At 44.6% G+C, this 71,492-nt stretch overlaps 2 protein-coding genes and 4 pseudogenes across 3 annotated transcripts; 2 read left to right on the top strand and 4 right to left on the bottom strand.

Moving 5' to 3' along the window:
* Positions 1–1,933: 1,933 nt before the first annotated feature.
* On the bottom strand, positions 1,934–2,537 carry LOC139011749 (peptidyl-prolyl cis-trans isomerase A pseudogene; annotated as a pseudogene).
* Positions 2,538–6,271: 3,734 nt separating this feature from the next.
* LOC139011748 (RNA-binding protein EWS pseudogene) lies at positions 6,272–8,388 on the bottom strand (annotated as a pseudogene).
* Positions 8,389–24,105: 15,717 nt separating this feature from the next.
* On the bottom strand, positions 24,106–25,470 carry LOC139011747 (tripartite motif-containing protein 75-like). The gene has a single exon (XM_070417236.1). The coding sequence runs from the start codon at positions 25,468–25,470 to the stop codon at positions 24,106–24,108; it is 1,365 nt and encodes a 454-aa protein (XP_070273337.1).
* A 12,591-nt stretch (positions 25,471–38,061) lies between these two features.
* LOC139011746 (M-phase-specific PLK1-interacting protein pseudogene) lies at positions 38,062–38,590 on the top strand (annotated as a pseudogene).
* A 2,501-nt stretch (positions 38,591–41,091) lies between these two features.
* LOC139010645 (tripartite motif-containing protein 75-like) lies at positions 41,092–42,485 on the top strand (annotated as a pseudogene).
* A 1,084-nt stretch (positions 42,486–43,569) lies between these two features.
* TMEM192 (transmembrane protein 192) lies at positions 43,570–62,238 on the bottom strand. 2 transcript variants are annotated; one of them, XM_070415362.1, is made up of 6 exons: positions 62,097–62,238; positions 55,310–55,456; positions 51,752–52,016; positions 47,546–47,680; positions 45,839–45,941; positions 43,570–45,310 (listed from the first exon to the last, which is right to left on the bottom strand). In XM_070415362.1, the coding sequence occupies exons 1-6, from the start codon at positions 62,121–62,123 to the stop codon at positions 45,172–45,174; spliced, it is 816 nt and encodes a 271-aa protein (XP_070271463.1). In that variant the 5' UTR covers positions 62,124–62,238; the 3' UTR covers positions 43,570–45,171. The 2 variants fall into 2 exon arrangements, with proteins under 2 accessions (XP_070271463.1, XP_070271465.1); XM_070415364.1 differs by lacking the exon at positions 47,546–47,680.
* Positions 62,239–71,492: the final 9,254 nt, after the last annotated feature.

The raw sequence follows: 71,492 nt of genomic DNA, 5'->3' as shown, positions 1-71,492 counted from the left end.
ATGGGCAGGCAGGAAAGGTATAAGGAGGTTGGGTGACCTCTCTCCAAGGTGAGACAGCAATTTGCTTTCCAGTGTTTTCTACTTAACAAGTGATTTCTATTAAATTTATCTATATTGTTCTAATTTTTAAAATGCTTCTGAACAAATAACCCTAAATGATGTTCATCAGAAAATTGCTACAATCCAGGTGTTAGTTTTGCTCACCCTGTTTGGACACAGCCACTCCCGTGGAGGAAGTCCTCAAGCCACATGATCTGTTGTCTGGAGGGTCAGGTCCCTCATAGTGGGGACGCTGGTGTGATCTGTGCACCCAGGCTTCTGGCTCAGGGCCACACATCTACTGAGAGCTCATAAAATGTTTGCTGGATGGCCCTAGCCGGTTTGGCTCAGTGGTTGGAGCATTGAAGAGTCCGAGGTTCAATTCTGCTCTTGGGTAGATTCCTTGGTTGCAGGCTTTATCGCAGGCTCTGGTCTGGGCTCTGAAGAAGGCAACCAATGGATGTGTCCCTCTCACATCGAGGTTTACCTTTCTCTGTCCCCCCTCCCCCACCCCACCCCTTTCACTCTCTCTGAAAATAAATGGGGGGAAAAAAGTTTGCTGGATGCATAATTCAATGATATCTCTAAGTGGGATTAATGAGATCAGAGAGACCTGGTTAGAAATGCAGATCTGATTGTTTCCCGCCTCCCCTGCAGATGATTTTGTCAGGAACAATGGGCAGATAATATGAGTGTCTCTATCCCAACCAAACCAAGGGCTTGCTATTATGCCCATAGGGAAGCCTGGATGGCTGCTACCCCCAGGCTGCTTGGTAGAATATCAGTGCAGCGCAATGAAGGTGTAACTGTCTGGCGGACCCTGTTCTTCCGGGGAGGCCTGGGCTGAAGAACCAAAGATGTGATCTGAGCATGGAGCCATGATAAGAAACCTGGGAATTCCACACATTTTTTAATCCTTACCTGAGGGTATGCTTAGTGAGGGTATGCTTAGGGAAGGAAGGAGGGAGGGAGAAAGGGAGAGAGAGAGAGAGAGAGAGATTCTGACTGGGGATGGAATGAACCCAAAACCTGCATGTATGCCTGACCAGGAATTGGACCCATAATGGGATGATGCTTCAAGCAATTGAGCCACCTGGCAAGGGCAAAACATTTTCATAACAGAACTGGTGTATTAACTCAGTAATGTTCAATTACATTTTAAGTGGTAGGTTCAAACCCAAAAGATCTGCTTAAAGAGGTTGGGTCTTGCCTTGAGCAGTGTGGGTCAGTAGATTAGAGTAATCATCCCATACACCAAAAGGTTGTTGGTTTGATCTCATATAAGGGTAAATGCCTATATTTCCACTTAGATTCCAGTCATGGTGTATATGAGAAGCAACCAATCAGTGTTTCTCTCACATGGATGTTTTTCTCTCTCTCTTTCTAAAATCAATAACCATGTCTTCAGGTGAGGTTTAAAAAATAAGAAAGAAAAACATCTGACTTATTACTATTTGTTTTTAAACCTTACCCTAGGATATTTTTCCATGGATTTTTAGGGAGAGAGGGAAAGGCCGAGAGAAACATTGATGTGAGAGAAAAACACATCAATTGGTTGCCTCTTGCACAAGCCCCAGCCAGGGCCAACCTGGGAGGAGCCTAAAACTAAGGTATGTGCCATTGAGTGAAATCAAACCCAGGACCCATTGGTTTGGGGGTTATTCAATAGTTTAGATATTCTTTTCCTTTTCTTTTCCCTCAGTCCTTTCTTATTGCTAAAAATAGTTCTTTTGTAATGTGGTGTTCCAAATGAAATGGAAAAGTGACCCCCGTCCCTTCCTGACACTTTTTTTTTTTTGACAGACAACTGTTTAGTTTTTATTTCATAATCATAAACAACTCTGCAATCCAGCTAGACTGGGAAGGGGTAGGGAAATTATGGAACCCAATAAACTGGCAAGAGCACAAAGATTATGGAACATTCCAAGCAAATCGGGGTGAAGGGGTGCTCTCCTGAGCTACAGAAGGAATGGTCTGGTGGTTACGATAAAATACAAGTCAAATTTATTAGAGTTGCCCACAGTCAGCAATGGTGATCTTCTTGCTGGTCTTGCCATTCCTGGACCCAAAGCGCCATGGCTGTCACAATATCCATGCCTTCCTGCACCTGGCCGAAGACCACATGCTTGCCATCCAACCACTTCGTCTTGGCAGCGCAGATGAGAAACTGGGAGCCGTTTGTGTTTGGTCCAGCATTTGCCATGGACAAGATGCCAGGACCGGTATGTTTCAGCATGAAGTTTTCATCCTCAAATTTCTCCCCATAGATGGACTTGCCGCCTGTGCCATTATGGCGTGTGAAGTCACCACCCTGGCACATAAATCCCGGAATAATTCTGTGAAAGCAGGAACCTTTGTACCCAAATCCCTCTCCCCAGTGGTCAGAGCACGGGAGTTTTCTGCGTCTTTGGAACTTTGTCTGCAAACAGCTCCAAGGAGACGCGGCCCAGGGGCTCGCCGTCGGCAGGGATGTCGAAGTACACGGTGGGGTTCACCATGGCTGCTCACGGGCGGCTTCGGGGCGGCGGCGTCTGCAAAGCCCTGACACTTTAAAACCTGTTCGTAATTTGAATTCTAGTGTCCATTATTCATTATTGTTGGTTTTCACTGTGCTGAGTGTTGGTGATCAAGCCCCAGCCTCCTTCATATCGCCCTCTCCTTTTGAAATATTACATGTGTGCACAGGGAGGCCACCCTTTTCAGGACTGTGCATTTTGAGGCTTGTGATAAATGAGGTGGACCAATACAAGTGTTCATAATACTTCTAATTGGCCCGGAAGTTCTAGCATGTGATTGCTTCACTCCTGGACTATGACTTTCAGTGGGAGGTGGGAGTTTTTCAGTGAACTGAACTGTGGAATTATGACTTTTCATCAGCTTGAAGCTACTTTTAAAATCTGAAGGTCTGACCAAAAGAAGAGGAATATCAAGTTGGAATCAAGATGACAGATAAGGTGAGAGTAAGACTAACTCCAAAGACACTTTACTGAAGAGAAAGCATTTCAATAGTAAAGAAAAATCTTGTCAGAATGCTGGAAGCCAGTTCCAGCCTGTCATAATTGCAAGTTTCATCAAAAGGTTGATGGAACTTGGGGACTCAACAAGGGCTGAGTCACAAATGTTATCACCTGTTGGGGATGGCTAAAGGCATTTCCCCAAACCTGAAAAGGGATTACTGTTGGCTGCCAGACAGCTCAGGGCATCTTAATCTACATGTTATTGCCTCCTACTGGCCAAACACCTGACCAGCCGTAGGCTAATTCTTCCATTCTGACAATGCCTCTGTATATGAAACCCTGACCCTTTGAAGTGTATTTCTCTGCCTCGCCTCAGGACAAATTGTGTTAATAAAAATCATGGGGTCCTGAGACGAGGAGATCTTAATTTCCTTTAAACTAGGCTCCTCTGACCCCCAAATGCCTTTCAAAATTATATTTCGTCTCTGGACTCCTATTTAATCTACTCACAGCCTTCTCCAGATTTCCTGAACCCTTCGCAATGCTGGAACAAGAACTCCGGCATCAGAAGATCCAAGAAGAGTTTTAATTTTCACCAGCATCTAATAAATTTATTCATGCAGAAGAATGTGCAACAGAACACAGCTCTTTTTATTTTATTTTATTTTTAAATATTTTTTATTAATTTTTTACAGAGAGGAAGGGAGAGAGATAACTAGAAACATCGATGAGAGAGAAACATCGATCAGCTGCCTCCTGCACACCTCCTACTGGGGATGTGCCTGCAACCAAGATACATGCCCTTGACCGGAATCGAACCTAGGACCTTTCAGTCCGCAGGCCGACGCTCTATCCACTGAGCCAAACCGGTTATGGCACTCTTTTTTATTTTATTTGTACATTTCAGCCTGGGATAAGACTTTGTATATCAGCTTCATTAAAGTAAATAAAATATTTAGGGGGAAAAAGTGATCTTGAACCGGGGAGCTCAGTTGGCTGGAGCATGGTGCAGATGTGTCAAGGTTTCATGTTCAGTTCTTGCCCAGTGCCCAAGCAATATATATATATATATATATATATATATATATATATATATATATATGTTATAAAAAGTGGCCTGTGTGGCTCAGTTGGTTGGAGTGTCCCATGAACCACAAGGTCACAGGTTCCATCTGGGGTTGTGTCATGTAAGAGAGGCAACTAATCCAGGTATCTCCCTTACATTGATCTGGCACTCTCTCTCCATCTCAAAAAAAAGCAAAATACTAATAGATATCATACAACTGTTGGAGGGACTATACCATTATTTGTGAGGAAGTTTTGCCAGATAAATGAATGTAGATCTCATCAGAGTTCTAAACCATCTATTTACAGACAATATAAGGCAGTGGTTCTCAACCTGTGGGTCTCGAACCCTTTGGCGGTCGAACGGCCCTTTCATAGGGGTCGCCTAAGACCATCCTGCATATCAGATATTTACATTACAATTCATAACAGTAGCAACATTACAGTTATGAAGTAGCAACGAAAATAATTTTATGGTTGGGTCACAACATGAGGAACTGTATTTAAAGGGCCAGAAGGTTGAGAACCACTGATATAAGGGATTGAGAAAACTCAGTCGAATAATCTGGTCAATTCAACCTGTCAACTTGATTGGGCCACTGGGTAGCCAGGTAACAGCTGAAACACTAATTCTGGGTGTGACTGTGATGAGATTTCTGGGAGAGATTAGTATTTGAATCTGTGGATGAGCAAAGCAGACAGCCCTCCACATGTCAGTGGGCAACATCCAATCCACTGAGGGCCTGCAGAGAACAAGCACCTAGGAAGGCCGCATTCACTCTGCTAGACTGAATGCACCAGCACATCCACCTCCTGTCCTGGGTGCACCTGGTTCTCAAACCCATACTGGAATCTGTACCGTCTCTTCTCTGACTCAGGCCTTCACAGTGCAGTTGACTAAAAGCCATAGAAGTCAGTTATTTTGTATGTATAAATCTAATTTCATTTCATTTTGAAATATTTGATCATATTTCAGTTGGAAGTTGGATATTTGAGGATTAAAAAAAACCTTGTTGATAATTATGTTACACTGAGGTAATGATTGGCATTAGTAGTATGTAAATTGCCCTGGCCAGGTAGTTCAGTTAGTCCCAATATGCCAAGGTTTCAGAGCACTTTACAAAAAGCAACCAACAAATACATGACTGAATGGAACCACAAAATAAAATCAATGCCTCTTTCTCATTTCTAATCTCTTACTCTCTCTTTCTCTCTCTGCCTTGCCCCATCCTCTCACTCTTTATAAGAAAATAAGTTAAAAAGAGAAAATTACTTTAAAAATTTTAATGTAGAAGTATGTAAATTAAGAGTCTCTTTTAGAAATATATAATGAAAAGTTTACAAGTAAACTCAGAGATTTTCTGCCCAGAAATGGAAAAAGGCTAGTACGACTGTAAAGAAAAGTTGCAGAAAGCTTAGTTATAGAATATAGGTTCATCATAATGACTTCATAAGACTTTCTCTCCTATTCTGAATACCTAGGATATTCTATAATTTACTTTTTAAAAACCTAACCATTTGAATTCCATTTCAGTGTTTCTCTGCTCTCATCTAGCCAAGGTTTCTCCTACTCCCTTCCTTAAGCTTCATCGACTTCCCTTCATCCATTTCCCTTCATCTCAGGGCTCTCAGATCCACTTCAACTCCTTTCTCCCTCACAGTTGTTTCAAACTGGTCCCCTTTCTCCACTCCAAATCCATCACCTGCTTCCCTGTTCCCACATCCCATCCCAGCCAACAAATTTCTCATAAGAGATTGAGAAAAGACCAAGGCTGGCATTAAAGTGCCATCTGCTTAAAGGTTATATGGGCTGGATTTCAGGTCTGATTTCAGTCTGCCTGTGTCATTGGGGATGAGATTTTTGATCATCTGTTCCTCCAGAGACAGATGCAACCAGGAAAATAGCAACAGCTTCCCTTTCAGTTTGGTGTCAGCATATACATCAATTTAGGTAAACCTCTTGGAACCTCTGGTTTTATTTTTTAAATATATTTTTATAGATTTCAGAGAGTAAAAGGAAAGAGAGAGAGATAGAAACATCAATGATGAGAGAGAAACATTTATTGGTTGCTTCCTGCAAGCCCAACACTGGGGATGGAGGTATATGCCCTTGACCAGAATCAAACTTGGGCACTCTATACGCTGAACCAAACCAGCTAGGGAGGAACCTCTGGTTTGTTGTTGTTGTTTTTTGTTTTGTTTTGTTTTGTTTACCATTGAACTTGTTTTAATGTTTCTTCACAAATGATGAAAAATACTAAAGTACAGACAAGGAATAATCATAATGTTGTGGCCAACATTATAAATATGGAATTATAAATGTAAAACACTTTCTGGTTTAAAAATAAATCTGGTAGTCAATGCAGCTTGCAGGGTCTCTGCATCTAATAGGGCCGGTCTCTGCGTTCCTGACGGTGTTCACCTTTATCCATCTTTCCAGGTCCTCCACGCCCGCCTCTTCTTCCTCCCATCTGCTCCATCAAAGGTCCAGGAGGACCCCCAGGGCCACCTCGTCTTCCTCCACCGAAGCCACTGCGGAAGCCACCTCTGTCTCCACCACGGCCACCTCTGAACATTCCACCAGGACCACCGCGGTCCATGAGGCCACCTCTTCCTCCCCTCATGCCACCAGGGCCACCTCTGCCACGGTCACCGACCGGGGGTGGAAAGGGTGGCGGGAGGAAGCCTTGAGGCTTCGGGGCCTTACACCGGTTGCATTCTGTTCTCCAGGCGAAATTCCGGTTTCCACACCCCTGATTGGGGCACTGCCAGTCTCCAGCTCGGTGCTGGAGGTTTCCTCCTCCGGATGGGTTTCCTCGGGAGCCCCGGGGCCCTCTTGGGGGAAAGCCTCCTCTGTCTCCTCCATGGCCTCCCATGGGATCCATGGGTCCCCCGGGGCCTCCTGGGCCTCCCGGGCCTCCATGGAGCGGCGGCGGCATCCCCCTGCCCTCTTGGGGCGGTATGCCCCCCCGCATGTTGTTCACTGGCGGCTTCTTCCGAGCAAGGGAAACTTTTAGCTTGCTTCCTTGAAAATCTTTCCCATCAAACCAGTCCACGGCTGCCTTGGCCGTCGGCGGGTCTTCATAGGACACTGTAGCATCGCCTTTGGGCTTCCCTGTTTCCTTGTCCAAGTAGATGTGGATCATGGGCTGGCCCGTCCTCTTGTTCATCTTAACAACTCCACACTGCTTGAAGAAGTCTGCCAGGTCATCTAGAGTCACATTGTCATTTAAACCTTGCACATAAATGGCACTATTGTCAGAGTCTTCATCTGGATCAACAGGTGGGCCTAGATCAAGATCCGGTCCTTCATCCATGGGTCCACCAGGCTTATTGAAGCCACCTCGCTCTCCAGTGCTGCCCATTCCACCGCGTCCTCCTCCCCGCCCACCTCTGCTCATGCCTCCATGATCAAATCCCCCTCTTCCCCTGCCCCGGTTATCAGGGCCAGTCATGCTCCAGTTCTCTCCTGGTCCGGAAAATCCTCCAGACTCCTGCCCATAAACACCCATGCTACTGGGGTGGTCCTGTCGGAATAAACTCTGCTGCCCGTAGCTGCTGCTCTGTTGGCTATATTGACTTGGAGCCTGGCTGTAGGATCCAGTTTGGGGGTGGTAACTAGTGGGCGGCTGCTGCCCATAGCTGCTTTGTTGACCATAGCTACTCGGCTGCCCATAGGTGTTCTGCTGAGAGTAACTAGTCGGCTGTGTAGAGGAATAGCTGGTAGGAGGATAAGATGGTGGTGCCGTGACTGGCTGCATGGGGTAGCTCCTAGGTACCTGGGGATAACTGTAGTTACTCTGTCCATATCCCAGGCTGGGCTGGTTGCAACCCCCTGTGCTGGATTGAGGTTGACTGGTCTCAGCAGGTTTGTTACCATCCTGTGGTCTCACAGGTGCAGTGGTTGCCGGCTGTTGCCCATAGGCTGGGTAAGCAGGCCGCGTGCCATATGCAGACTGAGCTGCATAGGAGGCCTGGGTGGTAGTGACCGTAGCAGTGGTGGTATCATAAGCACCAGTGCCATACCCCTGGACAGGCTGACTGTAGGCCTGGAGGGCAGCTGGAGTAGTATAACCTGTGGGAGGCTGTCCATAAGAAGTCACATAGGTTGTCTGCCCATAGGTAGCAGTGGTCTGAGCCTGGGTATAGCTGACATCAGTGGGCTGTCCATAGGTTCCATAACTTTGCTGCCCATCTGCCTGCGTGGTCTGTGCATATCCTTGAGTGGGCTGGGCAGTGTAAGCACTGTAGCCCTGCTGGGCTGCAGCTTGGCTGTAGGTACTGTAATCCATGGACGCCATTTTCTCTCCTTCCTCCCCGTTCTCTCAACGTCTGCCCGGAATCTTCTGGATTTAAACAAAAATATTTGACACCAGACAATGAGATATTCTAGAAGAAGATTCCCTCCGGCAGCTTCAGACCAGCACTTCAGAGCACTTTGCACTTATAGATATTCATCACCCCTTAGGCCTGGTTGGGATCCTGGTATCTGTATTTTTAGCAAGCATTTAGATGATGTGCATTTAGGGCAGTGATGGCGAACCTATATGACACGTGTGTCAGAGGTGACACGTAAACTCATTTTTATGGTTGATTTTTCTTTGTTAAATGGCATTTAAATATATAAAATAAATATCAAAAATATAAATCTTTTTTATACTATGTTTGCAAATATCAAAAAATTTCTATATGTGACATGGCACCAGAGTTAAGTTAGGGTTTTTCAAAATGCTGACACGCCAAGCTCAGAAGGTTTGCCATCACTGATGCAGGGCAAGGTTAACTGAGGGACACCAGCAATAATGAAAGCATGTGTCTTGAAATAACCTGAATCCAAGAGATGATTGGCTTATGAGGTAAAGTCAAGGCCCTGCTAGAGTAGCCACCCAGAAAGCCAAGGGTGGGGAGCAATACCTCAGTGGCTCTCAGTTTGGTCCCACCTCCTGCACCAGTATCATCCCCACTCCCAGCTTACCTGGGGCCTGCTCCTTGGAGTGAGTCCCTGAAGTGTGTCTCCAAGAAGAGTCTCTGAAGCCAGTCTCCTACCAGATAAATGCTTAGTAATGTGAGCCTGGCCTATATATACCACTAGGAGGGTGAATCTCTTTAAGACCTCTCCCACCAAAGCTCCTCCCTGGATGTGGTACTTGTGGGCAAGGGTGGTAATAGGAGGATCTTTAGAAGTCTGGTTGATGAGATCTCCTCTTATTACTGCAGGCTAGGAGGGACTAACCTTGTTAATATGCATAATCTGATTTGCACCTTGGTAACCCTCCCTTGAATTTCACAACACCCTTTCATCCCATTTGGCTGAGGAAAAAACTTAAATTAAAAGTTAAACCTTGCCTTAGCTGGTTTGGCCCAGTGGATAGAGCATTGGCCTGAGGACTGAAGTATTCCCAGGTTCGATTCCAGTCAAGGGCACATACCCAGGTGGCAGGCTCAATCACCAGTGGGGGGCGTGCAGGAGGCATCAGATCAATGATTCTCTTTCATCATTGATGTTTCTATCTCCCTCTCCCTTCCTCTCTGAAATCAATAAAAATATATTTTAATAATAATAAAAGTAAAATCTTTGCTTTCTTTCCAACTTGGGCCTGGCACAATGGCTCCAGCAAAGAAGGGTGGAGAGAAGGGCCTTTCTGCCCTCAAGGAGGTAGTGACCACAGAACACACCATCAACATCATAAGATCTCTCACCATGGAGTGGGTTTCAAGCAATACATGAACTATATCTGCATGTTGATGTGAAAAACAAAACAAAAATCTATAGATATATTTTTTTTGTAAAAAGAAAATTGTAGGTAGCATTTGATATCTTGCTTCACAGCAATGGTCAACGTTTTGGGCTCAAATAAATGCTTATAAATTATTTATTTATTTTTTGTTAATCTTCACCCAAGAATTTTTTTCCATTGAATTTTAGAGAAAGTGGAAGAGAGAGGGAAAGACAGAGAGAAACATTGACATGAGAGAAACAACAATAGGTTCCTCCTGCATGAGCCCAGACAAGGGCCCTGGTGCGGGAAGGGCCTGCAACCAAAGTATGTGTCCTTGATTGGAGTTGAACTCCAACACTTTGGTCTGCAGATCGATGAGCTATCCACTGAGCCAAACTTGCTAGAGCTCTTATAATTATTTTTTTAAAGGAAAGTGTAGAACACAGCAAATAGTAGTCTCATATTATATTATGAAACAATCCTATATAATGAAAGGCTAATATGCAAATATACCAAACAGTGGAACAACGGAAAACAAAACAACTGGTGGTTATGACGTGCACTGACCACCAGGGGGCATGGGAGGAACATGGTGGGCATGGGCAGCAGGTGGCAAAGGGCAGAACATGGCTGGCATCGGCTGTGGTGGGATACTGGAGATGAGCAGGATGCCAGACCAAGGCGGAGCGCCAGTTGCTGTCATCAGGGTGAGCTTCTGATGATTACTGAAAATTGTTTGCTCCCGTGCTCTGGGGGCAGGTGCCCTACACACTGTAGTCCCACCCGGGACTCACACCTGCTACTGGAGCCGTCCATGCTCACACCCACTGCCACTGCCCAGTGCGGCCCCTATCGCTCAGTGCCATCAGTTGCTGTGAGCTGCTTCAATACCAGCAGCAGGTGGGAGTGAGGCCGTGGCCAGCAGCGGATGAGAAAGGTGGCTGCTGACCCCAATTGCCCCTCAAGGTTTCTCCACGTCCCCCTGATCCTGAGGAGCAATCAGGGCAGCAGCCATCCCTCGAAACCACGGTCAGATGCTGGTCCTAATAGCTCCATGCTGTCACTGGGTTTGAGCAGGGTGGGCGCAGTTAGCAGCGGGGGAGAAGCTGCAGTGGGAGTGGGGACTGCAGGGCAGACAGGGGACCAGGGATGTGGCAGGAGGGGCCAGGCTGGGGGCGGGGGTAGGATGGCACAAGCCCCGTCCCTGTGTCCACCATGAACTCCCAGCCCACAGTTCCTTTCAATGTGCATGAATTTGTGCACTGGGCCCCTAGTTAATATATAATGAGTGTCTATGCTTGTGTATTGTGTATGATTAGGATGTTTTTGGATGGATACAGAAGACACTTAAGGATAGTCAGGCAGGAAGGGTATAAGGAGGTTGGGTGACCTCTCTCCAGGTGAGAGAGCAATTTGCTTTTCAGTGTGTCCTACTTAACAAGTGAATTTTACTAAATTTATCTATATTGTTCTAATTTTTAAAATGCTTCCCAACAAATAAACCTAAATGATGTTCATTGGAAAATAGTTACAATCCAGGTGTTAGTTTTGCTCACTAAGGAAAACCTTTATCCTAGTCCCTGTTTGGACACAGCCATTCCTATGGAGGAAGTCCTCAAGTCACATTATCTCTGTTGTCTGGAGGGTCAGTTCTCTCATAGTGGGGACTCCGACGTGATCTGTGCACCCAGGCTTCTGGCTCAGCGCCCCACATCTACTGAGAGCTCATAAAATGTTTGTTGGATGGCTTAGTGGATGGAGCATTGGCCTGGAACTAAAGGGTCCAGGATTCAAGTCTGGTCATGAGTACATACCTTGGTTGCAGGCTCTGTCCCAGGCCCTGAAGGAGACAACCAATGGATGTGTCCCTCACACATCGATGTTTATCTTTCTCTCTACCCCCCCCCCCTTCTATTCTCTCTGAAAATCAATGGAAAAAAAGTTGCTGGATGCATAGTTCAATGAGATGCCTAACTGGGATTGATGAGATCAGAGAGACCTGGTTAGAAATGCAGATCTGACTGTTTCCCGCCTCCCCTGCAGATGATTTTGTCAGGAACAATGGGCAGATAATATGAGAGTCTCTATCCCAACCAAACCAAGGGCTTGCTATTACGCCCATAGGAGCCTGGATGGCTGCTAAGCACAGGCTGCTTGGTAGAATATCAGAGCAGCGCAATGAAGGTGTAACTGTCTGGCAGACCCTGTTCTTCCGGAGAGGCCTGGGCTGAAGAACTGAAGATGTGATCTGAGCATGGAGCCATGATAAGAAACCTGGGAAATGCACACTTTTTAATCCTTACCTGAGGGCATGCTTAGAGAGAGGAAGAGAGAGAGAGAAAGAGAAATGCCCTGACTAGGATGGAACCCACAACCTGGGTATATGCCTGACCAGGAATTGAACCCATAATGGGATGATGCTTCAAGCAATGGAGTTACCTAGCAAGGGCAATGCTTTTTCAGAACAGAACTTGTATATTAACTCAGTAATTTTTATGGCATTAACATCATAGCCATCTCCCATTGAGCCCTGAGCTCAATTACATTTTAAGTGGTAGATTCAAACCCAAAAGATTTGGTTGAAGAGGATTGGTCTTGCCCTGAGCAGTGTGGGTCAGTAGAGTAATCGTCCCATACACCCAAAGGTTCTTGATTTGATCCCATGTCAGGGTAAATGCCTATATTTCCAATTAGATCCCAGTCATGGTGTGTATGGGAAGCAACCAATCAATGTTACTCTCACATCGATGTTTTTCTCTCTCTATCTAAAATCATACCAGGGTCCACCAGACACCTCATTTAATTATTCATCCGGCAGGCCTTGTATATGCCTTTGCTAAATGTGAGGCCCTGTGTTAGAAGCCTTGATGAAAAGATCCCCCAGGAGTTCCCACAATCAGAGACTGACAGCCCAGACAACAGAGAGAGGTGATGTGGTTTGAGACTTCCTCCATGTGGATGGCTGTCTATTCTGTGAATAGGATAGTGGGTTTCCTTTAACCAGCAACTCTATAACCTGGACACTAGCAATTTCCCAGTGAACGCCAAATAAGCTTGTGTGTGTTTTTTTTAAAGGCATGATATACAATTTTTGTAAAAGCACAGATATTATACTAGAGTACACTGAAAAGCACATTGCTTTTTGCATCCAGACCTCCAGGCTTTCAGGCTACTATACTGCATTACCATTTTTCAGTTTCTTCTGTAATTTCCAGGAATATACTATTAATAAACAAACATCCAAGCAAAAAACCCTTTTTTCTTTTTTTTTTTATTTTAATAATTTTTATTTCTTAAAGTATTACAAAGAGTATTACATATGTCTCCTTTTTTCCCCCCCTTGACATTCCCCCCGCCCCTACCCCCCGCACCCCCCGCCCCGTGTCTTGTGTCCATTGGTTAATCTTATATGCATGCATATAAGACCTTCAGTTGGTCTCTTAATCCCCCCCCCAACCCTCCCCAGGCTTCCCACTGTAGTTTAACATTCTGTTCAATGTTGCTCTGCTTCTGTATCTACCCCTGTACATCAGTCCATACTGGTCCCCTTTATTTGTCCCAACCTCACTGGAGTAGTCTCAACCTCACCAGGGTCGTCCCTACCTCACGGGGGCCGTTTCAACCTCACCGGAAAACCCTTTTTTCTTGTTTTATTTTACATTATGAATGTGCTATGTCCCTTGCAGTCTTACATTTTTTTGGTTTTTGCAACTTTACACTTGGTGTATGTGTGTGTGAGTGTGTGAGTGTGTGTGAAAGCGAGTTTACCTGTGAAGCAGTGAGATACACAATAGGCTACTCCTAATGTTACTGGAAAGGGTACCTGGCCCTGAACCAGTCTACATAGGACCAGCCAGCGTTTTTGACTTCATACAGGAAAGAATTCACGAGTCCAGGAGAATTTTAGAAGACACTTATAAACAGGGAAGGGTTGGGGAAATGAGCCTAGGCTGGGCTGCTTTGGCTCACTAAGAAGTCAGAGAAAAGGGGGCCTTGGGGACAGGCTCGAGGGGTGGGGGGCAGGGACGGGGTGTACCGGACATGAACGGGCACTGCCCACTGCTGCCCTGGTTGCAAGCCTCATGGGGTCCCTTAGAGTTTAGAAGATGCCTGATAGTGGGGGATGGGAGAAAGGGAAGGCTCAGGTGTGCTCCTGGGAAGGAGAGCATTCCTTTTACACTTTATAATTGTATACTGGGCCAGTGTGGATCAACTGGTTGAGTGTTGTCCTGTGCACTGAAAGGTCGACAGTTTGATTGCTGGTCAGGGCACGTTCCCAGGTTGTGTATTAGATTCACAGTTGGCATGGGTACGGGAGCCAACTGACACATATTTCTCTCACATTGTAACCAATCAATGTTTTCTCCCACATCAATGTTTCCCCCTCTCTGTCTCCCTCTCCCATCTTCTCACTCTAAAATCAATAAAAATACAAATTTTTTTAAAGTATGAGATATTTTTCTTAGTTTCTATGTTGATCCATTTCGTGTATTGTTTTGAAATATTCAATGCCACTTCAATGTAAAAAATATGAGATATATTTGTGGTACACTGTTTTTGGAAGGATCAGTGATGCAATGCTTTTATTTTGTGAAAATTTTATAATTGAAAAGAATTTGTAATGGATTCTCAGACCTTTCCCTGGAGAAATGGGGAATATCAAATATAAATATTACAGATAAAACCAGAAAAGGAACGATAAAACCACCTGTCTCCTGGTAGCTGCAAAACAAACACAAATATGCCATGCTCCTGGGAACAGAAAATCCCAAGAATTAAAATAGGGTCATGGCAGAGGGCGGGGCCACCTCTCCTGTGAGGTGTGTTCTCCTCAAGGCAAGGGGTTTCCTCTGTGGGGGGCAGTTTGACAGACATGAGCAGAGCAATGACCATGGGCCAGCCCCAGGCCCAGAAAAGCAGCAAAACCAGAAAAGCAACACCACAGCTGACCTCAGGACCAGCTGCATTGAATAATGACCCCTTGCCCAGGTGAGGACCAATCAATCAGAGGAGACCCTGACCTTGAAGGACATACCTAGGAAGCTGATGTACATTCTATTGAGATCCACCCCTGGGACCTCCCTAAAGTCTCCACATTTAAAACCCTGGGCACGCAGGACCCGGCACACTCTCCCTCCTGGGAGCCAGCTCCTGCTTTGCTCTTCTCTCTCCCCTCCCCATCCCAGAGGTGGCTCACCTTGACCTTCCTCACTTCTAAGCTCCAGGGACCCAACATTTGCCTCTACAAGTGTTTCCTAAGCCCATTTCTTCTACCTTTGTGATTTTCTGAACAAATGTTCTTTTATAGTTTGAAAAAAAGTAAACCAGGATCCTGAGACAGTCTAAGAACCATTGTTATGGTCACACTATATGGGGAAGACCTGACTCAAAATTTGGTTCTGGTGTCAAGACTGCTAGTGGCACAAACACAGCAAGAGGGTATGAAATGGTTTATTACTCACTTCATGAGGATTTATGTGGACAGGACGGTGACTACAGGTCCAAAAATGGCTGGAGAGAAGGGAGAAAAGCAAGTAGCTTGGGGTTTTTGGTTGGTTAGGGAGGCTCTGGGGGGCCAGTTCCTCTGCAGGCAGAGTCTGAGTTAGAACCGCCACCCACCTCTCTGCCTTGTGAGGAAGCACTGAGGCTGTCTGCATGGCTGGCCCAGAAGTGTGTCTTTGGGCAGGAGGGTGCGGAGGAGGCAAATGGTGAAGCCAAGGGGGTGAGGATTAAAAGACATCAGCACAGCCCTTGCTGGTGTGGCTCAGTTGGTTGAGTGTCACCCCATACACCAAAAGGTCACCAGTGTGACTCTCAGGGCACATAGCCCGGTTTTGGGATTGACCCCTAGTTGGGTTGCAGTAGGCCAATGGATGATTTTCTTTATATCCATATTTCTATCCACCCTCACTCACTCTCTCTTCAAATCAATACAAACATTTTTTTAAAAAGACATCAGCAATCAGCAGAGATGGACACATGCCTTTTATTACAAGCACTCTCTATTAACACAGGAAGAGAGTAGATCACATGGAACAGATGACAAGGCGACTCATCATTCATCTTTGCCTATACCCATTACAAGTGATTTTGAAGAAGGTCCTAGGCACAATAGGGCTTAAGTTTTTCTGCAAAACTTTCACTGAAAGTATACAAATGTGATCTATTTCTCAAATTATAAAATGAAACTTCTCCCAACTCATAGTCCAGAAAAATGCTTATCCGTTCCGTTGCCTGAATCCCATGTGACAGATGTATTAGTCCAGAGCTGAAGCTGCCAGCAGCCATTTCTTGGGGATGGTGGCATAGGAGCATTCTTGGGGAAAGATTCCTTACACACGCCTAAGGACCATGCCCCTGTGCCTCTTAATTCTAGAGGTTAGTATTTTAATGAGTGGATGAGCAGAGCAGATGGCCCAACCCAATGTCAGTGGTCATCATCCACTCCACTGAGGGCCTGAATAGAACAAAAGCTGGGGGAGGCTGAATTCTCTCTCTGCTGGATGAATAAGCCAGCACACCCACCTCCTGGCCTTGGTGCTGCTGGTTCTCAGCCCCTCAGACCCGCACTGGAATCTGTACCATCTGCTCTCAGACTCTCAGGCCTTCCAACTACCCCACCGTCTTTCCTGGGTCTCCTGCTGGCAGACTGCAGACCATGGGACAGCTCAGGCCCCATAACCTTGTGGGCCACTGCTTTTTAATAAATACCTTTCCAGATACAGACTATTGCTTCTGTTTCTCTGGTAAATCTTTAATAATACACCAAGGAAGGAATCAGTATAACCTGGACTCTAATAAACTCAATTGAAAATTCTATCATGTTGCCTCAACACAAGTATAAAGAGGAAACAAAACACACAGGGACAGAAATTGTAGGAATTAAAATAGACTTAAAAGACATACTATGTGTTAATATTTATCAACCTAGTTTCATTTCACTTTGAAATATTTGATCACAATTCAACTGAAAGTTGGATATTTGAGGATTAAAAAAACCTGACTAATAATTATGTTACACTGAGATAAGGAATGACATTAGAAGTATGTAAATTGCCCTGCCCGGTAGCTCAGTTGGTCCTAATATGACAAGGTTAGATCCCAGGTCAGGGCGCTTAATAGGAGCAAACAATAAAAGCATAACTGAATGGAACAACAAATCAATGTAACTTTCTCTTACTCAATCATTCTCTCTCTCTCTCTCTTTCTGTGTGTTTGTCTCTTTCCTTCCTATCCCTATCAAAATAATTGTTTGAGCAAAATAATTTTTACAAATATTTTAACATACAACTATGTAAGTTAAGATTCACTCTTAAAATTATGTAATAAAAATTTAGAAAGTAAAATCATAGGTATGTCCCGCACAGAAATGGGGAAAGGTTGGTACAACTATAGGTGTAAGTGCAAAAAGATTAGTTATACCATATGGGTTCTTCATGCATGAGTTCATATTTTCTCTCCAATTCTGGATACCTAGAATATTCTATAACGTGATTTTTTAAATTGACCTTTTGAATTCTATTTCAGTGATTCTTTGCTCTCTAACAGCCAAAAATTTTTCTCCTACTCCCTTCCTTAAGCTTCATCCATGTCCCTTCATCTCAGAGTTCTCAGATCCATCCATCTCCTTTCTTTCTCATAGTTGTTTTAAACTGGTCCCCTTTTTTCCTCCACTTCAAATCCATCATCTTCTTCCCTTTTCTCACTTCCCATTCCCATCCAACAAATCTCTTCTATGGAGATAAACTGAGATTAAGGAAATACCAAGGTTGGCATTAGAGTTCCATCTGCGTGTAGGTTATGTGGGTTGGATTTCAGGTCTGAACTGACTGCCTGTGTCCTGGGGATGGGTTTTTGATCCCCTATTCTTTCAGAGACACATGGAACAAGGAAAATAACCCTCAGCTTCCCTGTCAGATTGGAGTCAGCATACACTTCAATTTAGGTAAACCTCCTGGAACCTCTGGTTTAAAAAATAAACACACCTGACATTCTGAAAAGCCATTTCATACAAGGCTTCTGACCAGCTTTATCACACATCCATATTTGTTACCTTTTAGATCAGATGGGGGTCACAGTTACTGTACTTTTACCAAGTACTTAGATGATTTAGGACAGGCTCACATAAAAACTCCACAATAGTAAAAGCATGTGTCTTATACTTACCTAAATGCAAGTTGAGGTCCAGGTCCTGCTAGAGCAATGACATAGGAAACCAAGGCTCTCCCAGAGCTCACACTTCCCGTGCGCACATACCCAGGATTCTCAGCTCACCTGGTGCCAGCTTTCCTAGGGCCAGTCTGTGGACTGAGTCCCCAGGAAGGGTCTGGGATGGGTCCTGTGCCAGTTGTGAAGTTAGTGCTGTGACCCTGGCATCTATATACACCACTGAGAACTTACCTCATCAACTGGTGGCTCCGCTCTGGAGGAGGGATTGTGGCAGGTGAGGCTTAGCAGCTGTTCAGAGTTGCTGGTGGATGGGGAAGGAGTGGATCTCCCCTGAGATAATCAGCTCAGCAGAGGCTTGCAGCTCTTCATTTGCATGATCTATTCTGGACTTTTGGAATTCTCTGTCCACACTCTCATCACCCTTTAATCCCATCTTTGCTCATTAAGAAATAGACAGCTGAAGGCCAAGGGAGGCCCATTTCTTTTCTCACCTTGGAATGTGAGAAGCCCACCAGTTTCACCCCATCATCTCCAGCACTCTGCAGTCCTGCCCTCTCTCTCCACACTCAGGGCATGGTACCCTTCAGCCACAGGACTTTTGTCCAGGCAGGTTGGTCCATGGCAGCCCCGTACTCCTTATACAATGTTTACCCCCTTGTACTGGCATTCTTTCTTCAAGTCCCAGCCTAATTTTTACTTTCATTGAGAAGCATTCTTTGAACTCTAAAATTTTTTATCAATTATTTTGGGTCATATTGCTTATTAGGGAATGTGGTTTTTACATTGACTGACAAAATTTTACCAGTTTCATTTTTTAAATTTATATATATTTTTAAATGCAGTGCATTTAGATGTTGATTTTGTTTTTAGTACATTCTTATTGATTTCAAAAAGGAAGGGAGAGGGAGAAAGAGAGAGAAACATCACTGATGAGAGAAAATCATTGATCAGCTGCCTCCTGCATGCCTCCCACTGGGGACCGAGCCCGCAACCCAGGCATGTGTCCTTGACCGGAATCAAACCTGGGACCCTTCACTCAGGAGGGCGATGCTCCAGCCACTGAGCCAAACCAGCTAGGGCTAAATTTATTTTCAATTATGGTTGACACCCTCCACATTCTTTTAAAATCAAACATTTACCCAGTCATTGTGGCACAGTGTCTGAGCAGGGACCTATGCACCAGGAGGTCAAGGTATGATTCCTGGTCATGGCACATGCCTGGGTTTCCCACTTGATCCTGTGAGGGTCATGCAGGAGGCAGCCTTTCCATATTTCTCTCTCCCTCTCCCTGCCTCACTGAAATCAATACATAAGATATGTTTTAACTAAAAAAAAATCAAACATTTATTATATTTCCCAATCTATGAAAGAGTGATTCCTACAAAGTAAAACACTAGCACAGAATCACAGTTGATTCCAGTCAATCTCATTGCCAAGAACAGAGTCATTAAGCAAAGTGACATAAAAATGAAATAGTATACAAGTGACTTTGCTGCTAGATGACTAATGAAATCACTAAAAACTACTTCAATTGACTTGTAAGCTCAGGTATTGTTACAGGGACACCGCTGGCTGGGCTCAGGCTGCCTGTCGCTGTGTCCAATATCGAAGGCAGGGTTGAATCATATTAGGCGTTAATTGAGAAGGCTAGACAGCCAAGAAGACAGGGTGCTTACAAGAATCATATCCTGCCTCCCAGCAAGAGTATTATAAAGGGGAAGGGGCTGGGGTGAGGAATGCAGCTACATGCTGGCCTGGGGTTCCTCAGACATGAGCTCTTATAATTAGTCGTCAGGCCATGAGATGATGTCGATGAGATGATGTTTTGACTCCTGGTGGGTTGGCTTGACCATGCTGGTGGGTTCTGCTTGTTGGAGTCACAGTTGAGTCCACTCCTCAATCACTTCCCACAGGCCTTGAAAAGGAAACTTGAAGAAAAACTTAACTCCCTATTCATACATAAGAAACTTATCCCCCTATTCACCTAAGTATTTGTGCTCTAAGACTTAAAAAAAATTATTACTTTTCAGATTAATACAGGTGCTCTATTAGATTATAAGTCCCCCTATCAGTATAAGACTGCTTTTGGTTCAGTGACCTAGGAGACCAGGATATAAATTCCTAAAATGTCCTATTCTAAAAAATACCATCAATGTAGAATAATCATCTCAGGTCAATTCCTTTGGGATTCTGTTTCCCCCCACAAAGTGTTTCTGTCTTCTAACCCTTACTACACACTGTAATAGGATTTATAATCCCAACAGTGAGTCCATTACAAATAAGATAAATTAGCTGTGGAGAAGACATATATTTTCCAGAAAATGTCCATAGAAAATGAATGTGAAAGCAGCCGATTGCATTGCATTTGGTGACAGCTCAGAGGAAAATGAGGAAAGTGTTATATGACACTGAAGAAAAGGTGATTCTTGTTGTAAAGGGCCAGAAAACATAGCTTAGTTGTGTGGCACTGTTGTGTGGAAGGCAGACTTTGTAAGTGATAAACTGCTAAGGAGAGTAATTCTCTGGGGGTGGAGTGTCCATCTTCTGGATCCATATTATTCCTACCTTAAGAATTACAGTTCATGTACCATGTATAACTGAAATTTAAACCAGTGATGTACTTGGGTTGTTTAAGTAACCATACAACTGAATTTTGTGCCTGTTGAAACATCGTTACATGTGAATTGGCCTTTGCGAGTTTCTGCTATAAACATACCATAATGCCACCACTGGCTTTCACACATGCCACACCATTCATTTATAGTAAGTCAGTCCTAGGGCCCTGGCCAGTGTGGCTCAGGTAACTGAGCATTGTCCCATGGCCCAAAAGGTGGCCAGTTTGATTACCGGTCAGGACACATGCCCAGGTTGCAGTTTCAATCCCAGGCTGTAGCATGTATAGGAGGCAACCAAATGATGTGTTTGTTTCTCTCTCTCTCTCTCTCTCTCTCTCCCTCTCTCTCTCTCTCTCTCCCTCTAAAAACAATAAAAACATTTTTTAAAATATGTGTTTGTATTGATTTCAGAGAGAGATAGAAACATCAATGATGAAAGAGAATCACTGACTGGCTGCCTCCTGCACGCTCCGCACTGGGAACTGATCCACAACCCAGGCATATGCCCTTGACCGGAATTGAACCCGAAACCCTTCAGTCTGCAGGCCGACACTCTATCCACTGAGCCAAGCCAGATAGGGCTCAATAAAAACATTTTTAACAAACAGATCCTAAAAACTATTTTTTAAAAGGTAGCTAGGAGCTCTAGCTGGTTTGGCTCAGTGGTTAGAGCATTGGCCTTCAGATTGAATTGCCATGGGTTCCATGGGTTCCATGGCACATGCTGGGGTTTTAGGCTCTATCCTCAGTGGAGGGCGTGCAGGAGGCTGCAGATCCATGATTCTCTCTCAACACTGATGTTTCTGTCTTTCTCTCCCTCTCCCTTTCTCTCTGAAATAAATGAAATATATATTTTTTAAAAAGGTAGCTCTGAGGCTACTTGTCAACAGAAGTCTCTCCCAATTATGTTTTTTATGCCATTATATTCAGACATTAGTTTCAATGATTCTTTTTCTAATGAATCACCATTTTTCAAAATAATAGTGCTTTATATTTCTAACAAATAATGTTTTAAGATTTTACTTGAATATCTTCTTTATAGGTGACATTATTGAACAACTGCTATAGGGTTACGTCAAACTACTGTAAATTCCTATGGTAATATTTTTACCAGCTCTAATGACTTTTCATTCTAGCACTCACCATTAATGTACATTTCACTGATGTCTAATTGGATTCAGGAGTTACGACAAACAATAGCTTTTCACCTCACAGTACATGCATTCGTCTTCACCCCTTGCAGCGAAGTAGGGCCTTGCAATGACTTCTAGAAAATGGAAAAAGAGAAAAGTGTGTCTTTTCCTGGTGTTGGCCTTCAATGCTCAGGGTGGCCCTTCAATGCTCCCTCTTTCTCTAGCTGTACTGACCCAGTGCTGTGACAACACATGACTGAGAGAGTTAGATCCCTGGGTGGGTAATGGAGCAGCGCCCTGCTGGCCTATATTACACTTTGCAAGAGTAAGCATCTGAGCCCAGCTGGGTGTAGCACAGTGGTTGAGCATTGACACAGGAACCAGGAGGTCACCAGTTTGATTCCCGATCAGGACATATGACTAGGTTGCGGGCTCGATCCTCAGTGTGGGGTGTGCAGGAGGCAGCCAATCAATGATTCTCTCTCATCATTGATGTTTCTATCTCTCTCTCCCACTCTGAAATCAATAAAAATATATTTTTAAAAAAAGAGTAAGCATCTGAGATTACCACAGCATAGCATGGCTACTCTGGTCAGTGCAAGGGTTCTCTTGTACCTCAATAAAAGCTCTGCTGAGCATCTTTTTCAAGTTATGGAGACACAAATAGTACAGAGATATGCACAGTAAAACTTTATTTCCAAACATTGTAAACAATACCATACAGGTAACCATACAGAAGCATGTTCTCAAAGGTTGACAATTTCCCATAAGGTCAAAAATGAGCATGTGACCTTTACAGGTCATACAGTGGTTATAAAATGTAGGTTTATAGCCCTGGCCAAGTGGCTCAGTTCCTTGGAATGTCTTGTCACACAACAAAAAGTGGGCAGGTTTGATTCTCAGTCAGGGCACATAGGCTTCGGGTTCAATCCATGTTCAGGGTGAGTTCAGGAAGCAACTGATGGAAGCTTCTCTCTCACATTGATGTATCTCTCTCACACACACACATACCTCTCATTCCCTTCCTCTCTCTATATATCAATAAACATCATTAGGTGAGAATTTTACTTTATTTTAAATGTATTTTTATTGATTACAGTGAGGAAGGGGGAGGGAGAGTTAGAAACATTAATGATGAGAGAGAATCCTTGATAGGCTGCCTCATGCACACCCCATACTGGGGGATTGAGCCCACAACCTGAGCATGTGCCCTGACTGAGAATTGAACCAAACTGTGACTTCCTGGTTCATAGGTTGATGCTCAACCACTGAACCACTCCGTCTAGGCTCAGGTGAGAATTTTTAAAAAAGGTATGTTTACAGTTGTTAGCATGCAAAAGTTTATTCTCGTATTATTTGTTATTAATTACTGTACATATTTGTAACACTACTGTCAACCTGCTTTTGCTCAGCCTTGCACATGACATTTTTAAAATATATTTTATTGATTTTTTACAGAGAAGAAGGGAGAGGGATAGAGAGTTAGAAAGATCCATGAGAGAGAAACATCAATCAGCTGCCTCCTGCACACTCCCTACTGGGTATGTGCCCGCAACCAAGGTACAGACCCTTGACCAGAATCGAACCTGGGACCCTTCAGTCCTCAGGCCAACGCTCTATCCACTGAGCCAAACTGGTTAGGGCCGTACACATGAAATTTTTATAAAACAGGCAAAATATTATAAAACAGGAGACAAAAGCAAGACGATTAGAATTCCCCAAAAAATTACATGGAAAACAATAGTCAATAGAATGTTTCTTATGGAAACTTCTGACTTAGGTCAGTCAAATCTACAACACAGCCTCCTTAAAACTCAGCAAATGCAGCACAAACTGCAAGGACACCCTTGCCTAGGGAACCAGGGTGTGTTACAACCCAAAGCCAGAGGAGGAAGCCCTGGTGGGGTGCTTCATATCTGGAAAAATCCTGCTCACAATGTCAATGGTGGTGACCAGCTTGCATAGGCAGGGTGGAAGCCATCCAAAATTGGTTTCAAATGTTCACACTGATGATGACATATCAGAATATGAAAAGTTTATTACTCACATGATGAGTTTTTCAGGGGAGAGAAGGGTGGATATTAGAATAGGTCCCAAAATGACTGAGAGCACAGGGAAAGGGGTCTAGCTTGTTTGTTCATGTTGGTTACTGGGTGCTGTTGTTGGGAGCCTGCTGACACTGATGGAAACTTGCTTGATTGGAACTTCCCACCTGCACCCAAGGATAGAGCACCTGGACTTTCTCATTAGCTTTCCCAGGTGTAAGGTCAGGGAGGAGAGAAGGGTGAGTCCTTAAAGCTTTCAACATTCAAAAATCAAAATTGGAATCAGGATCTTTATAAGTATTCTTTTCAATAACAAGGGAAGAAACTAAGCACATACAAAATTTCTTCCAAATTGTTCATCACTAGACTCTGATGATACTGATTGTAAGACTTTCTGGAGAAGATGCAATGGAGAAATAAGGCATAAGTTTCTCTGTAAACATGTCAGTAAATGCAAACAAGTATGACCTGTTACTCAAATTATAAAATGAAACCTCTCCCAACTCATAGTCCAGAAAAATGCCAATCTTATGATGTCCTAAAAGGCCAAATATACCAGCCCGCTGCTTATATCGCCAGCAGCCATTGCTTGGCAATGGTTTTATGGGAGTATTTCTGGGGAAAGATTCTTTACACACACCAAAGGACCATGCACCTATACCTCTTACTTCGACCTGCCAAAAATGCCTGCCAGCATCAAATCCCTCAGAACTCAGGACAGCTGGGTAAGAAGTGCATGCCTGGGGATTAGAAAGACCAACTGATGTCCTATAGGTCACACTTTTTCTATCTCTTGAGATAATGAGACTTGGATGGGCAGTTTCAGGATCCAGCGTCAAATCTGCCTGAAACATGTGGATCATTTTATGCAGGCCCAAGTAGTGTGGGGGGAGAGTGAAAATCTTCTTTTTTAATTCACATGAAAACACTGCTGGGGTCTCTAGCTTTTCATACCTATTGTGGATATCTTCAATACCTGTGAGTAAATCCACATCTGCTTGCAAATACTTCTCTGCTATTTCACTTAAAAGCTTGTTTAGTATGAACATATGGTTTGAAACTTGCCTTCCATTTTCAGTTAGTTTTTCTTCAACATCCTTCTCTTCTATAAATAGACCAGCATTAAGTACACTGTGCTCTACTTGTAAGGAACACTTCAGTTCTTTACATTCATACTGCAATTCTTTCCTCCAGTTTTCCATCTTTTCCTGCACTTCAAATTCTTTTGCAATTTGGTTTTCATATTCCGTTTCAGCATCTTCAACCTCCACCAACAGCGCCCCAATGTATCTTTTGAGCTTCCTCCTGTAACTAGCAGCAGCTTCCTCAATGGGTATCAGGGAGTGATGCTGGTGGTCTAAGGCGACCTTGCAATGAGGACATAACAATTCCTGGGCGTTGTCACAAAAAAATTTCAAAACCTCATTGTGCTTCCCACACAGGGGTTTTTCTTCCTGTAATTTCCTCTGGCTCCCTGTGGTGGGAATCTGCTTAACAATCTCAATCATGTGACATAATTGGGTGTTCCTCTTCAATTTCCTGTCAGGACAGTGGTGGAGGCAGACAGGACAGGGAAAGGTGCCCTGTAGACCTTCCCAGCGCTGGTGGATGCAGGAAGGACAGAAGGTGTGCCCACATTCAATGGTCACTGGGTCTCTCAGGTAATCCAGGCAGATGGGACAGATGGCCTCTGCCTGGAGCTCAGTCAGGGAGGCCGCAGACTCCATTGTTGAATGAACCTATCTGACCCAAGACAGTCTTTTTAATCAGTGTGATCCTCCAGGAGTGAGAAAAATGAGTATGTGACCTTGGCAGGTCATACAGACTCCCACCTGGAATTTAAGGGGAGTTCATTAAACATTAGTCTGCTGCCTCCTGCACCCGCTCTGTTCAAATTTCCAGAAGCTGAGGTCTGCTCTCTGTGCAATGTAGTAGGAGAGTCCAAAAAGAGTCCCAGTTTTCAGCTGATGCCCAGACTTCCTGTCACTCTTGCCTGTATTTAATGCCTTTTCCCCCAGTTGAACATGGGCTGTGGAGTCCTTGTGGTCAAAACCCCAGCACAATCTAAGTCATATGTGGTTTCTGTGGACAGAACAATATTGCCATTTAAAGGACAGTTCAGTCAGCGATTAATCCTTACATCCCTGTATGAAAAAGTACCTCTGGCTGATTTGGCTCAGTAGCTAGAGCATCAGTCTGCAGACTGGAGGGTTCCGGGATCGATTTTGACCCAGGGCACATGCCCAGGTTGCAGGTTCAATATCCCGCCCTTGCCCCGCAAGTAGGGGATGTGCAGGAGGCAGACAATCAATGATACTCTCTCATCATTGATGTTCCCATCTCTTTCTTTCCCTTCCTCTCTGAAATCAATGAAAAATATATTTTTTAAAAAAAGAATATGGTTCCTTAAATGTTAAAAAGTATCTATGGTAAACAAAATTATTTACCAGGACAATATTTAAGGAGGAGTTAGCAATGAAGACTATCATCTATTTTGCAACTCTAAATGAATTAATTGTTGTAGGGAAATTTATCATTGGCCTCAACTAAAAAGAGTAACAAAATACATATCATAGAATTGTTGAGGAGAATACATAACACTATTTGTGAAGAAGTTTTGACAGAAAAATGAATCTAAATCTCCAGAGTTCAAACCACCTATTTACAGGAAATATAAGAATGGAGAAACCTGTGAAGGATAATCTTGTTAAATTTAGGAGTAAACTTGATTGAGCCACAGGAGATGCAGATAGCAGGCGAAACACTAGTTCTGGGTGTGACTATGAGATTTCTGGGAGAGATTAGTATTTGAATCTGTGGCTGAACAAAGCAGGTGGCCCTCCCCAATGTCAGTGGGGATCATCCACTCCACTGAGGGCCCGAAGAGACCAAAAACTGGGGAAAGGTTGAATTCACTCTGCTGGATGAATAAGCTAGCACACCCACCTCCTGGCCTGGGTGCTGCTGGTTCTCAGCCCTTCAGACCCACACTGGAATCGGTATAATCTGTTCTCATTCTCTGCTCTTCCAATTGCACCACCTTCTTTCCTGGGTCTCCTGCTGGCAGAATACAGATCATGCATGAGACATCTCAGGCCCCACAACCTTGTGAGGCAATAATCTACACTAATAAAAGGAAAAGATGCTAATTGACCGTACCTTCGCTATACCCCAAGCAACGCCCACCAGCCAGTCAGAGTGACTATATGCAAATTAACCCAACCAAGGTGGCAGCCGGCAGCCACGAAGCTGAAGCAGGAGGCTTGGTTGCCCTGGTGATGGAGGAAGCCAAGCTTCCCGCCTGCCCTGAGCCAGCTGTGGCTTCTGCTCATGGCAACAAAGTTTCAATTATAGAAGACAAATAAATCCCAGATACCTGCTTCCAGCCAGCCTCCACTGGGAGCTTGGGTGGCTGGGGGCCATGGCCAGCCTGCAAACAGCCATCAGCCCCTCACCCAGGATGGCCACACCCTCAAGGGGTGAGGGTCCCCGCTGGGGGGCTTGGCCAGCCTGCAAACAGCCATCAGCCACTCACCCAGACTGGCCAGGCACCCCAGCAAGACCCCCCCACCCTGAAGGGACTGTGGCCAACCTGCAAACAGCCATCATCCAGTCACCCAGGCTGGCCAGGCACCCCAGCAGGACCCCCCTCCCTGAAGGGGGTGTGGCCAGTCTGAAAACGGCCCTCAGCCCCTCACCCAGGCTGGCCAGGCACCCCAGTGGGACCCCCACCCTGATCCGGGACACCCTTCAGGGCAAACCAGCTGGCCCCCACTCATGCACCAGGCCAATATAATCTACACTAATAAAAGAGAAACATGGTAATTGGCGTACGACCGCTACCCTTCCCATTGGCTAATCAGCGTATCCTTATGCAAATTAACTGTCAGCCAAGATGGCGGCCGGCAGCCATGCACTGAAGCGAGCAGGGAGGTTTGCTTCCTCCAGGAACTGCAGACTCCAATGTTCCCCGCCTCACTTGCTGGACTCTCAACTGCAACTCTAAGCAACTATTACTATGTTGCAAATAAGAAGCTAAACAAAACCGGCTTTCAGTCAGCCCTGGACCGCAACATTGTATCCATGTTTTCAGCAGCGAGGCCTCAGAGCTAAAGCTGGCCCAGAATAAAAATTAAAAAAAAAGAAAACAAGGAGCGGTTGGGAGCTTTTAGTCAACTGCCAGCAGGAAAACAGCCCTCAGCCCCTCAGCCAGCCTGGCCAGGCACCCCAGTGGGGACCCCCACCCTGATCCAGGACACCCTTCAGGGCAAACCAGCCAGCCCCTACCCGTGCACCAGGCCTCTATCCTATATAGTAAAAGGGTAATATGCCTCCCGGCACTGGGATCAGCATGACAGGGGGCAGCGCCCAAACCCCCTGATCAGCCCTGCTCTGTGCCTGATGGGGGGGAGCTCCCCAACCCCCCGATTGCCTTGCGGCTCTGTATGTGACAGGGTGCAGCGCACCAACCCCCTGATCGGCCCTGCTCTGTGTGTGACAGGGTAGGACCATAACCTCTCCATCGGCCCTGCCCTGAGTGTGACAGTGGCGGTGCCCCAACCCCCTGATCAGCCCTGTTCTGTGGGTGATAGAGGGTGGTGCCCCAAGCTCCCTCCACGGGCCTTGCTCTGTTTGTGACAGGGTAGACCCATAACCTCCCCACTGGCCCTGCCCTGAGTGTGACAGGGTGCAGCGCCCCAACCCCCTGATCCGCCCTGCTCTGTGTGTGACAGGGGGCGGTGCCCCAACTCCCCTATCGGCCCTGCTCTGTGAGTGACAGGGGGGAGCTCCTCACCCTCCCGATGGGCCCTGCTCTGTGAGTGACAGGGAACAGCGCCCCAACCCCCTGATCGGCCCTGCTCTGTGAGTGACAGGGAGCAGCGCCCCAACCCCCTGATTGGTCCTGCTCTGTGAGTGACAGGGGGCAGCGCTCCAACCCCCTGATTGGCCCTGCTTTGTGCGTGACGGGGGTGGCACCGCAACCTCCTCATCGATCCTGCCTTGAGTGTAACAGGGGGCAGTGCCCCAAACCCCCAATCAGTCTACCCTGAGCGTGACTGAGGGTGGCATTACAACCTCCCAATCCGCCCTGCTCTGTGCATGGCGGGGCGGCGCCCCAACTCCCCAATCGGCCCTGCTCTGAGCCTGACCAGGGGCTGCACTTAGGGATTGGGCCTGCCCTCTGCCACCCGGGAGCAGGCCTAAGCCAGCAGGTCGTTATCTCCCGAGGGGTCCCAGACTGTGAGAGGGCACAGGCCGGGCTGGGGGACCCCCCCCCCCCCGAGTGCACAAATTTTTGTGCACCGGGCCTCTAGTATATAATAAAAGGGTAATATGCAAATTGACCCTAACAGCAGAACAACTGGGAATGACTGATCACTATGACACACACATTGACCACCGGGGGCAGATGCTCAATGCAGGAGCTGCTCCCTGGTGGTCAGTGCACTCCCACAGGGGGAGCTCTGCTCAGCCACAAGCCAGGCTGTTGGCTGCCAGTACAGCGGTGGTGGTGGGAGCCTCTCCCACCTCCTCAGCAGCGCTAAGGATGTCAGACTACAGCTTAGGCCTGCTCCCCTCTGGCAAGTGGACATCCCCCAAGGGCTCCCGGGTTGCCAGAGGGATGTCTTACTGCCAGCTTAGGCCCAATCCCCCAGGAAGCAGGCCTAAGCCAGCAGATGGACATCCCCCGAGGGGTCCCAGACTGCGAGAGGGTACAGGCCGGGCTAAGGACCTCCCCCCCCCCACCCCCCCCCCGCCAGTGCACAAATTTTTGTGCACCAGGCCTCTAGTTTTTAGTAAATGTCTTTTTCTAGATTCATACTATTGGCTCTGTTTCTCTGGTAAATCTTTATTAATATACTGAGTAAGTAATTAGTAAAATCTGCACTGTGATAAACTACTAAAAGTCGACCATGTTTTTCGACACAAAAGTAAAAAGAAAAGATAATACCTGTGAAGGAAAAATACAGACATTAAAGTACATGTAGAGAGCTTAATAACCAGTTACAATGTATAAACTTAATTTCATTTCACCTTGAAATACTTAGCCAAAATTTAATTTGGAAGTTAGATATCTGTAGGTAAAAAGAATTTAATGATGATTATGTTAGGTTGAGATAATGAATGGCATTAGAAGTTTGTAAGTCAAGTCTTTCAGAAATATATAATGAAAAATTTATGAGTGTGATTCTGTGATATCTTTGGATTTGTTTCACAAAAATGGCAAGAACTAGGTAAGGAGTGGCAAAAAGTTCCTAAGTATAGTACCTGGGTTCACAATATTCTCTCTCCTTTTATATGTACCTAAAATATTCCTTGATTTTAAAAAGTTCTTTTAATTCAACTTCTGTGATTCTCTATTCTATTCTAGGTAGTTTCTTTTACTCCTTTCTTTAAACGTCACCTCTTTCCATTCATCTCAAAGCTCTCAGATCCATTCCATCTCTTTTCTTCCTCACAGTTGTTTCAAAATGGTCCCCTTACTCCTCCACTCCAAACCCATCACGTTCTGTGTTCCCACTTCCCATCCACACCCAAATCCCCCACAATAATATAAACTGAGACTGAGAAAAGACAAGGCAGGCATTAAAATTCCATCTGCTTCTATGTTATGTGGGTCGGATTCTAAATATGATCTCAGACTACCTGTGTCATTGGGATGGGTTCTTTGAACCCCTTTTCTTTCAGGAACACATAGAACAAGGAAAATAACACTCAGCTTTCCTTTCAGCTTTGTGTCAGCACAAACATAAATAAAGCTCTTGAAACCTGTGGTTTTAAACAATAAGAGTGAGACACATAACTGAAGAATTTCTGCACAGTATTTTTATTTCTATCATATGAAATATACTTAGTCTTTGTCCTTCATTTCTGGCACAGAGCTCCTAAAACCCTTGAAATTTCCTGAGTGATTGGTAGGAGTATATTTTAATAGTTATTAGGAGCCCCCTTTGAGCACATCTGAATTTATATCAATAATGTGACAGCAAGGGGCAAGCGGGACACCCAGTACATTGGTCACCAAAAAGACCAACTGATGAGATTAGAACTTTGGGCCCCACCCACCGAATTCTGGGAGGTCAGGCAGCAGGGCTAGAGATTACCTTCTGTGAAAAGAGTACAAACTGTTGGAGATTTGAAGAGTGTCTGCCAATGCCAGAAGGGTGGCACACTCCAGTTCCACAGGGATGGAAGCTCCTGCCCTCGATATATTTCCAGATCTCTCCCTTTGTACCTCTTCATCTGGCTTGCCATCTGTATCCTTTATAATAAAGGTGGCAAACCTAAGTAAATGCTTGAATTCTGTGAGCCCCACTAGCAAATTAATGGACCTCAAAGAGGGGCTGTGGGGACCTCTGATTTAAGCTGTTGGATCAGAAGTACAGGGAACAACCTGGACTTTGGACCGGCTCCTGCATGGGGATCTGATGCTCTGGGGTCTAGTTTCACATTCACCCGTCAGGGCCTGCTGCTTCTCAGAGAATCGCGTGGTGGTGCATCATCCTTGTGTGGATATTTAATTGTAGGTCTGCTGATTTTTCTCAACACTGACCAAATGCATTTAATGTACAAATTCACTTTGAAGTCCTTGGAAGACTGAATACCTCATGATTTCACCAAAACAAATTCCACAGTTTGTTGCAGAGTAAAAAGGGACCATATGAAGCTATTAAAATATTAATAAATATTCCATCTTCAAATAAGTAATTACATACACGTGTGTAAAACCTTAACTAGAGCCCAGCCAGTGTGGCTCAGGGCCTGAGCTTCGGCCGAGGGACCAGGAGGTCGGGCACGAGCCGGGGCTGCGGCTCAATCCCCAGTGGGGGGCCTGCGGGAGGCAGCCGACCCATGATTCTCTCTCTCCCGCTTCCTCTCTGAAATGAATAAAATATATTCTCAAGAACAGCACCTTACACGGGGAGTCCACGGAGAAGGAAAACGGCACGGCCGTGAGCCAAGGGCCTGGCACCAGCAGGTCCTCACCAGGAGCCCCGGGCCTTGGCCGCAGCTGCCTGGGCTGAGGCCCACGGGCCGGCAGAAGCCGAGTCCTGTCCGCCGCCACAGCTGGGGCTGCCCCTGCCCCCCGGCCTCCCCCTCCGAACCCCCCGAGGTGTCCACGCGGCGGCCAGAGAACCTGTTCCAAATACCCGGTGAGAACCGGCGGCCGCCGGCGGCCCCCACCGCGCTCTGACGGCCATTTCCGCCATGGCCGCCCGCACCCACCTTGAGGGGGGAGGGGAGGCGCCAGCGCGGGTCGCCGGGCCGGGCCCCCACCTCGGCCTCCCGCGGGGCCCGCATCTGGTCCTTCCTTGTGTCCTGCCCACCCGCGGCCTGGGACCTGCTCACCTACCCTCTCCGCTCGGTCTCTGCTCGGTCTCTGCTCAGCGCTGAGCCGTGTCCGGGAGGCCTAGTGCGCGCCCAGCGCTCCTCCCTGCCCCGCACAGCCAGGGCCTTCCACATCCGGGTCAAAGGGCACGAAATGGCCCCCGTTTCCGTTCACTCTTGTGAACAGAATTTGCACGGGTCAGAGGCGGGGGTGGGCCTTAAGGTATCAAAGGGAGAAAAGAGGGGACATGTGTAATACTTTCCTCAATAAAGATTAAAAGAAAGAAATTGCCTAAAACTCTCATCCAGAGGTTGTCTTAATAGCTTCTGCCCTTAGAGGAGGTGTGTCCACAATCTGTCCTTGTCTCCGTTTTCTGATTCACAAAATCATACTGCAGTTCTCAACCTCCACAGGCTCCCGCGCAGCAGACAAGCTCCCAGCAGCATCGTCTCTCCTTTCCCTGCTCACTGGGGCGACGGCGGCCTGTGGGTGGGACGGTGAGGGCGGGGGGGAGGGGCTGTGACAGGCCCGCGGCTCCGTGCCCGGTGCTTGGAAAGAAGGGCCGGTGCTCGCTTGGGCAAACATGGATGTGATTTCATTTATATGTTTGTCTAGAGAACATTCTCCTTGTATATCTTCAAATGACAGCAATCTGCATATCCTACAGCTGCCTGTGTTTCACTTTCATCCTGCATCAGCACATTGTTATTTATTTTTATATTTTTCAATATTTTTATTTTATTTTAGTGAGAATGGAAGGGAGAGGCAGGCAGAGTAAAACTTTGATGTGAGAAACATTAGTCTGCTGCCTCCTGCACCCCCCCCCCCCCCCCCCACTGGGGATGGAGCCCCAAATCCAGGTATGTGACCTCCTGGTTCATAAGTTGACCCTCAACCACGAAGCCAAACTGGTGGGGCTGATTGTAACCAAATATGTCACTTTGGTTGTCACCATACAGTGCACTGTACGTCCCTCTGTTCAAAAGTTTTCCAGCAGATGGTGCTAGAAGACACTATTCAGTGCACAGGTCTGGACAACAGGAATCTGTGTCCTGAAGCAAAGCCTCCTCCTCTCTCCTGGACAAATGGTCATCCACACTAAGACAGGCAAAATCTGCATTGCTCTCTGTGTCTCCTCTCCCTGGATGGACGCTGACTATTGTCTCTGTGGCCAGGATTCTAATCACTAAGTTTTAAGTGAGCATGTAAAGTTTGAGTGGAGGAGTCAATCAAAGAGTTGATAAGGAGTTGATGAGCCACCAGTGGGTTCCACAGGGAAGGGAGGTGCTGTCGGTCCCAGGCCAGTGGTCCTGGCAGCATGAGTGCCTCACAGCCTCGGTGAGCAGGACTCTGGAAACAGCCAGAACCTTAGAACCTTGTGCAGGTTGCCCACAGCCATCTCCTAGGGCTGGGAGGGGGGTGACCTGGTTGCAATGTGTGTGTGTGTATTGGTTGGGTGGGGGTGGGAGGGGGGTGGGGGGAGAGTGGAGAGAGGGAAAGGGGTATCAGAGTTACCCAGAAACATGAAAGGCAATTACCTGGGTCCCCAGCCTCCTGACAGGCACTTCCAGAGGAACCCCCAAATATGCCACATGACTGACACTGTTAAGCAGCTTCTGTCCAAGAGGAGCCAGAGGAAAAAGCAAGAAGAGGACCCCCTGTGTGAGGAGCACCATGAGGTCGTGGCCCTGTTCTGTGAGAAGGACCTGGACCTGCTGTGTCCCAGTGCAGGGTCTCCTCCTCCCACCACCAGGCACAGCCCCTGAGCAAGTGCAGTTAGTCACAGGAGGTCGCTCAAAGGCCACACTGAGCCCCTGAGGGAGCAGGTTGAAGATGCTGCAAAGGGGTTAGAAATACAAGTCTCAAAATCATTTGAATTGCTTTCAAAGGTGGAGAAGCAAATGGGGGAATTATACTCTGAGTTGCAACAATTTGCAACTTTGCTAGGAAAAGAGAAGGAACTCTTTTCAAATCACAGGTCAAAGTCAGTGCTGTTCAAGGAAAACTGAATGAAAACAAAGTAACTGGAACCACCCATCAGCAGCTGCACAGCCTTCTGCTTGGCTGGGACTTCACAGTTTCTCCTCCTGTGTGGCAGGCAGGTTCAGAGTTGTGTCTGTAAACTGCCCATATCTGGGGAGGGGGATTGTGCCACCACAGGAACAGGTCACAGCTTATTGTGAAGATGCAGGGAGCAAGGGATGGGCTGGACCCAGACCTCTGAAGCTGAAGGGTAAAGCCTCCCGTTCCTCGTACTGTAGGCGCTGAGATGGCACATCCTGAAGAGGGGCTGGGTTTGACTTACTTAAAAGGACATGAGGTTTGCCCAACCAGTGTGGCTTAATGGTTGAGCATCGACCTATGACCCAGGAGGTCACGGTTCGATTCCTGGTCAGGGCACATGCCCGGGTTGCCAGCTCGATCCCCAGTGTGGGGTGTGCAGGAGGCAGCCAATCAATGATTCTCTCTCATCATTGATGTTTCTATCTCTCCCTCTCCCTTCCTCTCTGAAATCAATTAGAACCAACAACAAAAAGAACATGAGGTTCATGATGATTTCATGGGCCCTTTCAAAGCCTTATACTAAGTCACCAAAATGCTCGCTAAAAATCTGGATACCCAGATCTAACCCTTGAAAGGTTGGGAATGGGAATATCTTGCCGGGAGCCGGTCCATCCTTGCTGCTTTACACAGTCGCTGCAGGAAAGAAACATCTGCACAGCATATGTTTCAAGGGACCTGGCGTATATAGCATCCTGTTCTTAATATGTTTGCTCTCTTTAGCGCCATGTGTTTTAACCAAGGTCACCTCTCCGAGAAAGGTTGTTTCCCCAGGTGGGGATCTTTCCCTGAGGTTAGGGAGGGGATACAACCCCTTAATTAAGTGCCAGGCGGGTAGTTAAGCTACATAATCTTTACTTCCTGGAATGGAGATAAGAAACGCCCTAACCTTTGTAATAGAAATTGACAGGATTAAAATCGGCTGGTATAAATATGGATGTAACAAGACAATAAACATCAGAACCTCATCAGTTCCTGACCAGAACTCCGACCAGAACTTTGGCTGGAGATCCTGGCTAGAGGTCCTGACTAGGCTGCTGATCAACTGAAGGCTGTCTTCGTGTCATTCCTTCTTCGCCGACTCCGTCCACACCGTTGGGGACCCCTGGACCCGCTGGGATTGGACCCCAGCAATATCTGTGTGTGAGAAAGTGATGGTGAGTGTCCTCAGAGACCTACCTCCTAGCAGTGGGTCCCAGGTGAGCTGGGAGGGGGACAATGTGGATGCAGAAGGCAGGAGCCTTGGTTTCCTGAGCCCATGCTCCTGCAGGCCTTGATCCCACTTCCCAAGGGAATCCTAACTTGGATTCAAGTTTGTCTTTGCTGTGACATATACTTTATCTTTTCTTAATCTTTATTGTTGAAAGTATTACATTTGTCCCCTTTTTTGGTTATTTTTTATAACACATATTTGTTTGTTTGTTTGTTTGTTTGTTTCTGTTGCTCCACCCATAAGACCTCCCCCAAACACCCAGCCTTTATTTTATTTTTTAATATATTTTTATTGTTGATAGTATTACAGATATCTCCCATTTTCCCTTCCTTTACCCTTCCAGCCCCCACCCACCTCCCAGGTCTTTACTACCCTATTGCCTGTGTCCATGTGAGAGGGTTAAGTTGAAATGCAGGCAGGTAGGGCAGGGTCCAGTGGAAAACAAAGGCAGGTGAAACATAGGCAGGGGCAGACATGGCAGTTTGAGCAGCCGAACCACAGGAACCAACCCAGCAGAAACCATGAAATGTTTGTGGACACAAAGCAGGAGGCATGGGAAACCAAGGGAGGGCCTGCAGTAACCAAGACGTATGAACACATAGAAACAGAAAAAGTTCAGCGTAGGAACAGAGAAAGAACACACAGAAACGGAAAGTCAGGTCCGTTGCTGGGCAAAAACAATTCAGAGAATCAATCAGGCGACGACACAGGTAGACAGAGCAGGCTTGTAGCAAATATATACCCCTGGGCTACAAGGCTTTAACGGGCAGCCCATTATTGGGTCCCACTCTCCTTGCAGGGAGTCTGAATCTGCTTATAATACATTTTCTACACTTTTGCTTAAATCTTCTGGTCTGCGGAGCTCATTCTTCGGCGTCTCGAGAAACGACCCCCGGGATAAACACCTTGGCTCACCGTTCAGGTTATCACATGTATAATACGTTTCATTACGGTTTGGGTCCCTGGTGAGCCTTGTCCAAATGCTAAACACAATGGTCTGCCCTGGCTGGTTTGGCTCAGAGGCTAGAGCGTCCTCCCGCAGACTGAAGGGTCCCAGGTTCGATTCTGGTCAGGGGCACATGCCCGGGTTGTGGGCTCAGTCCCCAGACGGGGGCGTGCAGGAGGCAGCTGATTGGTGGTTCTCTCATCATTGATGTTTCTATCTCTCTCTCCCTCTCCCGTCCTCTCTGAAATCAATAAAAATATATTTAAAAAAACACACACATACACACACAATGATCCCAACCTGACCTAAGGGTGACCAATAACTGTGTGACAAAGCGCCAAGAGGTGCTGGTCTGAAGCTGCCTGTGGGATCCCTTCCAGGATGGCTCACTGAGGGCCGGTTTGTGTATAGCTGGGGAGTGGACAGATGAGAGCCTTGAGGCCCAGATATACCTCCTACTTCAATCCTTTGATCTTCCTTAATCTAACCATCTGCCTGCTTGCAGGCACTTTTTTCTCAGATCTGTGGGGAATGCAGATCTCTCAAACCTGCATGAGTTTGCAGCAGTCAGTCGAAGGGGAATTCATGATTCTGTCCTTACTGTTCTGACCCTGTGTTAGGGGAAGTGAGCCATCACGGAGTCAGGGGAAGCTGGGATGAGAAAGAAGTGACAATGCAGTGGGAGCTGGCCTCAGTACTGGAGACAAACCTAAGGGGATCTGCTTGTACAGGTGCTGGGATCAGAGGGAGCTGAACCTGCTAGAAAAGGGAAGGAAGGTGACAGGCAGAAGCTGGAGCTGAGGGAAGGATTGTGGTCTTGAGTGGGAACAAGGCCTGTAGGGGAGGGTGATGATTAGATCCCTGTGGATAGAGGGCAAATGAGAGGAGGCTCCAGTAGATGCTGATGGACTTGGCGGCTAGAGGTAGCCTTGTCAAGGGTAGGAGTGGTGACCACAAAACATGTGTTCTTTGACCATAGCATCGTAAGTATGGACAGTCCAGGCTGGCTGTTAGGCATATTTTCCTCCAAAAATCCTTTCTGACTTGTCAAAGGTCACCTGGCCATAAATGGGGGAGCCAGGATCTCAGCCCAGGCAATTTGGGTCTTGAAATCTTTGCCAATCCCATGAGGTACTACAAAGAACAATGGCCCTTGTAGCTCACTCTGATGTCTCTGGAGTTTTCAAAATGATCTGCTTTGATTTCATGATTGGTCATTTGTTTCTACGATTAATCCTCTTTACCCATTTTATTTATTTATTTATTCATTTGCTTATTTGTTTGTTTGTTTAGTTATTTATGTTAATCCTCCCCTGAGGATATTTTTCCATTGATTTTTAGGGAAAGTGGAAGAAAGACAGAGAGAAATACTCATGTGAGAGAAACACATGGATTAGTTGCCTCCTGCAAGAGCCCCGACCTGGGCTGGCCGGGAGGAGCCTGCAACCCAGGTAGGTGCCCTTGACCTGCACAGACTGATGCTCTATCCTCTGAGCCAAACCGGCTAGGGCTATAGAAGCTATTTAGATAGTTTGACAAACTAATAGCAACTTTCTGGTTTTCAATCATACCAGATGGCTTCCTCAGCCAAAGAGAATGAAAATGTTCTACCATAATTGTAATCAATTATTTTATTTTCATTTTTTACTGTTAATAGACTTGCAAACAGAATTGCATGGGCCTGTAACCCTACACCACTACCCATTTAAGAAAGAGATAATTCGGAACAGTTCCCGGACGCAGGAGTAAGGTCTTCCTCTCCAGATATGCACCAACAGAACTTTCCACCCCTGACTCCTCCTTACCCCAGCCGGGGTGTAGGAAGTTGGAGCAGCGGGAGCAGCTACTGGGGTACCCCAGGCAGAGGCGGACCACGGCCGCCCTCGCCTAGGGACTGGTATGGGAGCCCATATCACACGCAGTTGTACAGGCCCAGGTATAGGCCCTATGGGAGCAGCCACTCTCCAGGACAGGGCGTCAGCCTCCTGTGGGGCCGGGTTGGGTCTCAGTCCCCTGGCGGCTGCCCTGGTTTCTACTCCAGGTCCCCCTCGGGGTCTCAGCAGCAATTAGGCCACTCCCCAGGGCAGCAGCAGGCCCACCCCCAGGCACCCTACACCTTTTGGATCAGGGCGTGGTAGAGAAAAAAGAATGTCTAATGAGTTGGAAAGTTATTTCAAACCTTCAATGCTTGAAGACCCTGGGGCTGGCCAAGAACCAGTATCTGTAGTGGACATAAGGCAACAACACAGCAATACTCAAACAGTCACAGGCAAACAAGGAAGATACCTTTGTTAACATTTCTGAAATTCACTGGAAGCTTCATGTGTCAGGATCATCTTGGACAAAACTTTCAGTTGCGTACTTAAATTGAACCTTGACATGGTGACTTTGGATAATTAGTTGAGTCTGCTTGGTATTTTTCATCATATCAAACATAATTGATATTTGGGAAGAAACATGGTAGGATAATTTGCAATATGTAGCTCTCTGAAAGTGCCTGCCGCATTTTAGGAAATTTACAGTTTCCAAATATTTAACATTCTTGGTTATATAATGGACATTTGTCTTTTATTTTATTTTATTTTTTTCTGTACATCAGGTTATTTATTCACTTGATTCTTAGATTCATTTGTTGATAGATGCATATTTGTTGTTCATAATTTGTATCTTTACCTTTTTCTTCTTCTTCCTCTTCTTAAAGGATACCTTTCAGCATTTCATATAATACTGGTTTGGCGGTGATGAACTCCTTTAGTTTTTCCTTATCTGTGAAGCTCTTTATCTGACCTTCAATTCTGAATGATAGCTTTGCTGGATAAAGTAATCTTGGTTGTAGGTTCTTGGTATTCAGCACTTTGAATATTTCTTGCCATTCCCTTCTGGCCTGCAAAGTTTCTGTTGAGAAATCAGCTGACAGTCGTATGGGTATTCCCTTGTAGGTAATTGAGCCTCTTTCTCTTGCTGCTTTTAAGATTTTCTCTTTGTCTTTTGCTCTTGGCATTTTAATGATGATGTGTCTTGGTGTGGTCCTCTTTGGATTCCTTTTGTTTGGGGTTCTCTGCGCTTCTTGGACCTGTAAGTCCATTTCTTTCTCCAGGTGGGGGAAGTTTTCTGCCATTATTTCTTGAAATAGGTTTTCAATATCTTGCTGTCTCTCATCTTCTGGGACTCCAATGACTCTGATATTAGTCCGCTTAAAGCTGTCCCAGAGGCTCCTTACACTATCTTCACACTTTCGGATTCTTTTTTCATTATGCTTTTCCAATTGGGTGTTTTTTGTCGAATCTTTGGTTTGATTCTTGTGCTCCTCTGGTCTGCTATTGGGTATAATATTCTTTATTTCAGTCCGTGTATGCTTACTTTCTAATTTCTTTATCGTAGCATCGAGGGTCTCATTAGTTTTCGTGAGGCTCTGCACAAATTTATGGCAAGCCCTCAAAATTGCGATTCTTAGCTCCATATCCTCCATTTCTGTCATGTTTTTTTGTCTCCGCATCTTTTATGCTTTCTTGGTGCACCCCCTTGTGGTCTCTCGACATTTGTCTTTTAATGTTTTTCCAATGTTTTAAAACATTTTGTCTTCCTAGGCATATTGTGGTTTTGTCATATGCTAAAGGAATAGAAATATTAAAATAATGCTTTGTAATCAGAATTTGTAAGTAAATATTTTTCCTACTACTTTTCTTTTTGCGTACTACTTTTGAAAGTAAAAAGAAAAATCTTTTGAGCTGTAATAAAAAAAAAAAAGGAAAGGAAAAAGAAAGAAATAGATAATTACCAGCACCTAAAAGCTTTTCTCATGTTCTTCCCAATCACTAGCCTGGCCCTCCTCCCCAAATGTTAGCACCATGCTGATGTCTAACACCTGTACTTCTCCTCCTTAGGACCTTGTCCCCACAAATCATTGACACTAGTGGGTGGGTCAGCAGTGACAATAACTTAAAAGAACAGTTGTTTGAATGTGTGTTTGTTTCAATTTACATTGATAATCTAATCTTTAATTTTATTCTTTCTGAGCATGACATGAAAATCAGTTTTTTGAGTTGGAGGGTCCTCAAGGAAATCTAACCTCGTCGAAATCCCATCTACTTTTCTGTACAGAGCTGGATGTATCCTGCAGCTGAGAAGCTAAAGGAAAAACATGTAAAGATGAGATATTATGAATTCAGCACTATAAAAAATAAACTGTTTAAGCCAAACAGTGCCAGCTCCTTTTCGTAGGTTTTTCTCAAGATTAAAATGATTGAAGTTGGGAATTTTATTCTTCTTTCCCACACTCTCTTAGAGATAAGACTGTTATGTAACTTTCCCCAGGTTTCCCAGATGGTAGGTCCCTAAGGATGGAAACGGACCCAGGATAGGTGATCTAGTCCCAAATCATACACTCGCCACAGTCCCATGCAGCACCATTGTGGGTGACTTGGTTTAGGTGGGTTGTGCTGATAGAGACACAAATCAGTGGTTGCTTCAAAGGTGGCAGTGAGCAGGACCACAATGGTAGCCTTTTTTACATGCAACAATCTTTTCTCATCTCCAGGAATGCACAGGCACTTTAGAACCATGTCTGCTTTCTGACCAAGAATTTCTGAACTTGGACTCAACTAGTCTGTGATCAGCTGGAGGTGGTGAACGGAGCTCCTCTGGACACGAGCGGCCACTGGTCTCAGAGGAATGAGCCATTCAGGACAGCAAGGCCAGTGAGATCTGAGGGTGCATCTGCTTCTTGGTGAAGAGATCTCCCAGAGCACAGCTTCCTGAAGAAACCCACCTCAGTCCCATCCTTCTTTCAGGGCCCAATGGCGGTTGACGCAACTCTGGCAGGACTCCCAGCAGAAATCAACTGTCCCATCTGCCTGGATGGCCTGCGAGACCCTGTCACCATCGAATGTGGGCACAACTTCTGTCGCTCCTGCATCCAGCAGCCCTGGGCTGATCTGCAGGACAGGTTCCCTTGCCCTGTGTGCCGTCACCCATGCCAAGAGAGGTGCTTGAGGAGCAACACAGTTGGGAAGGATGGTTGACATAGCCAAGCTCCTCCAGATCACCAGGGGCCAAGATGAAGCAGCAGGAAGAGAAGTGCTTGTGTGAGAAGCACAAGGTCCTGACCCTCTTCTGTGAGGAGGACCTAAAGTTGTTGTGTCCCCTGTGCACTCAGCCCCCTGACCACCAGGGCCACCCGGTGAGGCCCGTGGAAGAGGCTGCCTCTCATCACAGGCAAAGGCTCAGCAGTTACATTGAGCCCCTGAAGGAGCAGGTGGCAGACGCTCAGAAATCAATCAGCATTCAAAGCAAATACCCTTAGAACTGAGAGAAGGTGGAAACCCAAAGGCTGAAATTATTCTCTGAATTTGAGCACCTGAGGCAGTTTTTAGAACATGATCAAGAAGCAGTTCTTTCAAGATTAGCTGATGAAGAAGAGGCGATTGAAAAGAAACTCAGCGCTAATATAACGGAATTTTCAAAGTACAATTCCACACTCAAAGGCCTGCTAAGTCAGGTAGGAGAGTGCACGGTGCTGACGGATGTGGAATTGCTCTTACAAATCACAAGTTTCTACAAGCACTCTGAGGGGTTCAGCCCATCAATGTTTTCAGTCCAGTTACGGAGGGAAGGCTGCAGTTTTCCTTTCCAGTATTCTGCTTTGCATAAAATTACAAAGACATTTAGAGTAGATATCATTCTAGACCCTGAAACGGCACACCCTAACCTGATTGTCTCTGAGGATAAAAAATATGTGCGATATATAAAGAGAATGCAAGACATTCCTGATTTTCCAAAAAGATTTACAGTCAACACAGCTGTCCTTGGGTTTCCATACTTTCATTCCGGCAGGCATTTCTGGGAGGTAGATGTGGGAAACAAACCCAAAGGGGAGATCGGGGTTTGCAAAGATTCTCTGTCCACCAGGTGGAGGAGGAGCCCGTCGGCCTATCGGGGAGGCTGGCGGATTAGGTGGCAGGGGAATAGCTATGATGCCCCGGGAGCTGGCACCATCCCTCTCTTGTCTGAAGTGAAGCCCAGAGGCATCAGCATTTTCCTGGACTATGAGATGGGGGAGATCTCATTTTATAACATGACTGACAAATCGAACATCTATACTTTCACTGACACTTTTAATCTACCTCTTAGGCCTTATTTCTATGTAGGGCCTGACTCAAAACCTCTTAGGATCTCTATAGGAACAGACTGAATGAAAACTTTCTAAGAGACTGGACCAGTTTAATAATTTTTTTTTAAATGGAAGGTGTGTGTGAATTAATACAATAGTGGGTATCATATTAATGAGAGTAAATCTAATCCCCCTTCAATGGAAGGTGAAAGGAAGAAGTGGTGGTCCTGTTAAACACATAAGTCAGGAAGAGAGTTTCATTTTGTTTCAACAACACTGGGCAAGATCTGAGGATTGTCCAGGTCCCACTGCACTCTTGGTTCAGCTCTACCCAGTGCTTGGGATCTTCTGTAGCTGTTTACTTCGCTTCTTTACTCTTGAATTGGCCTGGGGTTCCTAAATCCCCCTTCCTCTCCAGGGTATTCTCTGACCTGGACTCCTATGGTACCTTTGGGCTCCCTGCCTTATTTCACTGATCCTAAAGGGCAGAAATCCTAGTCCTCTGTAAGCTACAAACCAGGGTCTGTCTTAGTAGTTTTTTTAGATGCACAGTATTTGCTTCCTGAATAGCATGCTTAACATTTAAATTGCTTTTGTGGTTTTTCTGTTTTGCTAGATCTGGTGTTTAGTTTCATTATTTTATAGTTTGCAATGTTCATTATTGTGTTTAAAAAGAGTGTTGCTGGTCACCCAGCTGACACATTGGAACCTGAGCATCCTAATGTTAGCTACAACGTTTTCTCTGTAAACCAAAGTTCATCCCATAAACCTTAGAAACAGACTAGATCCAAATGGAATTTAAAAATAAATAAGAATTAATCCATCTACCATCAGTGTTTTCCTTTTGAAAAAGAAATCAGCTGGCAGCAAAGTTTACAGAGTCTTTCAGAACACAGAGACAGATTTTCAGAGAAGGCAATGGTTTGAGACATACTTACTAAAAAGGAAGGATAAACCCTAGCTGGTTTAGCTCAATGGATAGAGCTTCGGCCTGCCGACTGAAGGGTCCCAGGTCCAATTCTGGTTAAGGGCACATGCCCGGGTTGCAGGCTCAATCCCCAGAAGGGGGTGGGCAGGAGGCAGACGATCAATGATGTTTCTATCTCCCTCTCCCTTTCTCTCTGAAATCAATAAAAATATATTTAAAAAGAGTGGGGGGGGGGGGGGGGGGGAACGGGTAGGGAGGACAGAAAACTTGGAGACACCCAGGATTTTCACAATACAATTTGGCCTTTTAGTTTATAGATCTCGTCATTTTGGGGATTCAATGGTATGGCCTGCAGGTGACACCATCACTTTTAGCTGAATAGAACTCTTAGAATGCCCCCATAATGGCCACATTTAAAAGAAACAGGTATTTGCCCTCATGTGTGACATCATGACAACATCCCCTGTCAGATACTTGTGTCTTGGTTAAGTATTTTCAAACCAAATATTGATTATTCCACTAAATACCCCCCCAAAATTAAGTGTAAATAAAAATTGGCAGACATTATCACAGATATACCCTCCCCTTCATGTTAAGCTTTCAACCAAAAGTCTTCCTAAGGCAGCATGTTAAGGCCCCAAGGGCAAACTGATAAAGAGCACAGTACGAAAACTGCAGAAGTAATGCCATTTATTCATTAAAATGATTCACTTTATTTTTTAAAAATATTTTTATTGATTTCAGAGAAGGGAAAAGGGGGGAGAGAGAGAAAATCATTGGTCAGTTGCCTCCTACACCCCCCACACTGGGATCGAGCCCACAACCTGGGCATGTGCCCTGACCTGGAACTGAACCGTGACCTCCTGGTTCATAGGTGGACCCTCAACCATTGAACCATGCCGGCCAGGCTCAAAATATCTCAATTTATCCAGAGAATCACATAAGTTTAATATCAGTATAGAAGTTAATAGGGCATTTTATTTTTAAGTCTGATCCAAGACTAAAAGAGGTGTCCTTTCTTTTTAGACAAAGCCACAGAAGACCCCTTTGCTATCCCTGAACTTATTGATCCAGTGAAGATATACTAGTATAGTCAATACTGAAATGCATGGCAACTTCCTGAAGAGGGCAAAAATAAAGAGAAAGTTTAAAGTGTTGCCAGTAGAAGGTGCTATAGAGGTAACAGACAACAATGGTTAGTCTAACACTGATCCAAGTAATCTTCATATCTTATTTCTGGAGAATGGAAAACTGTAGGAGTTTTCATAGTAAATCACCTAGTGAGAATTTGATCTTACAGTGAGAAACCTCTTTATAAATGCTACAAGGGCCAAGCTGCCATCCAATTCTACACAAGCATATAAACTATATGAGAAGGCTCCATTGGAGGAATCATTAACACAAGAAATGTCTTCCCTCATCAGTTTAAGAGTGGGAAGAACTTATTTGACCAGCTCCCTGTTTTAAATACATTAGCATGCCAGCCTCGCTCTGTAAGTAACCAAATTATCAATAGGATTCTCATGTCATGTGGAAGAAGTGTTGGCGCAGGAGATGTTTAAGCTTTACCTTTGGTCCTAGGATAAAGCAGGCAGTTAAATAATTTCAAAATGTGTAAAACAGACATTATTGAGATATCAAGGCTTGACAAATCACCATCACATAATCCACAAGCTCTACATATTAAATAGCCACCCAGGTGAGAACCAAATTCAGGTACTCTACAAGAGTGGTAAAATGTCACTCGGCAAAAGCTGCCATTTTCTATGACAGTTTGTCAGGTGGTCAGTCTTGTATTAGCCTGGATCACTCTGCAATTGCTGTCTTGACCTTGAACTCTCACATCCGATTTGAATGAGAGCCTAGGTCCGAGGAAGTGAAAGCCAACAACCGCTTACTCAACAGTGCATTGTGTCTCTTCAGGTATACTATTATGTCTCCTTGCTTTTCAATAATTTCTTCTAAACTTGAAATAGTCCTACAAAGAATCAAAATATTAATGGGTTACATATATTCACCAATACTCATTAGTCTCTTTGCAAATGGGTCCCAACCAGTTGAAAACTGGTGAAAATACAGCATATTGCATTTGTTACCTTTTCGTAGATATTGTAAGCCACGGCAATATCCCAAAATGAGATTCTTTCATTTGACTGGGCTTCACCACAGCTGAAAGGAAGTAGCATCAAACCTAATTCTAGCTCTGGCCCATATTTCTCAGTGGAGAGAGCTTCAGCCCACCAGTCCATGGGTCTCTCTCACATTGATGTTTCTCTCCCTCTCCCTCCCTCCCTTCCACTCTCCCTAAAAATAAATGAAAAAATAATCCTTGGGTGAGGATTAACAACAACAACAACAACAAAAAACCACCCACAAACCTAATTCTAAAGGCACAAATGCACAGTAATAATCTCCAAGTAGAATGGTTTCTAGATTTTGGTGGGGTGGGGGGTGGGAGGGAGGAAATTATTTCTCTTGCAACTTTTATTCCCCACCCAAAGCTTACCTGAATCCAGTCTCTGAAGTAATCTTGCTAGGGTAAGCATGGACTTTTTCTTCTTCAAGTATATCAGGCTGTGGTTTGGCTTTATTAAATTTTCGAACCTTCACTAAAATAATAAAGTCATTGTCAGGTTACCTAATTGTAAAAAATACTTCTATTTCCATTTATTCAAATTACATGAATTGGCTATTTTCAAAAAAGGTCATATCATAAAAATGCTTCACAAAGAGAATCAATAGGTTCGTTGTTTTTTTATGTACTCAAACATTAGACAGTTTATCATGTGCCAAGCCTGTACTAAGCATGGGGAACACAGTGATCATTGCTATTATTGATAATAATAACCGGGATTATTTTTTTGTGGACTAAAAGCACAGAAGGCACAGGGGAACTATTTTACTGGAACTCATTCAGTTCTCAGAACCTCCCTGTTTGGTGGGTGCTTTTATTACTCCTTATTTTCTACAGTCAAGTAAAGTGCAGTCCAAGGAAGCTGGACAAGTGGCCAGGGCTCGAATCTGGGAAGCAGGGCTCCAAAGCCTCCACTGTGGACACTACCCTATAACAAGAGCTACCAGCCCAGAGAAAAATACAAATAAATCTACATTCCAGAACAGGATAAAAAGGACCATAAAGCAGAGCTTGCACAGGGGCTAGGACAGCCCTGGAAAGCAGCCCCTTACTCAGTAGGAATGATGTGCAGGTGGGGGGAGGTTCAGAGAGGAGGAAACCCGAAAGAGTGGAGAAGAAGGTGTTTTTTTGGGGGGCGGGGAGAGGGGAGGGGAAGAGCCAGAACAAATTAGGATCCTGAGAAGGGGAGTGAGTGAGGATGTGTGTGAGTGTGTGTGTATTTTTTAATGAAGTATATACTAGTAAAAGTTACACTAAGATGATAAGCTTTAACACAGAACAAGATAGCTTTAGGAACAAAACAACAACAACAAGCGATTTTACAAGGTAATATTTCAGCGTCCTAAATTTTCCATCTCCTGTCTTGAAGGAGGGGGTCAAGATTACACTTTCAGTAGAGTAGGGGCTTGGATACCACTAGCCCACCCAGAAAAACTCCCTGCATATCAGCTTGAACTAAAAATATTTTTTACAAATAACTCAATGAGCACTAGCACAGGGTTTAAATATCTGGCAAACATTTTTCAGGGGTATTATGCAGGAGGGTTAAGTGAAGTGCTCTATTGTGTGTGTTTCATTGTCAGACATTCAAGGCAATGTCATATAGAGTGAGACAGAAACCTACCAAGGCCATCAATCAACTGAGAGCTTTAAAAGAGAAGAGACAGAAGGTTCTTAAATGATTTATCCCAAAGCAATGTTGGCCTTAATGCAATTTTGCACGCATTATTTATGTACTTAATTTGTCGTTAGTTACTTTTTATTGTAAATGGGAGATTTACATGTCAGCTGCCTTTGAGGAATCAAACATGGGTGGTCTTTTGGGAATTTTTCGTTTTATACTAGAAAGGCTTCACTTTAATGGACAGAAACTTGTGGATGACACACAACTAGAAACGAGGCTCACTGGTATCTTCCTGTGGATTTGAAATGAGAGAAGTCTGAATGTCAGCAATGAGAGATACGGACGCTCAACAGGTTCTCAGCTACATAGAAAAGATTTGAGAACAGCTTCCTTGTTCTCAAATGAGCGGGGCTTCAAGCGGGTCTTTGTAAGAACAGCCTAGTTGTAGTTCTCACCTGTGTAGATGAGCAGACACGTCAGGGAACAGATCAGTTCCAGGGCCAGGATGGCCAGAATGAGGTCAAGATACAACCTGCTGGGCTCTGGGAAGGAATGCTGTATGCACAGTGTGAGGAGGAGAGCTGTGCTGCCTGGAGGAGGAAATAACCACAGTCAGCCAGAGCCCAGGTGACACCCCAGGCCATGCACACACCCAGGCCCCATTTAAACAGAGAAGTGAAGGAAGTTGGAGGATAAAAACCAAAAATCTGCTCATCTTTTGAGGGAGGGATAAAGGAAAACAAAACATCAAAGAGTTAATGATGTCTCCTAATACAAATATATGAAATGGAACTTTCTTAAAAACTAAGGAATGGTTTTTTGCTTCATAGAATTATTAACAATGACATTCCTTTGGGTCATCCTTTGTGCATTGTGGTTTTTAGAAATGTGCATTATCCCAGTTCTTCCGGATTCATGGTTATTTGAGGAACCTAGTATTCATTCTGGTCACCACCTACGCTCATGGCAGACCTGCACTGCCTTCAGCAGCACTACAATGCTCCAGACACTTGGATGGAAACCCGGACATACTGCTTTCCCATCTGAAAAATGGGGACAACTATCTTTCTCACAGTGATATTGTTTTGTTTCATTTTTTAAAAATGTATTTATTATTATTGATTTTAGAGAGGAAGGGAGAAGGAGAGAAGGATAGAAACATCAATGATGAAAGAAAATGGTTGCGCTGCCTCCTGCACGCCCCACACTGGGGATCAAGCCGGAAACCTGGAAATCGAACTGTGACCTTCTAGTTCAGTGATGGCGAACCTATGACACGAGTGTCAGAGGTGACACGCGAACTCATTTTTTTGGTTGATTTTTCTTTGTTAAATGGCATTTAAATATATAAAATAAATATCAAAAATATACATCTTTGTTTTACTATGGTTGCAAATATCAAAAAATTTCTATATGTGACACGGCACCAGAGTTAAGTTAGGGTTTTTCAAAATGCTGACACGCTGAGCTCAAAAGGTTCACCATCACTGTTCTAGTTCATAGGTCAATGCTCAACCACTGAGCCACGATGGCCTGGCTGTCTTTTTTTCATTTTTAAAAATTTATTTTGATATATATCTTTTGTATTAGTTTTTTTAAAATAATTTTTATGGATTTCAGAGAGGAAGGGAGGAGAGAGATAGAAACATCAGTGATGAGAGAGAATCATTGATTGGCTGCCTGATGCATGCCCTTCATGGAAAATAGAGCATGCAACCCAGGCATGTGCCCTGACCAGGAATTCAACTGTGACCTCCTGGTTCATAGGTTGACACTCAATCCCTGATCCACCCAGCTAGGCTCTATTAGTTCTTTTAATGAACTAAAGCCATTAATTTACTCTGACCCTGGACTCCTCCTATTTAAATTTGGGGAAATAATACTTGTCATACAAACCCTGAGTTTAAAATGTATTTTAAAATGTTTTTATTTATTTTTAGAGAGAGAAAGTGAGAGGGATCAAGAGATAGAAACATTGATGAGAGAGAAACATTGACCAGCTCCTCCTGCATACCCACTACTGGGGATCAAACCAGCAACCCAGGCATGTGGCCTGATCAGGAATCAAACCAGTGACCTCTTGGTTCATGGGCTGATGCTCGACCATTGAGCCACACAGGCTGAACATTAAAATGTATTTGGATCTAAGGAACGAGGACAGATAAATTAGATAAATATTTTCAACTTATTTGGAAGAAAAGCCCCTTCTCCCATTTCCATAAAATAAATGCACTTTCCTCTCTAGAGAATAACAAAAAGTATCAGGATGAAGCTAATCAATATCCAGCAATACTCAGGGGCAGATGGGTGGGTGGTAAGAGATCAACCAAAGAAATTGTATGCATATATGCATAAACCATGGATAAGATAATAGGGTGGTGAAGGTCTGGGGTTGGGGGGGAGGGTGGGCTCAATAGGGGAAAATAGGGGACATATGTAATACTTTCAACAATAAAGATTTAAAAAAATATATCCAGCAATATATCACATCTGATTTTAAAAATGGTTATACTCTTCTGATTAGCTGGAGCTTCTGTATCTTCTATGACTTACTTCTTTTTCTTCAAATAAGAAAAAGATACTTAAAGAAAAATAGAAACAAGGTGAATACCTGCCCCAATCTCTTTGATATTCTGGATCCTTATATGAGCAACATACAAGTGATGCCATCTGCGATTAAACTAAGGGTCCAATTATTTAGAAAGAGATTATGATTAAGGGTCACATTTTTAACAATTTGAAAGTCATTTTGGTGGACTCAAAATGACTATTTCCAGAAAATCACTTATGATGGAACATTATTTTGGTTATAGAGCATATAAGGTCTTTCAGTAATTAAAAAATAGATTTTTGCCCAGGCCGGTGTGGGTCAACTGGTTGAGCATAGTCCCATGCAATCAGAAGTGGCAGGTTTGATTCCCAGTAGGGTACATGCCCGGGTTTTGGGTTCAGTGCCCTGTTGGGGTGCCTTCAAGAGGCAACAGACGGATATCTCTCTCTCTCTCTCTCTCTCCCTCTCTAAAATCAATAAAAACATTTAAAAGTTTTCTGCCCACCCCCTCAACCAAAAGGTGATAGTGACACCTTCTGGCCAGGAGAGAACACTACACATCAAAAGTTGAACATAAAATCAAGTTCTTCCTTAGGGAGTAAGCAGTAAATGTCGTCCCCTCCTGGATGAGCACAGTTCAGCCACCTCTATAAAATGCTGCTTTCTCTGCTAGCATGGCCCTCCATCTTCACTAAAAATGTCACCGAGTGGATGAACTTGCAGTTTGCAGTTTGCCCTTAAGTAAATGCACTAGCACAGAATAAAAATAAAAAATTAAATTCTGTAATGCTGTTTTTCTGCAAGAAGTATTCATTTCTAATCCAGCTTAAAGATTTATTCCGGACTTACAATCAAAGAGGGTATTTTAAAATGACAGAAGCTTTATAATAATATTAAGGCAAAACTAATTACCTAAAGAAACTCAGCTTAATTCCATTAAGCCTTTGAAATGTCCACAACAGTAAAGAGAAGCAGGCACTCATGCATTCTAAATGCTGATCTAGCCTTCATAATTTGCTTTTCTTTCTTCGTTTTGGATAATGCATCTTATTACATAACAGTTTCTCTCTTACTGCAAGAAAAGTACCGAGTTTCATTTAAAATAAAACAATTCCCTCTTCTTATCTTCCAGGTATCAAATAGCAGCAGCATTTCTATCTCCTTGAGATAGAAATACATGGACACAGGAATACATGGATACCATGTTCATAATGAAGGAGAGCAGAAAATGCCACCTGAAAATATAACTCTTTGGCATAAGGATTACTTTAAGCTGATTATGTTTAAGGAACAGCAGACACCAGGAAAAAGCTCTGAAAACGGAGAAGTTATCCATTTGTAAGACTTGTCTCCTTCTCTGTACCAGGAAGGGAATGATGACTCTAAATCGCAAGAAATTCTTATCAATGGAGAAGGCATCTACTTAAATCTGCTTAACAACTTTATTCTTGTTTACTTTGCTTTTCCTGGTAACCGCCCATAACTGCCTCCCACCCCAGCATCTTCTTTTGTCTTTAGCTGGAGATGGTATTTAAGGTAGTGGCTTGGGCCATTTTGGGGTGTTACAGTATCCTGGGTATCTGTATACAGGAGGCATACATGTTATTAAACTTGTTTTTTTTTCTCCTGTTAATCTGTCTTTTATTACAGTGGGGGTCTCAGCCAAATACCTGGAAGGTAGAGGAAAAATGATATTCCCTCCCTTATAATAACCAACACAGATTTCAAAGGAAAATGAAGCTTATATATATTATAAGAAAAGCTTTGACATTTAGGTGATCCAAAATTCAGTGGCCACAACACATATCAGTCCCACAAAAATGAGAATCTACAGTAAGTCCTGACTTAACTTTGTGAATAGGTTTCTGTGACATTAAGTGAAACAGCGTATAAAGAAACCAATCTGTCCATAGGCTATTGATATAAATAAGTGTTAAGTTCCTATGGCATCCCATCAACATTTTAACGAAATGACGCTGCATGAAATGACATTATTCAAGGACCTGCTGTATTTGATTATAAAATCAAGTTTTCAGATTTTCTTTTTGCTGTAATTTTTGCTACTCAACGAAGCCACAGACAAGCTGAGAGAGACAATGGACTTACTTACCAGTGGAGTGTATCATTAATGCAAGTCTTTTAAGATGCCTTGTTGATCGGTAGATCATGTGATAGCCTCGGTTTCTTACTTTGCTGTGGTGATGCTGAATGTAGCGCTCAAGAAGGAAATGCAGAATCCACAAAATAACTTTTCCAAGGATTATGACCGTCTGAACTTTCAGTGGGTTGGTGTAGTTTCCTGGGCACTTGTCCTCATTTGGATCAGGGTAAGAACAAAGCACACCTGTTACAAATGCTAAAATAACAAACACAACCTGGTGGAAAGGAAAGCAATAGGCTTAATAGTCAATATTTCAGAAACATTATCACCATCCCACCACATACTCTTTATGCTTATAACTTTTTTGTTTTTAAGTTTCATTTAATTTGATTTTTCCATCACCTTTTAGCCCCTCTCTGCTCCTCCACCGCTGCAATTACTGCACTGTTGTCCACGTCCAGGATTTCTCTCTCCTTTTTTTTCTTTTTTGCTCAAACCCTTCACCGCCTCTAAGCTTATGATTTCTGATATCCAATTTTTATAAATAAGTTTAAAAAAACACTGTATTTTCACAAACTTTAAAAAAAATATTTTTTTATTGATTTCCAAAAGGAAGGGAGAGGGAGAGATAGAAACATCAAGAATGAGAGAGAATCATCAATCAGCTGCCTACTGCACGCTGCCACTGGGGATCAAGCCCGAAACCCAGGCATGTGCACCTGACAGAATCAAACAGAGGACCCTTCAGTCTCTCAGGCCTACGCTTTTAAAAAATATATATATCTTTATTGATTTCAGAGAGGGAGAGACATCAATGATGAGAGAGAATCATTGATCGGCTGCCTCCTGCATGTCCCACACTGGGAACCAAGCCTGCAACCCAGGCATGTGCTCTGACCGAGAATTGAACCGTGACCTCCTGGTTCATAGGTAGATGCTCAACCACTGAGCCAGGCCAGCTGGGCCCACAGGCCTACGCTTTATGCATTGAGCCAAACCAGCTAGGGCTTTACAAACTTTTAAAACTAAATTTGAAGATAACTTAGAAAACAAAATCGCAAATAAGAAAAAAAATCACTTTAAATCTGATCTTAACAGAAATGTACACTTAATGTTAAAGACAGTTTCCTGCCCACTTCTCTTACTGAAAAGAGTAAAAAAACCAAAACAGTTAATTGAGTGCCTTAAAGGTAAAAGAAAAATCATGAATTTAAAAAGTTTATTTCTATGGGTCTTATCTGCCTAAAATGCATGAGTCTGCTCATCTGGATACTTTAGAGGAGAACTGTGTCTATGTCTCTCTTAGCTTCTAGGGACCCCTGCATTCTGTCACTCATGTCTTCTTCCTCCATCTTCAGAGCCAGCAGGGTGACATCTTCAAATCTCTCTTTTCTGACTTCTATTTCCATGGTCACTTCTCTTTTTCTGACTCTGACCCTCCTGTCTCCCTCTCTTAAGGATTCATGATTACATTGGGCCTACTGTACAAACCAGAATAATCTCCCCATCTACATCCTTGATTTAAGCACATTCACAGAAGCCCCTTATCCATTCAGGTAACACATTCACAATTTCCAGGGAGTAGGAGGGGGAAAAAAAATACAATAAAATAAATTTGTTTCCAGTTTCAGTGTTAAGAGAATAATAAAAACTATACAATTAGATGACAAAAAGGTAAAAGATTGGTGCCAAAATACAAGCAAACAGACATTCTCATATATTGCTGGCTGGTCAGAACTGCTATTGAAAAATCACTTGGAAATATCTTGACCCAGAAATCCTACGTCAAGGACTCTATCCCTCAGGAGGACAAGCACAAGTACCTAGCATACATGGATATGAATATTCACTGCAATATTCTCCAAATCTGCAAAACTTGAAAATTGATTATGTGTCCATCCACAATAGAATTCTTGAATAGATCAAGGTACACCCACCCATGTGGTAGAATATTACTCAGCCATGAAAGAATTAACGGAATCCCTGTGCATCAGTTTGGATGGATGTCTATATGTCAGACTAAAAGAAGTAAGCTGCAGAGCAGTAGTTCCAAGTGTTTCCACGCCAGTGGCATCAGGATTACCAGGGGCCGTTTATTAATGCAAATTCTCAGGCTCCACCTCTTACCCACTGACTCAAAATATCTGGGGGCCATTCAACAAGCCTGCCAGGAAGTCTGATCCACCCTGAAGTTTGGGAAACTCTGCCACAGAGTAATAACTAACAGTATTAAATCTCTTAAAGAAACTGGATAATACTGGAAACATGCCCACAATAAATTCTTTGAAGTAGAGATATGAATGAAAAAGTATGCACATTTTATTTATTTTATTTTTGTTTTAAATATATTTTTATTGATTTCAGAGAGGAAGGGAGAGGGAGAGAGAGATAGAAACATCAATGATGAGAATCATTGATCTGCCGCCTCCTGCATGCCCCCTACTGGGATCGAGCCTGCAACCCAGGCATGTGCCCTTGACCTGAATCGAACACAGGACCCTTCAGTCCGCAGGCCAATGCTCTATCCACTGAGCTGAACCAACTAGGGCTAGTATGCACATTTTAAATGTTAATAAATATAACCAATTTAATATATTTTTTATTGATTTCAGAGAGAGGAAGGAAGAGGGAGAGAGAGAAACATCAATAATGAGAGAGAATCATCAATTGGCTGCCTCCTGCACACCCTCCACTGGGGATCCAGCCTAGAACCCAGGCATGTGCCCTAACCAGGAATCAAACCCTGATCTCCTGGTTCATGGGTTGAAGCTCAATCACTGAGAAACACCGGATAAGCTTATGTATTTTTTAAGAACGTCACCTCTACGCTGTCTCAAAGACATCCTTCCTTTTTATAGCTGCATAGTATTCCATTGTGTAAATGTACCACATCTTTTTTTTTTAAATATATTTTTATTGATTTCAGAGAGGAAAGGAGAGGGAGAGAGAGATAGAAACATTGATATGAGAGAGAATCATTGATCTGCTGCCTCCTGCACGTCCCCCATTGGGGATCAAGCTTGCAACCTGGGCATGTGCTCTTGACTGCAATCAAACCTAGGACCCTTCAGTCTGCAGGCTGACACTATTATCTATTATAGAGCCAAACCAACTAGGACTGTACCACATCTTTTTAATCCACTAATCTACTGATAGGCACTTGGGTTGTTTTAGATCTTTAAAAAAAGGATCTTTTACCCTTTGAGACAGCATGGAGGGACCTGGAGAATATTATGCTAAGCAAAATAAACCAGTTAGAGAAAGATAAGTATCACATGATCTCACTTATGAAATCTAATGCATAAAAGAAGTTGACAAAATAGATCCAGAGACACTGAAGCATGCAACAGAATGAAAAATTTCAGGGGGTTTGGGGGGCGGGGGGTAGGAAGAGACTAACCAAAGAACTTATATGCATATACATATAAACCAATGAACACAGACAATAGTGCAGTGAAGGCATGGGGAGAAATAAGGGGACATTTGTAATACTTTCAACAATAAAGATAAATTTTTTAAAAAAAGAACATCACCTCTAGATGGATCACTTTCTCGCGGCAAACTTACATGTATTAACAGGAGAAGATTTGTTATAATGACCGTAGGGAGAGGATGGAATCTGGGTCTAAAATGAGCATGTAAGGAATAATGTGAAAGATGCTGGGTGTCCAGAAGGGGGTCATCTTCAACACTTTGGGATGGATCCAAGGAACCCTGGGTGCAGGAAAAAGGAAGCAAGCTATAATTATCACTTCCTGGATTATGTTTCTAAGACAAATTTACTGAATTTATAAAGCTTTAAAAAGCAGTATACAAGTTAGAGGCAAAAGTAATACTCCCGACCTAAAGCCAATTTTGAAAATATACATAAGCCTCTAGATAACTTCTGCATACAAATTGGTGAAAACAACAATCATTAAAACAGGTAAAGGACATCTTAATTCATTCATCTTCAAACAAGGTAATACATAATGAGACTAAAGCAAATAATTTTCTTCAAGACCTCAATACTTAGATATTGATTTACTTAACGTTATTGGTATTATTGATGAAATAATTACATATGGTTGCAATTCTTCAACTATGTCTCTGTGCTCCATAAAATTCTGGAAAACTGGTGAAGGCTTTATTCAGAGGCCTTAAAACAAACTTTCAGCTATGACAGAAATATTTTAGAGCACCGTGACAGACCTTCCAAGGAGACTTTAGTTTGTAGATGTCAGATTCTCAATGAGAACAACCACTTGCAATGTCACTGAAGTAGTTGGGAAAAGTTCAGCTGTTACTTCAAAATCTACTTAATCATGTTTAACAGTATTGTCTTGACAGAACAGTATACTGTCCAGTCTCTGGTGCATACAATAATCTCTCAATGTCAGATTCTTAGCCAGTGTGGTTCAGTGGTTGAGCATCAATCTATGAACCAGGAGGTCACAGTTCTGATCGCTTATTCTTTCTCATTATTGATGTTTCCATCTCCCCCTCTCCTTTCTTCTCTGAAATCTATAAAAATTTATTTTAAAAAAAGATTCTTAGGTAAAACTGTTATATAAACTTAAGACACAGTCAAAAGGAGATTACATTTTCATTGGGGAGGCCAGGGGTAAAGGCATGCAGGACTAAACAACACACAATAGAATATAGTGCACAGGATACTATAGGGGAGTAATAAATTAGCAAATGAATAGCACAGATAATGCACCAAATTTAGGTTACCTAGGTATCCTAGAATGAAAGGGAAATGATGCCTTAATTTGCAAAAGGGAAGCCAGAGACTAGGATTAGGAGACAGAAGATAAGGGCTTTCTACTTTGGAAGGGGTAGAGGGTGGTATGTTGGTCACTAGGATTAATTATATAGATAATTCAGTAATGTGGGGCTTTGATTTCCAATCTCAGGTATTCAGTGATGCTCCACAGTTTTTAAAATCCTCACCCAAGGATATGTTTCCATTGATTTTAGAGAGAGAGGGAAAGGGAGAGAGAAAAACATCAATGTAAGAAACAAATGGTTGCCTCCCAAACTTGCCAGGACCACTGGGAATCAAACCCACAATCTCAGCATGTGCCCTGGCTGAGAATTGAACCCACAACCTTTTGGTGTATGAGACCACACTCCAACCAACTGGGCCACCCAGCCAGGCCACTGGTCTGCAATTTTTAACATTCAATGCCTAGACAGTTTCCTGTTTAGTTTGCCAAAAATTCATGGTGCAATTCTGATTACTTCTGTTCTCAAGACTCCTTTGCCTCTGGCTCTTTCTCAATCAGCAGATGTTCCAGTTTCCACAGCTCTTTCCTTAGCTAATGTCCATGCAGCCTTCCAGGCTCAGTTGGGGCAATTCCCATGGGTAGCCTTCCTGGGCACCAAGCATCTGGATCATGCCACCCCGCCCAGTCTTCCCAAGCATTTGGTGCTGACCTCCTCCCGCATACTATCCTGTGATGGTCTCTTACTTATGTCTTCCCCAATAGACTTTCTGAGACCCACTGTCTCCCCACTTGCTATGTCTTTGTAATGCCAGTACCCATGGTCGGCACTCAGCGAACAAGTCATGAATGAACGAACGTTCCAAACCTGTCCTTGCAGTGCTCCCTCACTCAGTGATGGTATCATCATAATCAGGAGAGATTATTGAGAGCTGTAGGGACAACCAGCAGTAAGTGCTGTGGTGAAGGGCAGGCTCCTAAGACAAACTGCCTGGGTTCAAATATAAGTTCTACTGCTTCCCAGCTATGGACAAGCTACTTCATCCCTCTGTGCCTCAGTTCCCTCATCGTTAAAAGGAGAATAATTATAGCACCTGCTTCATAGCTTTGTTGGGAAGATTAAATAAGTAACTACACATAAAAGTCCTTAGAACACTGCTAGGTGTAGAGTAAGCAATCAATAAATATTAGCTACTATTACCTCTAATTCTTGCTTTTCCATTGATAATATTCATTACCATCTAATGTTCATTATATAATGTGCATTGCCATATAATACAATATTCATTATCATTTTAATTCCCAAATCTGTTCTTTCCCCTCTATCCTCACTATCTCAGTCAAGGCTCTTATCATTTTTCATGGCCTATGCTAATTAACCTTCCGATCTCTAGACCTCAGCAATTCTCTCACTGCAGTCAGAGTTCTTCCAAAACAAACATTCACATTTCTCTCCCCCAAACCTTGGGTACCTCCCCATTATCCGCAAGAAAGTCCAAACACTGGCTATGTGCTTTACAATCCATTCCCAAAGTTACTTTCCAGGATTTGCCTCTCACCACCTTCCTCCCTCCCTCCTGATGACAACTGCTGTGCCTCCAAGTAGTCTTCCTCACCTTTCAAATACCTGTCCCAGCAAAAATGCTGTCTTCTCTGATGCCTCAACACTGTTCCTACTGCCCTTTCCACCTGACATTGTAGTTTCCATCACTACAAGTTTGACTTGGATCTATTTTATATCTTCCATGTGTCTTTAAAACCTTTGCAACACATAGAAAATAGCTATAATTTTTAATGTCTCTGTTATTTCTAGCATGAGAATGTCATTTCTGGATCAGTTTCAATGGACTCATACACCTCTCTTTTATAGCTTACTAGAGGCCCAGTGCACGAATTCGTGCACAGGTGGGGTCCCGCTGGGGATTGGGGCCGGGCCTGTCAGGAGGAGATGGCAGGAGGTTGGCCGGCTGGCCCACCCCAATGGGGCTATCAGGGCTGGGCCACCTGGGGGGAGGGGCTGAGGACGATTGGCCAGTGGGCCAATCTGCCCCCTGTTGGGGTGGGGGAGGCGGAGCTGGCTGGGGGAGGGGCCGTGGGCCAATCAGGTAGGTCAGGGCTGATTGTGGGTGGGGCCAGCTTGGGGAGGGGCTGTGGGTGGTGGGCCAGCTGGATCCACCCCTGAATGGGGTGGAGGGGGCCGATCAGCGACCAGCGGCCTGGGGGAGGGGCCATGGGTGGTTGGCCAGCCGAGGGGAGGGGCTGCAGGAGGTTGGCTGGCCGGCCCCACTCCCTGATCAGGTGGTTCGCTGGCTGCAGTGGGTGTCATAATGACCAGTCATTCTGGTCATTATGGCATTCCAGTCACTGGCTTTTTATATATATACTAGAGGTCTGGTGCACAAAAATTTGTGCACTCAGGGGGGTCCCTCAGCCCGGCCTGTGCTCTCTCAGTCTGGGACCCCTCGGGGGATGTCCACCTGCTGGCTTAGGCCCGCTGCCCGGGGGGGATCGGACCTAAGCTGGCAGTCAGACATCCCTCTGGCAGCCCGGGAGGCCTCGGGGGATGCCCACTTGCCAGCGGGGAGCAGGCCTGAGCTGCAGTCGGACATCCTTAGCACTGCTGAGGAGGCAGGAAAGACTCCCGCCATCACCGCTGTGCTGGCAGCTGGCAGACTGGCTTGTGGCTGAGCAGAGCTCCCCCTGTAGGAGCGCACTGACCACCAGGGGGCAGCTCCTGCATTGAGCGTCTGCTCCCTGGTGGTCAGTGTGTGTCATAGTGACCAGTGATTCCCAGTTGTTCTGCTGTTAGGGTCAATTTGCATATTACACTTTTATTATATAGGATAGACTAGAGAACCAGCGTGTGAAATTGCACGAGACCCAGACCACCCCCGGCCCCAGCGGGACCCAGACTCCCCTGCGCCACTGAGGGACCCCAGACTCCATGCGTAAGAAGCTTGTTGCTGCTTGCCTCAGCTGGCCCCCCCGCCCTCCACTGCTCGCAGCCCTCTGCTGCTAGTAGGTTGTGCCCTGCCCCCCACTAGAGCTACCCCGCCAGCCAGCGCGCCCGAGAGCTGCGAGCCCCGCCCCGCCAGTGAGCGGCTTGTGGGCCTGAGGAGGGACCGAGTAGTGCTCCATGCACCTCCTGGTAACCGGTCATTAGGTTGTTCCGGCATTCAGGCCACTGGCCTTTTATAATATAGATGATACTAAACACAAGACATCAAAGTTGTTGGAATAGGTGTGCTTCATAAGGGCAGAACTCTGTATTGTATTATGTTCTTTGTAACTTTAGCACCGGATATATAAGGGGCTTAAGGTGTGTGTGGAATGGATAAACTATAGCCCAACTTCTTGAACAGATGGGGCCTGGGAGCTTAAACTAAAGCCAGCAATGAGACCTTAACTGTAACACAAGAATCTACAGTAAGACCTCACCTAACATCGTCGATAGGTTTTGTAACTTTAAGTAAAACAAAGTATAATGAAACCAATTTTACCACAGGCTAATTGATAATCAACCAGAGTTAAATTCCTAAGACATCTCATCAATGTTAGTTGAGGAACTATTGTTCTTTTTTTTAATCTTCCGTTTTATGCTCCTTCTCCTCTAGTCTGAATGAGCTTTCTGGAATGCCCACAAATACACTCTTTTATCTTTTCAGAATCCAACTCATCTTTCAAGATCCAAACCCAACAAAACTCATGTTCTCTATAAAACTTGTCGAGACAAGTGTTTTTTCTACTTTAAAACTCCTATAAAACATAGTACCCTTAATATTTAGTTGGAATATTTCTTATGCTGCCTTGTATTATTTCCCTGACTATATTGAAGGTATTGGGGCCTACAATACAGTTTCTTCTCTCTGTCTCTCATTTGATGTTCAATAAATACATGATGTCTATATCAAATACACTGTCCAATGGATCCGACAGGAAATATAGTAAATCCATACAAATAGCACCCCATCATTCTCTAATTCACATCTGCAAGTGAAAGGTGGAGGGAAGATGCCTACTGAATACAAATAATGTCTTCATTTTCACTATTGATAACTACATTCCTACCTGTAGAAGATATCTTTTGTTTTTCCACACCAATATGGGTCCTTTCAGAGGCCTGGGTGTTCATCTACCCTATTTCAGAGAAATCCCAATTTTCCTTAAGTTAGCCAGAGTTGGTTTCACTGCTTGCAATCAATTAACCTTAACCTTCTCCTCTTTTAAGTCATTGAAGTGTCTGGGCCTATACATGGCAGATCATTTTTAGCTTTTTACTGAATAGAATTCATATCCACAAAAATACCAAAGCAGGCAGCTTGCTCAGATTGAACGTGATCTAGCTATATAATTGTTGGCGAAACTGATTTCTAGGATTGTACTCATTCTAAAGCTAAAGCTACAGATCCAAGAAACCTGGGGTAGCTTAGCATCAGCCAAGAAGCATTTACTGCATGCATTTTTCTAAGCTTCTCATTATACTTATTCATTTTATTTTCATACATTGTCAGTTCATGCATCCCACCCTTAAAAATTTAGTAAAAAATCATTTTTTCTTTAAATATATGAGCCTCAAATCTACTTGCAGGTTTTACAGTTAGTGTTCCATGATCTCTGCTGGGGGAAAAGGAGGAATTTTTAGTCTTATTAGAAACGGTTTGGTCATTATTTAGTCAAGATAATGTAACTATGGCCGCTATTTACCGAAGAATCTTACCTCTTGTAGGGCTGGAACTGTGTTTCATATGTCTTGCCTGATGGACCTCATTCAGTGATAGGATTGAAGTAATATTTCTATTAATTTGTTAATCCAAATGAATGCTTTAATGTAACTGTCAACTTTGCATTTTTGAAGGTCAATAATTTTATTTTGTGCCCGTAGGGTAACTCAGTTAATTCTGGGCATAAATGTTTCCCCTAAAAATGTTTTAATATACTTAAGAAAATACTTTTTGCAATTATGCTATCACACAGTACACTGTAAAATAGGGCATTGTTTTGTTTTGTTTTTAGTAATCTGGTTTGGATCTAGCTAAGAAAGGATACTCAAAAGTCCTATCATTCCTACCAAGCCTGCCTAAATTCAAAACAGCCCATTGTTTTTCTCCAAAGTCGGTTTCCTGGTGATGATGGCCACAGTTCTGCCCGCGGGACGCTGGCTGCTCGCCTGCCCTTTGCAGCCGCTCCAGGTCCACAGCCCTTCAGAGCCAAGGCAAGGGACCCGCAGGGAGCGGAGATTCGCCCCGTGCGCCCCCGCGGGAGAGAGCGGAGCCCAGCGGCCGGGCGCCCAGACGCGCAAGGAGCCAGGGCGGGCAGGCCAGGCGCGCGCAGGGGAAGCTCTCAGTTCCGGGAGCAGATGCGCCAGCACGTGGGCTGGGCACCCGCCTGGGACCCGGCACGCGCGCAGCCACCACCCGGCGGAGACCGGGGAAACAAGGCCGCAGCCGGCCTGTCGCCGACCCCACCCCACCTTGATGCCTCCTCTGACAACCCCGCGCCCCAGGCCTGCCCCGCGCAGGAAGCACCGCCTCCCGCCGCGGACGCCCGGGGTGAGGGTGGCTTCCCCGCGCAGTCTCCGCCCAGCGCGCCCAGTACAGGAAGAAGGGGATTCCGGGGCCAGCCGCCCGCCACTTGCGTGCACTCACATCTTCCAGCCTGCCCCCCGCAGCCATTTCCCGACGCTTGCGGCCGCAGCCCGGGCCAGCCCGGCCTCTCCACCTGTTCACCGGCGCCGTGGGCCCGGGAAATTGCCACCTTCAGGGACCTGCCCGCCCCCACTCCAGACACACCCGCTCTGGCGCCTGCCCCGCCTCGGGTCTCCCACGGCACCGCCTCCTCACTTCCGATTGGTCGAGGCAGGGGGAGGGGCGTGTCCCGCCCCGAAGACCGGACCCGTGGGCCGCAGCTGCCTCGTGACCTTGGTTCCTCGGGATTCCCCCGTCTGCTCAGGTCCGCTATTGGCCAGACTAGGGCATTAAAGGATGCGTTACAAGTGCAAGAATTTAAATATTTTCGGCCGCCCCTTGCATCTTTTTAAAACGTTTACTCTTTTCATTCTTAGTTTTTGTTTGCAGGCATAGCTCCATGCATAATTAGAACAAGTAGTAGGATTTTAGAGTTCCTATTTTTAGCTTAAAACCGGTAGAGGGGGCACGAAGAGAATAAAGATTCTAATCCCTATGACATATTCACAGATAGCACCAATGGGCAAGAGTAAAGAAACCAAATGAGTGGCCCGTCTCACAGGCTTTGCTCAGCAGTAGCTCCCTCTTCTGGCTCTGATTCGGTTCTGAATGCGCAGACTTCATCCTGTGTCAGGAGACGCTCTCCGGAGTCTGGGCCTTTCCTCGTATAACATTTCTAGGAGTAAAAAGTTTTACCTTTTTTCAACTTGAGCTGTATATTTTTTAAAATAAGTATTCCCCAGGTGATGGATTATTTAGTGAATGATATTGGGAAAAGTAGCCATTTGGAAGAAAATAAAGCTGGATCACTCCCACATTCCTTAAGCCAAAATAAATTCCTCATAGTTCAGAGATTTAAACATAAAAATGAATCGACAGAACTTCTAGAAAAAAGAAATTATAGTTTTACAGTAAAGACTATTTATGCATGACCCCGAACCCAGAGGAACTAAAGAAAAAGTGTGCCCTGGCGGTTTGGCTCAGTGACAGAGCCCCGGCAGGAGGACGGATTCCTTCCCCAGGAGGGGGCACGCAGGAGGCAGCCGACCAGTGAGAGCTGGAAACCGGGCATGTGCCCTGACTGGGAATGGTGATCTCCTGGTTCATAGGTCAACGCTCAACCACTGAGCAACACCAGCTAGGCTAAATAAAAAAGGAAATAAAAGGCATTCAAATTGGAAAGAAAGAAGTAAAATAATTCAAAAAAAGGCATGATGTTACATATAAAGAATATATTAAAGAATCCACAAAAATAGTCTTAGAGCTAATAAAGAGTTTGGTAATTCTTCAAAAAGCTAAACATAGAATTACCAGAAGACCCAGGAATTCCAATCCTAGGTATATAGTCAAAGGAATTGAAAGCAGGCACTTATATTGCCAATGACCATTACAGACTTGTTTACAAGAGCCTAAAGGTGGAAACAATTCATTTCCATCAATAGACAAATAGATTTTTAAAATGTAATATACTATCCAGTCATAAAAAGGAACAAAGTTCTGATACTTGCTACAACACAGATAAACCTTGAAATTATTATGCTAAATGAAATAAACCAGATACAAAAGGAGAATTATTTTGTAATTTCACTTATATGAAATATCTAGAATAGGCAAATTCTTAGAGATGGAAAGTAGATAGAGGTTACCCAGGGCTGGGGAAAGAAGGAATCTTAAAAATGCAAAATAAAACAACAAAAGATGCCATTTTACCTATCAGATTGCTGAAGACGAAAGTATTCGTGAGGGTGTGGGAAACATTCATGCATTATTAGAAGCAGTGTGAATTACTGCAACATTTTGAGGGCAATTTGCCAAACCTATCAAATAAACATTTACACAGGTTTTAAATACTTATTTATCCTTTGACTGGAGATTTTTTTCCTGCAGTTGTACTAAAAAATGTGAGAAAAATATTTGTTGCAACATTATTTCCAAAACTTTCTCTTTATTAAAAACAGTAATAACCTAAATATTTGTCAATGGGGGACTAGTTAAATAAAATATTGTATCAATAGAAGTTGACATTAAAAGCCTACGGGTAGATCCATATGCATGGATTTATATGTACTGCAGAATGATAGCCAGGTAAGAACAATTCATTTTGCAAATATATATATAAATGTTTCCATTTGTGTGAAAATACCTATTACATATTTGCTTTTGTACAATTATGAAAAATTTCTGCAAGAATATACCAGAATCATTCAGTTATCTCTACTGAGAAGGACTAAGAATCCTATCTAATAAAGAGAGAATATGCTAATTGACCCTCACACCATCACACAAGATAGCCACCATGTGGGCACAAGATGGCCGGCAGGGGAGGGTAGTTGGGGGCAACCAGGCTGGCAGGGGAGGGCAGTTGGGGGTGACCAGACTGGCAGGCAGAAGCAGTTAGGGGCAATCTGGCAGGCAGGCAGGCAAGCGGTTGGGAGCCAGCAGTCCCGGATTGCGAGAGGATCTCAAGGATCGGGCCTAAACCGGCAGTCAGACATCCCCCGAGGGGTCCCAGATTGGAAAGGGTGAAGGCTGGGCTGAGGGACCCCCCTCCATGCACGAATTTTGTGCACTGAGCCCCTAGTGTAGAAGTATGTTTTCTTTCCTGTTAAATTTTTTTCACACTCTGAAATTTTTACTATTCATTACTTTTTATAGATAATTTTTAGTTTTTTAATTTTTAGGAAGAGAAAGAGAAACATTGATGTGTTGTTCCACTTACACACGCATTCATTGGCTGATTTTTGTAGGTGACCTTCCTGGGGATCAAACTGCAAATTTAGCATATTGGGATGAGACTCTAACCAATTAAGCCACCTGGCCTAGGCTGTAACAACCCTGAATATTTAAAAAAGATTTCTTTTTCTCATATTATTCACATCCAATTGACCTTTATCCTTTAGTAAGTGATAAATTAGTAAAGGTTAATCCAAGTATCCAGAGTTTAGACGGTTATAAGGAGACAAAAGCCTTCCTCACCTATTTAGATTCTAGTTCATACCATTTTTCTAACTGATTCCCAATACTAATTATTTCCTGACATCAATAAGAGTTTCATGGTTATTCCTATCCCCCCGACTAAACTTCAGACACTATAGGGTGTAATCCATCACACACAGCCCAGAATGCACACACAGCAAATGGTCATTGAATTGAACCCAGTCAAAGAGAAATGAGAGGAAAGATATAAAAATAAAATACTAATGGAAGGTGGGAGGTGAGATCAACAGAGCAAGAAGGATATGGTAGGAGACAGATGGGAAGGAAGAGGAGAGATGACAGAAATGCAGCCCTTGTAAAGGTTGAGGAGAGAGGTGTGGGATCGGAGGGGCACTGGACTAGGCAGTCACACGTGCTTTGTATTCATTAGATCAAGGTGTAGGTGAAACACCAACAGGGCTGGGAGGGGGCACAGGGAGATAAATAACGTAAGGTGCCTGAGGCAGGGCAGGGGAGGCACCAAGCACACCAACATTACCTGCTGGCAGTGAGAGGCGGACCCATACCAGGCACTGAGCAAATGGCTACATGGGGACAGGACCCTCAGCTGGGTCCTCAGCACACTGCCAGGCCGCTAACAGCAGCGGGGATTTCATTTGAGCAGATTTCTCGTTGGGTAGGCTTGCTGTGCATCCTGCCATAAACTTGCAGCTTTACTCCCAGAATGCCCCTGGGTCTGGGGCAGATTCATTGTCTGAAGTATAAGCTTTAAAGGCCAAGGGCTTCTCAGCATCTCTAAATGAGGAAAGGAGTGCGGGAGAAAGGGATAACTACTCAGGTCTCAGCTTTATGGTGCCCTTCAAGCCTGAGCTAATAAGCAAAGTGTCTTACATAAAAATTTAGGGTATGGATTTAATTCTTTTTTTTATATATATATACTAGAGGCCCGGTGCACAAAAATTTGTGCACTCGGGGGCGGGGGGAGGGGGGTCCCCCAGCCCGGCCTGTGCCCTCTCGCAGTCTGGGACCCCTCGGGAGATAACGACCTGCTGGCTTAGGCCTGCTTCCAGGTGGCAGAGGGCAGGCCCAATCCCTAAGTGCAGCCCCTGGTCAGGCTCAGACCAGGGCCGATTAGGGAGTTGGGGCGCCACCCCCTGTCATGCACAGAGCAGGGCGGATCAGCGGTTTGGGGCGCTGCACCCTGTCACACTCAGGGCAGGGCCAATGGGGAGGTTATGGCTCTACCCTGTCACACATAGAGCAAGGCCCGTGGAGGGGGGTTGGGGCACCACCCTCTATCACCCACAGAGCAGGGCCGATCAGGGGGTTGGGGCCCCGCCACTGTCACACTCGGGGCAGGGCCAATGGAGAGGTTATGGCTCTAACATGTCACACACAGAGCAGGGCCCGTGGCGGCGGAGGGCGCGGGGGGGGCGGGTTGGGGCGCCGCACCCTGTCACACACAGAGCAGGGCCGATCAGGGGATTGGGGAGCTCCCCCCTATCAGGCACAGAGCAGGGCAGATAGGGAGGTTGTGGCCCCGCCCCCTGTCACACACAGAGCCGTAGGGCGATCAGGGGGTTTGGGCGCTGCCCCCCTGTCACGCTGATCCCGGTGCTGAGAGCCTCGCTGCTCCTCTGATCCCGGTGCTGGAAGGCATATTACCCTTTTACTATATAGGATAGAGGCCTGGTGCATGGGTAGGGGCTGGCTGGTTTGCCCTGAAGGGTGTCCTGGATCAGGGTGGGGGTCCCCACTGGGGTCCTGGCCAGTCTGGCTGAGGGGTTGAGGGCTGTTTTCCGGGTGGCGAGTGACTAGAGCTCCCAACCGCTCCTTGTTTTCTTTCTTTCTTTTTTTTTTTTACTCTGGGCCAGCTTTAGCTCTGAGGCCTTGCTGCTGAAAACATTGATACAAAGTTTTGGTCCGGCTGGGTTTCAGTCCGGCTGTTTTCTGGTGTTTTGTTTACCTTCTTATTTGCAACATAGTACATAGTTGCTTAGAGTTGCAACTGAGAGGCCGGCAGCGGCAGGCGGGGAACGTTGGAGTCCGCAGCAAGCAAGCCTCATGCTCGCTTCAGTGCCTGGCTGCCGGCCGCCATCTTGGCTGACAGTTAATTTGCATATACTCACTGATTAGCCAATGAAAAGGGTAGCGGTCGTACGCTAATTACCATGTTTCTCTTTTATTAGTGTAGATATTTTTTATTGATTTTTTACAGAGAGGAAGGGAGAGGGATAGAGAGTTAGAAACATCGATGAGAGAGAAACATCGATCAGCTGCCTCCTGCACACCCCCTACTGGGGATGTGCCCACAACCAAGGTACATGCCCTTGACTGGAATCGAACCTGGGACCTTTCAGTCTGCAGGCCAATGCTCTATCCACTGAGCCAAACCGGTTACGGCATAGGGTATGGATTTAAAAGTCTTTTTCAGAATGTCTACAAGACATTCTTTCTTTGACCCCAAGTTATCTGACTTATTTTATCTCTGCCTTCCACCCCCAAATGGCTGCCATCTTATTGCTTTAAGTAGTTCTTTTATTTGGAGCACCTTTCCCCTTGTCCACCTGTCCTCCCAGAGGCAAGGTGGTGCAGGGGAAAGCCTTGGAGTCAGAAAACTCAGCTCGAACATTCCAGTTCTCCCACTTACCCCTCTGAGCCTCACTATTCTTCTTTTTTTAAAAAAATAAGATTCCTTTATTTATTTGTTTTGTTAATCCTCACCCGAGGATATTTTTCCATTGATTTTTAGATAGAGTGGAAGGGAGGGGAGAGACAGAGAGCTGGTAGAGACATATTGATTGGTTGCCTCCCGCAGGCACACTCATCAGGGCCAGCCTGCAGACTGACGCTCTATTCACTAAGCCAAATGGGCTAGGGCTGAGCCTCATTATTCTTACCTATAAAATGATACTTACCTCCTAAGGTGACGGTAAATATTAAAGCACATGTCGAATCCCTACAGGGGACTTGGCACACATGAGGAACTCATAAAATTGTGAAATTTTAGCATCCTTCCTGGTGGGTACCCTCCCCGCCCCTCTTCTCCACACTGTAGTCAGCTAGAGAGGAGGGGCCAGGTACACGGAGTTCTCTCCGTGGGCTTGCAGCATCCAGCACAGCACTGCGTGTAATGAAGTACTTAATAACTGCTTTTTGATTATGTGCAGCATTATCATAGCAGGAGAAGGGCACTTTGCTCAATCACCCTGATTAGATGTTTCTCCTTGGCAGGAATTCAGATGGCACCAATGCTAAATTCAGAGTGTTGTTTTGGGAAATCACATAATGATACTCCATTTCTCCCAAAGACGGAATGATAATTCCCACACCTATCTCACAATGTTGCTCCTCTGCTGTTGGACTGTCAGATATCTAGACTTTGAGGGCCTGCTTTTTAGTCAGTAACATAGTTGTCTATCAAAGAGGCAAAAAGATTGAGAAGCTAAGGGCTAGTCAAAGAGACTGATGAAGAGATTTGTTACTTGTGCCCTAGCCGGTTTGGCTCAGTGGATAGAGCATCGGCCTGTGGACTCAAAGGTCCTGGGTCCAATTCCCATCAAGGGCATATGCCCAGGTTTCAGGCCTGATCCCTAGTGGGGAGCATGCAGGAGACAGCCAATCAATAACTCTCTGTCATCGTTGATGTTTCTATCTCTCTCTGCCTCTCCTTTCTTCTCTGTAATCAATAAAATTATGGTGTGTTTTTTTAAAAAAAGAGATTTGTCATTTGTTGATGTCACCCACCCCTCCAAAAGAAGAGAAGGTCAGCAATGGAGATGAGGCTTTCGGCAGAAACTCAGATGTTAGTTGGGATCTCTTTGTCTTTCTCCCTTCACTGAGTTCTACAAAAATCCCATTTACACCAAGTGTTTGTGAATTCTGTAGGATTTTCTGAGGTTTGGGCGGAGTGTAGGCTTTCTGTTGCCCTACTTACTCAGCCCTTTTCCTCTCCTCTGCTTTTCCCCCCTCCTTCTTAGGATAAAACAACAATATCCATTCAGTGCTGGGGTCCAGGGGTTCCCAAAGGTGTGGACGGAGTCGGTGAAGAATGTTTTACACAGAGACAGCGTTCAGAACTCTCTAGCTTTCCTTGGTCTCCGTGGATCTTCCCTGTGCCTGGCTGAGGCCACAGAAAAAGATGCCAAGGCAAGCTGAGCCTTTATTTTATAGTGAGAGGTAAACAAGGTAGTGGTTTCCATAGTTACACAGTTCTTGTGAGTTTCACTTGTTTTGGCCACTTCCTGCACTTCCCTCAGCCCATTAGCTTCCCAGATAAGATCTAGAGAGCCTCATAAGGTCAAGCCTAATTATGCTAAGAGGACTGTGCCCTCTAAGCTGGGAATTGTTTGTGACTTTACCAACAGGTCAGTCAGAGGCTTAACCCTATATCAGCTCCCCACAATTCAGCTTACATCTTTTGTTGCTTGAGCAGGCCCTGATATCTCACTCTCCTTCCCAAGCAGCTTATGAAAGTATTTTTTCCAAGCAAACTCAGAAATGTCCCTAAGAAATCTCCACCTCATCACCTCTTCCTATTTCACATCCACACCACGCCCCCTACACCAGGCTGGTTGCTGTTCCCCAGGAGCAAGCAATGAGTTTTGGGCGGGATGGAGTGCCCTTCCCAATGCTTTTGGGACTGCAGGCTATCCCGAAGCTTTAAGGAACTGACTTGTTTCAAAAAAGCCAAACAATTCATTTTAAGTTCCCCCAAACCACACTTGCATTTGGAGGTGCAGTTCTTACGTAGCCCACTGAGCAGTGCTGTTCCTCTATTAATAAGATGGAGACTTTGGACTCAGAGGTATCATCGTTCTCATCAAAAAGGACAAATGTTTAGTATTTCTGGCTAAGCATTAAAGATAGATATTTGTTTCCTTTTAGTGACCTGGATACTAAATAAGTGGGCTATGATTTGAATAGCTCAGGCATTATGCTAGGAGGTTGACATATTTGAACATCTAAAGACAGAATTTTAAAATGCCAGACCTTAAAATATGTGCCTCAAGTAAGGTTTCAATGTTGTCGTCACCATCATTATCTTTGTCCTTGCTAAGGTCAGGCTCTTAAGTACTCCATTAAGCTCTCGCTATTTACCGGAATACTCCTTCTCTGTGCAGGTGGCAGGAATGTGAAGCCAGATAACAACCAAAATTCTTTAACTGTGAGTTTGAGAAGAGACATTAAGTCTTTATTTTCCCTTTCTCAAGGAGAAGCGCAGGAAAAGGAGATTAATATGTATTCAGTGCCCACTGTATGGACAGTAAATTTATCTCATTAAATCACATAACCTTCTGAGGTGAGTGACAGGATGCTCATTTTACAGAAAAGAAAACCAAGGCTCAGGTAGCCAGATAACTTGACCAAAGTCGCACAGCACACCAAGGTGTAAACTCAAGTATATGTGACACCGGAGTCATGATTCTCATGTGCGCACACACAAAACAACAACAACAAAGGAAAATGAAGATGTTTCTGATGGGAGAGAATATTTTTAGTTTTCTGAAATTATTTTTTTAAAATATATTTTATTGATTTTTTTACCGAGAGGAAGGGAGAGGGATAGAGAGCCAGAAACATCGATGAGAGAGAAACATCGATCAGCCGCCTCCTGCACACCCCCCCACTGGGGATGTGCCTGCAACCAAGGTACATGCCCTTGACTGGAATCGAACCTGGGATCCTTCAGTCTGCAGGCCGACGCTCTATCCACTGAGCCAAACCGGTCAGGGCCTGAAATTATTTTTTTCCCTTGACTCTTTTTTTTATTGTCTAAAGTTTTACATATGTCTCCTTTTTCCCCAATTGACCCCTCCCCCCCAATTAAAATTGCAAGATTAGGAAACTTGAGTAAGGTTTCAATGTTGTCTAGAAATCGATGTTGCCCATTCATTCTTTTTTAAAAACTATTTTCTTCCATATGACCTTTATAGAATTCTTAGATGATTGAGGATTTTAAACTAAGTGCAAAGCATATAAAACTGTTTCATTGCAGATTTTGAGTTCCAGTTCATTCTTCTAATTCTCAAGCAGGTATCATATTTAAATGGACTCTGTAAATCTTAGGGAAGTTTTTTTGTTTTTTGTTTGTTTGTTTGTTTGTTTGTTTTCTCTGTGGAGAGAGTAAATGACCTTTACATGCTAACATAGCAGTGTAATGAGGATAGAGGAATCATTACTTCTGGATCTCTGCATCAAGTTGTCTTAAGTTTATCAAGAAGGAGAAGTTTAAGAAGGGAACAAAAGTTGTTTCCTACAAGAGAAGCTGACTGATGATTATTAGAATATATTTTTTTAAACTAGGACATTGGGGAGTTTCAGCTCCTGTTTTTAAAATATATTTTTTTTATTGATTTCAATGAGGAAGGGAGATGGAGAGAGAGAGAGAGAGAAACATCAATGATGAGAGGGAATCAT

This window comes from Myotis yumanensis, unplaced genomic scaffold (assembly GCF_028538775.1).
Source record: "Myotis yumanensis isolate MYYU_CA2020_CCGP unplaced genomic scaffold, mMyoYum1.0.hap1 SCAF_5, whole genome shotgun sequence".
In the NCBI taxonomy this organism is placed as follows: Eukaryota; Metazoa; Chordata; class Mammalia; order Chiroptera; family Vespertilionidae; genus Myotis; species Myotis yumanensis.
Note: the sequence above shows the minus strand (reverse complement) of the source record. Positions and strands in the feature narration are given on the sequence as shown.

What these genes read in the sequence shown, in the direction of transcription:
- TMEM192 (XM_070415362.1), bottom strand. Translation starts at nt 62,123, where the DNA reads ATGGCTGCGGGGGGCAGGCTGGAAGAT. An exon ending in CGGGGGGCAGGCTGGAAGAT is followed by an intron (nt 55,457 to 62,096) that starts GTGAGTGCACGC and finishes TCCTGCACCCAG; the next exon opens with GGTTCCTTGGATCCATCCCA. An exon ending in ACTTCAGAGACTGGATTCAG is followed by an intron (nt 45,311 to 45,838) that starts GTAAGCTTTGGG and finishes GATTCTTTGTAG; the next exon opens with GACTATTTCAAGTTTAGAAG.
- LOC139011747 (XM_070417236.1), bottom strand. Translation starts at nt 25,470, where the DNA reads ATGGAGTCTGCGGCCTCCCTGACTGAGCTCCAGGCAGAGGCCATCTGT.